General features: G+C 37.8%; 4 protein-coding genes across 4 annotated transcripts; 3 read left to right on the forward strand and 1 right to left on the reverse strand.

Moving 5' to 3' along the window:
- The first annotated feature begins 39,172 nt into the window (after positions 1–39,172).
- On the forward strand, positions 39,173–48,925 carry LOC141587691 (uncharacterized). Its single transcript, XM_074409166.1, has 9 exons — positions 39,173–39,279; positions 39,461–39,539; positions 39,623–40,051; positions 44,767–45,782; positions 45,967–46,261; positions 46,374–46,917; positions 46,994–47,646; positions 47,909–48,349; positions 48,452–48,925. The coding sequence occupies exons 1-9, from the start codon at positions 39,173–39,175 to the stop codon at positions 48,923–48,925; spliced, it is 4,038 nt and encodes a 1,345-aa protein (XP_074265267.1).
- A 1,332-nt stretch (positions 48,926–50,257) lies between these two features.
- Positions 50,258–51,910, forward strand: LOC141587698 (protein FAR1-RELATED SEQUENCE 5-like). Its single transcript, XM_074409173.1, has 2 exons — positions 50,258–50,378; positions 51,255–51,910. The coding sequence occupies exons 1-2, from the start codon at positions 50,258–50,260 to the stop codon at positions 51,908–51,910; spliced, it is 777 nt and encodes a 258-aa protein (XP_074265274.1).
- A 12-nt stretch (positions 51,911–51,922) lies between these two features.
- On the forward strand, positions 51,923–53,186 carry LOC141587704 (protein FAR1-RELATED SEQUENCE 5-like). The gene is made up of 2 exons (XM_074409180.1): positions 51,923–52,189; positions 52,569–53,186. Exons 1-2 carry the CDS (start codon positions 51,923–51,925, stop codon positions 53,184–53,186), a joined length of 885 nt encoding a protein of 294 aa, XP_074265281.1.
- A 7,174-nt stretch (positions 53,187–60,360) lies between these two features.
- Positions 60,361–64,730, reverse strand: LOC141611855 (putative protein phosphatase 2C 27). The gene is made up of 4 exons (XM_074430507.1): positions 63,762–64,730; positions 62,557–62,748; positions 61,622–61,827; positions 60,361–61,095 (listed from the first exon to the last, which is right to left on the reverse strand). The coding sequence occupies exons 1-4, from the start codon at positions 64,017–64,019 to the stop codon at positions 60,540–60,542; spliced, it is 1,212 nt and encodes a 403-aa protein (XP_074286608.1). The 5' UTR covers positions 64,020–64,730; the 3' UTR covers positions 60,361–60,539.
- Positions 64,731–72,089: the final 7,359 nt, after the last annotated feature.

Below are 72,089 nucleotides of genomic sequence, written 5' to 3' on the forward strand. Positions count from 1 at the left end.
CAAATAACGAACTCATAACGACTTTTTGAAAATTCGTATGAAGGGAAGTTTAGGAAGAGGCGCAACACCTGCTGCGTCTATTCCTGGAGGTGTCTTTCCTGCGTAAAAACGCGATGAAACAGGGGTTTCATTTCATTTGTTTCGAAACACAGTTCCTCAATTTTTCTCTCAAATCTCAACCATTTCCATCAAAATTTGATCCAAAAGCTTGCATTGGCCATGACTAATCGAGGTATGTATATCATTCTTGCATTAATCTTCTATAATGGACGAATTGGATCGACAAAACTTAGGGTTTTCAACCCTAAAAATGTCGAAAATTTGGGGCTTTTCCCCCAAATGATCTTGCCTTGTAAAATTGACCTTGTAAATGGCTAATTGGTAGTATAAGGATCATAACCATGTATTTGTTTCGAATTTTCGTTGAGTTTTGGGCATTTGAGTGAAATTGAGACGATTTCACAGCTAAACCGTAAATTGCTTCGAAAATGGCCTTAGGATTGCCCATTTGCGATGAAACTTGATATTTGGAATCCTTGGATGATGGGTAAACTTCCTAAGATCTTTGAATTTTGGTTTGTGACGTCTTTTTCAGGACACTTTTCTAGGGCATAATCACCGTTATAACGAAATGCTGTCGAAATTCCGACTCGAACCCATGACTAGGCTTCAACTTAGGCTTGACTTAACCCAAATTACCACATGAGTGATCGGGTTTGTGGGAATATGGCCAAAGATGGCGAGAAAAGAGCGACTTTGGGGCTTCTAAAGCTCGAAAATCCCTTAACCAAGGCTTGTCGTCACTTGACGCGGCGTATAATTACTTTAACATTGTAGGTGATGAGGCTTCTACTTCTGGGAGAGCTCCCATGGACATAGACACAGCCGTTGACGCTTCTCGTGCTCTCGAGGAGGCTTTCGCTACGGTTAGGGCAGCTGGTGAGGTTGTTGAGGACGAGGTCCTCGAGGAGGAGGAGGAGGAGGAGGCTCCGAGGCGGGCCAACATTGGGCGAGGCGGTCGTCAGCTGAGGGTGGACTCGGCCGAGGCTAGGAGGTTGATCGGCTGGAACTTGGCGCCGAAGGCTGTTACAGTGCCTGGTTTGTTGCCTAGTTTTTATGTCCGAGACTACTTTGTGGGGAAGACCCCGGCGCTGGTGGTGATCGACGGGATAGAGACGGCTCCTCCTCCCTGTACAGCTGAGCAGAGGGCCCGCTTGTGGCTTTGGTGGTTTCTGTCTTCGATCTACCTCGGAGACAAGGGAGAGAGGCTGTCGACGAAGCTTATTCCCTTCCTTTCTGACCTGAGCTCCCTAGGACGTTGAGACTGGGTCACTGCTAGTTTTGCGGTCCTCTTACGCTTCATGAGGGCCATGGTTCGTCCGGAGTTGATGGAGAAGGGGACTTCTCCTGGTGATGTCGGCCCTGGACTACTGTTGGAGGTATGAACCCTCATTCAGACTAAAATCGCTTCTTTTCTTTATCGAATTACGAAAGATCGTTGTTGACTATCTTGCTTCACAGGCATGGGTGTACTCCTACTTTCCGAGCCTCTCGCCCAAGAGGACGGAGGCGCTGGAGAAGGCATATCCCGTTGTGAGGGATTGGGTGATGTGTCGCACGAGGAGCAAGCGTTCCTCTCACGGTGTCTACCGGCGGGACGTGAACGTTCTTCAGCTGGACAGCGTGAGCATCTCACTTATATTCGTTTTGCTTCTTTATTACTTTTTACCGATCATAAGAATGATTTCTTGCCTGTCTTTTCCCAGTGGGTGCCTAAGCCTTGGGCGGAGTACGCTGGCGCTCCTTCTTTCGTGGCTGAGGTCCTTCGACCTAGAAGCTCGAGCCGGTTGCTACTGAGGATGTTGATGGGTCCTGTGTGGTACTTGGGCGAGCTCTTGGCTCGTCAGTGCTCTCGGGATGTCTTGACGGTTCCCATCGATCCTCCTAGGACGATGTTTAGGGAGCCTTCTGAGGCTGAGAGGGAGGCTGACTTGGCTGGCGTTGGTGGTGACGCCCTTCTGCTTCCTGGTGAGGACTACTCGGCGTTCCTCTACGGGAGGTTGGCGTACTGGCCGGTTGTGGTGAGAATTTACTCTCTTTATGACCATTTCGAAAGCATGATGAATGATCATCGATTAATGGCAATCCTTTGTCTTTGCAGGAGGTTGAGGCGGCGGGCATCGAGCCCCCAGAGTACCCCGAGGCTCTCGAGTACACTGACGCGACTGGGAGGACGACGATCTCCGAGCTGTGTGATTTTGACGTGGCTGTGACGGATGCTGGCTTGGACGAGTGACAGCATCTGATTCGGAGGGTGAGCCTCTAATTTGTATGATTTTTGTGTAAGAACACATTTGATTGAACTTATCCAATTATTGAGAACCTCATTTTGAAAATGCAGGTTGCGCCGTCTCGGTTTGTGGCGCTATGGAGGGTAGCCAACCGGCTGCGAGCTACTACCGTCGAGGCACTTGTCGGCGGTCGAGGTCGTCATGTATGAACCTTTCGTCTACTTCATTTTCTAGTTTTCTAATTTTTCTTATGATTGCTTGAAGTGATTGACATGAGCCAATTTATTGTTTGCAGAGGGAGCGCGAGCTGGGGCGAGAGTTGGCCCGGTCTCGGGAGGAGACAGCTCGTTTGCTGAGGGAGCTCGAGGTTCACGACGCCGAGGTTGCTGCTCTCGAGGCGAGAGTTGCGGAGTTAGGCAGCGACCGGCAGTAGTTTTGTTTTGTTGTTGTCTGTATCTTGCACATTTGTACATTTTAGGACCTTCATTTTGGACATTTTGGATTTTGCTTGGGGCTCGAGCCCCCAGTTTGTTGTACATATCCCTCTTTTGGTTGTATATACAACGGCCTGAGTGCCTTTACTGCTGGGTTGTGTTGTTTGTTCCTGCAGGTTAGCTTTGAACAGGTTTGGTAGATGACGGTTTACGCCGTCATGCTGCCGAAATTTACATGAAATCACATAGAACATGTATGCATACATATGGCCTAAATTAGCGCAAAACAATGACTCGAAAATGCAAAATGCAAAAATGCAAAAAATTTGCCGGAAATGACCGGACAGTAGGGAGGGTTACCCCCCAAAAAATGAAAAAATAGAAATCTATAAGTTGGAAATGGAGAGTGAAATGATTCCTTGAAAAGAAAATGTAAAAAAGAAGTGTACAAGTGTGCTAAAATGATGAAAATGTCGATATCGTCTCGAAATGCGCATCCGCGAAATTAGGAAACACGAAATATGGTAACTTTGACGTATTTACCAAAATAATAACCCGTATGAATAGGAAATTATTCGTTAAGGAATTTAGGAAAGATCCAAAGCGGAAAATCACAGAAACGTTGCTGAGGAAGAGGCGCAGCAGGTGCCGCGCCTGTTCCCCGGTGTATCCGTCCTGGCGGATTTTAGGAAACAGATTTTAGTATAAATAGAGACGTCGATAGAGGTTTTATTCACACAATTCTTCCGTCTCTTCCTTCGTCTTATTACATAAAATTCTCAAAACAATCCTTCATCATGAATACTTTAGACATTCGTCTAAAAGAGTGGACCAATGAGTTTTCCAACGTGGAGAAACACGACATGGGTGCCTATAATTTTGGATCGTTGTTGAGTTTAAAGCTTATCAAGGTAGTCAAACCATTCCTAGATGCTTGTCTTGATTATTGGGACCCGAATTATCACGTTTTTGCTTTCCCCGGAGGTGACATTTGCCCGTTTCCTGAAGAAATTGCTGCGATTGGTGGGTGGGACCCAGAACACTTGCCTTCTATTCCTTCTACTTCACAAGGGTATAAGAACAAATTTAGAGACTTGTTTGGGCTGACCCGAATTGAGGTGGACCGTTTAATGACCTCGAAAGGAGTGCGAATGTTGGACTTTATTGACTGATTCATTAACAAGGCCGACCCCACCATCTCTTATGTTGCTAGGCGAAGGGCATTTGGATTTTGCTTGTTACATGTGTATGTCCTTCAAGGGCATGTTGATGAGGATTTGAGAGGTGATCCCCATCTCCTGGGCCTAGTTGAGCAAATGGAACTGCGCAGGAGCCCAGCTTGTTTATGTTTAGGAGAGATCCTACTGGGTTTGGATAACAGGAAAGCCAATCGTGACCTACCTTATTTGGGAAGTCCCGTTATTTTGCAGGTAAAAGAACACACTTTTTTTTTCTCTTCGTTCTTTTCTCTAATACCTGCTTTTGGTAGGTCTGGCTTATGGAGCGCCTTTGATTGATCGAGCCCCCAGTTAATGTTCCTGCCTATCATGCTCGCTCAATTGCTATGAGGATTATGCTCTACATGGTGGACTTCACTCGAGTCTGCAATTACTGGGAAAACAAATTGAAGAGTGACGACGACCCCTTGATTAGATGGGTTGTACCATGGTGGTATCTCAAATCTGTCACTGGAGTATCTTCCTTGGATCCTACCCGATCTGTGCGCATTCCTGGCTTGGAATTCATGGTATGCATCTTCCCGGAGAGGCTGATGAGACAGGTTGGACTGAAGCAGACAATCCCGAAGCTTGACACTGTCCCATGATCGCCGTGGCGCTTACTACTGAGAGTCGAAGGGAGTGGGCCATTAAATGGGCTCAAAGAAATGTATGGTTCTTGAACTCTTCTGTTAGTGCTTTATGGGTGTCGGACTCCTATCTGCGGTGGAGGAAAGCTACTACTCCGGAGGAGCGTGAGAGATTGAGGAAGCGCGAGCCCGTTGACTACAAGGTGCGCGAGGTGGAAAAGGAGAAAGAGAAGCATCTGACTGAGGGAGAGGAGGAAGCCGGGTTTCGAGTTGTTCATCCTTCGAAGAAACCGAAGATCTCTCCTGTCGTAGACAAAGTGATTGACAAGAATGGGAAGGTTAAACCACGAGAAAGACCATTGGTGATTAGGTCCGAAGTGGCACAAGAGCGTCCGGCTCGAGGTCGTGACAAGAAATATGACAACAATGACAAGGGCAAAGGGAAAATGGAGGAATAGCCCAAATCTTTATTATTATTTATTATTATTATTGTAATAAGAAGATGGGGTTTTTAGAATCCTAGCCTATTTTATTTTATTTTTTGCATTGTTATTTATTTTTTATCATTATTATTATTATGTAACGTATTATTATTATTATTATTATTATTGAATGAAATAAAGGAGGTTAATTGGCTATGAAACCGTTGTGATTTTTCTATTTATTATTCTTGTCGAATTCCAAATGCAACTGCAAATGTCCTTCTATTTACATTTTGAAGTTAATGGGTTGTATCCTGCGAAGGATTGCCTACGTATTCATTAAAAAATGAAATCAAACCCTTGCGCGTAGTTCGAGTAAATATAAAAGAATAATTGTTCTAAGCAAGAGCTTGTTATGAACTTAGAAGATAAGCACGAGCTTTTTACTTACTCTTAAGGTGCAATTTAGTTTATTTGATGATATGAGGATGACAGATTGTCAAAATGCAAGAGCATGGTGACATTAGCTTATTTCAGCTTGGCTAGGAGCCATTTATTTAGTGCCACAAGAGCGACACGTGAGGTTACGTGAGGCGCGTTTTTGTTCCTATTCTAGGCATAATACCGCTTTAGTTGGTCAAGGTTTGTCGGGTTGGCAAATTCATTACCATCTAGGTCTGTGATTCTAACCGCACCCCCTGGAAGTATGGACTTGACTAGAAATGGCCCGGCCCAATTAGGTTTGAATTTTCCCCGTGGATCGACAGGTAAAAGAGCTCTAACCGACTTGAGTACTAAGTCTCCTTCCTTGATGTTCCTTGGCTTGACCCTTTTGTTGAAGGCTCGTTTGATACGTGCTTGATATGTTTGGACATTATGTAATGCGCGTAGCCTACGTTCATCCAGGAGGATGAGTTCTTCATATCTATCCATCTTCCAATCGGCTTCCGGGATTTGACTTTCGAGTACGATAGGCAAGGATGGTATTTCTAACTCGACTGGCTGTACGGCTTCCATGCCATAGGTCAAATAGAAAGAGGTGGCCCCAGTGGGCGTCCTGACAGATGTACGATATCCCCACAAAGCAAAGGGTATTTTGCTTGGCCAATCTCGATAGTTGTCAATCATTTTCTTGAGAATTGTGACAACGTTCTTGTTTGCCGCCTCTACCGCGCCATTTGTCTGTGGTCTATAGGGCGAAGAGTGGTGATGCCTAATTTTGTACTTGGCTAGCAATTGCTCAGTCTCGGCTTGGAAATGTGATCCATTATCACTATTGATCTCATGTGGGCAACCATATCGACAGATGATGTTGTTTTGTATGAACTTTGCTACATTTTTAGCCGTGAGACTAGTGTAGGAAGCCGCTTCTACCCATTTGGTGTAATAGTCAGTTGCCACGAGGATCAAACAGTGACCTCCTATTCCGGCTGGAGTTATCTTCCCGATTATATCAATTCCCCAGGCAGAAAATGGCCAAGGAGATGTCATCGTATAGAGTAATGAAGGAGGGACATGCTGTACATTACCGAAGATTTGGCAGTTGTGGCAATGTCTTACGTATTTGATGCAATCGGATTCCATTGTGGTCCAATAGTACCCCAGACGTGTGATTTTCTTTGCCATCATGGGCCCACTCATGTGAGGACCGCATTCTACATCATAGACTTCTTCCATCACTTTCCGCGCCTGTGAATGATCAAGGCAACGTAGGATTACACCAAGAGGTGTTCTTTTGTATAGCTCTCCTTGTATGAGAACATATTGGGAAGCTAATAGGCGTATAGCACATTGTCCCCTTTTGTCCATATCCGGTGGATAGGTACCGTTGAGCTTGAAATTTAGGATTGCTTGGAACCAAGGTTCCTCTGTGATTTCTTCTTCATCGGTGATTTGGTGGACATAAGCTGACTCTGATCGTCGTTCGATGCATAAAGGCATTTCCACCATGTCATCTGGCATATTAATCAAAGATGCAAGTTTTGCAAGAGCATCTGCAAATTGATTTTCTTCCCTAGGTAGGTGTAGATAGGTCACATGATCAAAGAATTGGGCAACCTGGTCTATTCTGGTTTGATAAGGCGCTAGGCTTTCACTTCGGATTTTCCAAGATCCCGTAACTTGATTGATGATCAGGGACGAATCCCCATGCACTCAACGGTTTTTAATGCCTAAGCTCACTGCCGCTTGTAGTCCAATGAGACAAGCTTCGTATTCTGCGGCGTTATTTGTCACCTCGAAGTCGAGTTTGACAGAGATTGGTGTATGCTCGGCTTCAGGAAAAATAAGCAACACTCCTATTCCAAACCCTCTTAAGTTTGATGCTCCGTCAAAGTAAAGGTCCCAGGAGTCTACATCGGTTTGGAGTATATCCTCGTCTGGAAATGACCAAGTATCTATTGTTTGTGCATCATTGATGGGATTTTCTACAAAGAATTCGGCAACGGCGCGCCCTTTTATAACTTTCAGAGGTACGTATTTGAGATCGAACTCTGAGAGCATCAAATTCCATCTTGCTAGTCGTCCGTTGAGGACGGGTTTCTCAAAGAGGTATTTGACAGGATCCATTTTGGAGTATATTTTGACGGAGTAGCTAAGCATATAATGACGTAGCTTCTTCGTTGCCCACACAAGAGCGAGGCATGTCTTTTCGAGTTGTGAGTATTTGCACTCGTACTCCAAGAACTTCTTACTAAGGTAGTAGATAGCCCTTTCTTCCTTTCCTACGGTTTGAGCTAGCATGGCGCCCATGGCTGTTTCGGTTACTGTGAGATATAAACCAAGAGGTTGATCTCGTTGAGATGGCATGAGCACTGGTGGTTTAGCTAATATCTCCTTGATTCGGTCGAATGCCTTTTGACAGTCATCATCCCACATGGTGTGGTCTGTTTTCTTGAGCTTTTTGAAGATAGGTTCATAGATCATGGTGAGTTTCGATATGAATCGACTTATATATTGCACTTTTCCCAGGAATCCTCTGACTTCTTTTTCCGTTTGAGGTTGTGGCATTTCTATCAAAGCTTTGATCTTGGAAGGGTCTATTTCTATACCTCGTTGGCTAACGATGTATCCCAGGAGTTTGCCAGATGTTACTCCGAATGTGCATTTCTGAGGATTGAGCCTCATGTTGTACTTTCGTAGCCTTGAGAAGAATTTGCGAAGGTTCGCAATATGCCCCCCTCTATCCTTGGACTTGACAATCATGTCGTCTACGTATACCTCAACTTCTTTATGCATCATGTCATGTAGGAGTGTAGTTGCGGTGCGTTGATATGTAGCTCCGGCGTTGATTAATCCAAACGGCATGACCGTATAGCAATAGGTTCCCCATTGAGTGACAAAGGCGGTCTTATGCATGTCTTCTATGGCCATATTGATTTGGTTGTAACCCGCGTACCCATCCATGAAGGATAGTAACGCGTGATCTGCGGTATTGTCCACCAATATGTCGATATGTGGTAGAGGAAAGTCATCTTTAGGACTTGCTTTGTTTAAGTCTCTAAAATCAACACAAACACGGATTCTCCCATCCTTTTTGGGTACGGGTACTATGTTGGCTACCCAGTCAGAGTACTCAGAAACTTTGATGAACCCGGCTTTGAATTGTTTATCGACTTCTTCCTTAATCTTGAGAGCCCATTCTGTCCTCATTCGAACAAGCTTCTGTTTTAAGGGCTTGAAACCTGGCTTAATTGGGATTCTATGTTCGGCGATATCCCTGTCGATCCCTGGCATGTCTTTGTAGGACCAAGCAAAAACGTCTTTAAACCCGTTTAGGAGGTCTATGAAACTGGCCCTTTCGGCGGAGCTCAAGGTAGTCCCTATCCTAAGTTCTTGGGGTTCTAGTTCGGTTCCTACATTGATGGGTTCGGTGTTCTCTATTACTGGCCCCCCTTCCCCCTCTTGTAGTATTTCCTTGGCTATGTAGGGAGGTATCTCAATTGAGTTCGGATCTGGGCCATCCTCAGTATCATCGTAAACAGAATTGCATTCAAGATAACACAAAGAGTAAGCAGAACCTGATTTATTCATATTAAAGTTTGAGAAAAGTTGAAACAAAGAAGCCATCTGATCTGTGGTCAGCGGCGGTAAAGGGACAGTTGTTGGGACATTTCCCGAACTACTATTACTATTTGAGGCTAAGCTAGGAGAAACAAGGCATTCCCGGGAAGTATCCCTGGGATTTGAGTATGTGGTTGACCACCAAGTTGGTGTAGGGATTGTAGTATAGGGGTGCCAACTCACTTTCTATGACACTTATGCTTTGAAAGCCCCCAAGTTCATATACTGGATCTGCAAGGACTTGATTATTTGACTTCTTTTCGATTATTGCCTTAATGGGCGACGAAGTGATCGTCACCACTTTGCCATTTAGTGGGATTTTGATCTTTTGGTGAAGGGTGGAGGTTACCGCTTTGGAAGCGTGAATCCAAGGTCTTCCCAGAAGTATGTTGAAGGAAGCTTCAATGTCCACTATTTGGAAGTTAACCTTTCGCTCAATTGGCCCTGTGGCTATGGTTAGGTTAATGAGTCCTACTATCTTTCGTCGTGTACCATCATATGCGCGAACACCTTGATTGGTAGGGGTCCAATCCGACTCTTTCATGCCTAGTTTGTATGCCGTTTTCAAGGGTATGACGTTGACCGCGGAGCCATCATCTACTAAGGTCATTGGCACATTCTTCTTTAAGCAAATGACAGTGATGTAAAGAGCCAAGTTGTGACTAGCGCCAAAGGGTGGCAAATCTTCATCTGAGAAAGTAATAGGATTACTTAGCTTCGGTGATTCTTGGAAGACCAAGTTGACTACATCGTCGGGTGTGGAGTTATGTGCTACATTTAATTTGGCCAAAGCTTGCAGTAAAGCTTGGCGATGTGGGAATGAGCTTGCTACTAATTGCCAGACCGAAAGATCAGCCTTACTTTGTCTTCTGTAATTGCTTGAGCAAATGATCAGTAGAGTCATTTTCGTTATCATTTGGTGTGATAACGTTGGTTGGACCATTTTGAGTAGTACTTTGATATGGACGTCCCGAACGAGTGTTCAATGAGATACTCGTCCTCATCGTCATCGGCCCATACTCCATTGACTGTAGCTAGTTCCCTCATTCTCATGATCTCGTCTTCTAATTGTGTGATTTGGTCGACTAGTTTATCAACCACGACGACTATTTCTTGCATAGTAGCATTTTGGGAAAATATTAGTGGCGCATGTTCTTTAGGTGTTGCATTGGGGTCATGTAAAGTTGTCACCACATTTTCCAATTCCGAAACTTGCCTATCCACACTCCTTGCCCATGCGATGAAGTCGGCCATGGTAGGGGAAATGGTAGAGTAGAACCCTTCATTCTCGATCGCGTGGATCTCATCTTCGACTGGAGAAATGAGGTGTGAACAATCTAAGGTAGATTCTTCACTTATGATCACTAGAATTCCAAGAGGATTCTGAGTGTTGTTGGGCTTACCTCCCGGCGGTATTGGTAGTCGACCATCCTTAATCATGTCTTGAAGCATATTTTTCAATTTGTAGCATTTTTCTGTGTCATGCCCCTTACCCCTATGATATTCACAGTATGAGTTCTCGTCCCAGAACTTGGATTTCTTTTCTGGTTCGGGTGTAGGGCCTATGGGTTGGAGTTTGCCTTGTTTCATTAACCTTTTTAGAGCATTGGAGTAGGTGTCCCCAAGATTTGTAAATTTCCTTGGTGGGGTACTCTTCTTGGATGGCTCGAGGAGGTTAACTTCATCGGTCTTGCTAGTGGAGCCGTAAGAACGACTTCTTGAGCCTTGATATCCTCGACCTACCGTTTTGGACAAGAGCCCTTTACGGATGTCATCTTCGATCCTCGTTCCTAGTACGGTTAAGTCTTTGAAAGTTTTGATGTTTTGGTACCTCAAATGATTTGCATAGATGGGCTTTAGATTGTCCATGAACTTCTCCACAAGGGTAGCTTCGTCTGGGCGTTCAACTAGTTGGGTACTAGTCTTCCTCCACCTACTTAGGAAGTCGGTGAAACCTTCTTTGTCATTTTGGGTAAGAACCTCTAAAGTGCGCATGTTAACTTGGATCTCAGCATTATCCGCATATTGCTTAGCAAATTCGATCGCGGCATCTTCCCAAGTAGCAATCTTCTTGTGTTCTAGAGAGTAGAACCATTGCTTTGGGATGGTGTCAAGAGATGAAGGAAAGATCCTTAAGAACATCTCGGGTTTGATACCTTTGATAGACATGTAGTCCTTGAAAGCACGGATGTGATTCAAAGGGTTTTCGTGCCCCTTGAATCTAGGGATATCCGTCATGTTGAAGTTGGTTGGTAACTTGGAACTCACGGCCTCATACTTGCGATTATTATCCCTATAAATGTCATCCCCTTTAAGATACATCAATTGCTCCTCTTGTTGGAATATGTGTCCTCCGACAATAATGCGATCACAACTGTTGATCATGATGATCACATGTTTAAATCTCATTTTAAGAATACATGTGGGATGTAATATTTTACTGTCAACTGGTCCACACATATCGGTAATGATTGGCTGACTAGAGTTTGACATTACTGTCGTGCGACGGTGGTGATCAGTTGATCCCCTTAGGTCATACCTATAGGGAAATACTCTTAATTGATTATTTAATTAATCGTATACCGATACGAGTTAATTAAATTGCTTAAAATTGACGGATGATTTTGTGAGTATAATTTACGTATCTTATTGTAATACGATTAAATGAGACACGGTCTAAGTAATCGAATTGTTTTATTACTTAGATGAAATTATTGTTTACAGAAACAATTGAAACGGAATGAATAAATTATTATAAATACAGAATGTTGTAGTTTATAATTCGGGAACACTTTTGGTACAAGTAATTACAAATTACTAGTCGATTTTGTAAATGACATATTTTATGAGTATGTTGATTTTTAATATGTTAAAAACATTACATTGTGACATGTCATGTAACATGTTACATGTGACAAATTTGACAAATGACAAAATAAAATGGATTCTCCATTTTATGCATAAAACCGAAAATAAGAGTGGGAGTATATAGTTTATATTGTGTTGTTTATTTTTAAATGGAGACACAATCAAAACCCTAGGTTGTAGGCTTGCATGCCTAGTCTCTTGTGAAGAGCAAAAATGAAAAATATTGGGCAACCTACCCAAGTCAATTTTTCGGCCAAAAGAAAAGAAAAGAGAAGAGTTTCTTTTTCCCACTCATTCATTTCATTAAAGATAATAATTTTCTAGAGTAAGAAAATATATACTCTCTACATCTTATGAGATTTCTAGAGATATAAACCACACAAAATACTCCTTCTTGACCGAAATATTCAAGAGAAAAATACAATTTATTTTGTGTAAATTTTATAGTAAAACTAATATTATTACTAGATCTAAATAATATTGGTTATTATGAGTTTTCCTTGGGTATATGCTTTTGGGAGGGATTCTATACTTGAATCCTTATTCTTCCATTTGGAGAGCTCAAGAACAAGTGAGTAGGAGAACTCACTTGTGCCCATAAACCGAAATATCAATGTGAGATGATGATTTCTTCTTTAATTATTTTATTGTTTGCATGCATAAGATCACCCTTTAATTTTATGACTAAATTAAAATTATAACATATATGAATATGTTAAGTAATGAGATCTAGATTTCTAACAAGTGGTATCAGAGCACAAGGTTGTTTGCATGCAAATCGGTTATAGTTTTTCCGAGTTATACGATTAACATATAAAACTTGTAAATTTGTGTTATTATGATATATCACGAAATAATATTATGCATGTTAAAGTTTCTGGTCCTAAAATGTTTTGAGGATATTTTGGTTATTTTATGGATTTTTATTGTTCATCTTATACAATAATGACATTAAAAATGTGATTTTATGATTAAAATGTCATTTTCGGACTAAAATTAGCTAAACTTCGAATTTTCCCGTGATTTTTGGATATGTTATCACATGTTTTATTTTGAGATGACCTGTAAATTTTCAGAATTTTTGGAGTTCTTATGCTCTAAATTTGGATTTTTTCAAGTTTAAAATCGAATTTAAATGAAAAATAGGTTAATATGAGATAAATTTCGAATCTGGTCATAGAAATTTAGTATGTTTTCACATGCAATTTTACAAGATGTGTGTAAAATAATAGGCTATAATGAAGTCTTCATGCATGATCTATGGATTTTTGATGAAAAATAGCATAAATAATGTCTTAATTAGTGAATAATAGGTAAAACATACTTCATGACTAAGGAAAAACGTCACATGTTGCATTTTATTATCTTTTTCAGATCTAAAATTGAAAAGTTGATGAATATAATTTTTCTCATGTTTTTTATGATTATAATTGATAAATCCGATAAACCGCAACATTGTTTTTCCCGATAACTTTCGAAATTTTTAACCTAAGTTTTTGAACATTATGAGTGTCATGGTATTTTTCCGAATGTTCATGAGTTTAAATTTCAAATTTCATATTTATTTGAAATTTTTGTGATTTATTTGAAGTTTATAGCATTTTTATTGTAATTTTGAGTCCTCTAATGAACAATTTTAAGAAATATGAGTTAATTATAGTCAAATAGTTAGTGGAGACTAATTTTGAGTCCTAAGAGGTTAGGGTAATTAACTTGTGCATAAATATGAATTTATGTAATTATTGTGATTATAAAACGTTGAATCACGCAAATCCGTAAAAACCGTTTAATATATGATATTGGCTCCTTAAAGGCGATTTAGCATAAAATTGGGCATGTTCTTACATATTATAATGCTGTATTTTATTTATGATTGTCATAATTTTATTTTATGTAATTTTTGAATTATGTAATTTTTACTTAGTATGGCCTTAGTTTTTTAATTGGTATTACCCGAAATGTATGGGAATATCGATTCGGTTGTAATTCATTGTGATCTCGTATCACCGTTTTGTAATTTAATAGATTTATTTTATTTTAATAACAAATGTATAATAGGAAATTATGTAATTTGTTATGTAATTTATTTATTTCGGAGTTCCTTGAAGACGATGTCACTCAAGAAGGCGATACATAAAGACGGTGTTACCTCGAGATGCGTGCCAAAACCGAAGTTCAAGGGACCAATGGAGTTGGTTTCCGAATATGTAATAGTTTATTAGATTTACTATTATAGGAAGGCCATACTAGAATTTAATTTATACTTTGCATTTTATTTATATGTTGCATGCATCGCTAAATCGCCATAACTAAAACATGCATTATCATTTTAATCGAGTATATCGACCGTGTCAATTACAATTATCGTAGTTCACCCCTTTAGTTCACTTAAAACGTGATAGATAATAAATTGACATGACCTCTCGCTGAAAATAATCAATTGAGACTTAGCCTTACCAAGTAGTAGAAACCATGAAAACCTATTTCACGAGGGAGTGCACTCGGCCCTACCGGGATACAAACCTTGTTACGTTGGGGAAGTGGGTGATAAATGTTTATCCACCGAGTTCATGTTGATAAGGGTTTCATCGGCCATACCGTGCCCAAGTTGATGTGGATTTGGATCATGGACACATTTATTCGAAATTTGGATTGAGCTCAACGGAAGTATTCGTGACCGTAGTCGCATGTGTTCCGGGCTAAAGATAAATGTTAATGTAATTTTATCGACCAAGAGTTCTAAAAGTAGAATCGATTAAAGTGTTAATCCACCAAGTTATATTGATAAGGGATGAATCGGCCCTACCGTGCCCAAGTTAATATGAATTTGGATCTTGGAATCATTTGTCATAGTTGGGTAGAGGTCACTATGTAAATGCTTTACTTGTTATTTACAAGTATTAATATAACGATGAATGTTTTGTTTTCATTATTCCGTTATCATATTGTTCTATTTCTTCACCACAATTCATATACGATATCATTTCGTTTTTGATTCAAAACTCCATTAAAACATCGTAACTAAAGACAAAAGTTGAATTTTCTTCTAAAAGACCTCGAATTATCCATTGTAAGGATGTCTTGTAAAGAGTATAGATTAAAGTTATTCATTATCAAACAGGTTTTTGATTCTTGACTAACACATGTACTTACAATGGATTATGTTTCATATACTTAATTGAATTAAGTACCTTGAACCGATAAATTGTTTTGGTAATTAGATTTGTCAAGAATTCGTAATTGACCAAAATAACGCAACCACTTCAATGAAAATTTTAAGACTAAAACGATTGAATTGAAGAGCAGTCTTCATAAGATTCAACTTTGCTTCTCTAAGTAAAGACTCATTGAAATAAGTGGGAGCATTCTCTTAAACCGTTAAGAAAGGAATGGGGTTCAAAGAAGTAAAATTAGAATGGAATTGATACAAGGTAATGTTAAAAGTAAAGTTATTGAGAATAACGATACTAAACCTATCAATCCCGACCGATAAAGTTTCCATTGTCTTAAATGTTGGACACAAGAAAGGAAACTACCCCAAATTATTGAAGAATCAACAAGTTAGTTGTGGGACATCTAATGGGATCTTCTTCTTTAAATGTTTATTTGGTTGACATAAATTTTGCTAGTACTACTTCGTCAATATTAGAAACCAGTGGTGGTTTTCATCATTGTACTTGATACAAAGGATGATTAGAATATGACGACTAGCAACAATAATATCGAGAGATAGAGTCATTGTGTAATCAATCTAGTTTTGGGTTTATAGTTGTACTTAATTATGACTATTAAGTACATAAACTCTAAATAAGAATATATACTTGTTAAGATACAAAAAAGGTTTCACTTTTGTGGCCCTATACACCACGATTTGATGTATGGCTAGCCCATTATCAAGGTGATTATATTCTAGACCAAACTAGGATGACATATCATGTAGATGATGCAAGACTCAAATTGGTGACCCAAGATTAAACCTTAAATTCTGGAATGATGAACGCAAAGAGTTATCAAGTACTCTTGAAACCAATAGATTGTTAATCTTATGGTATATGTGTATCTTGTATTCAAAGCAAGATGTCTCGTGCCTTTTGGTTGAAAAGGAGATCGAGGTTGTAAATCATTGATCCAAAATAGGTTGATCATTTTGTTTTACCAACGATTTAAGTTGATGCTAATGTGTTTACTTAATAAGGTAAATAGAGAAATCTTTGAAGAAGTTCAAAGAGTTCAAGGAATCACGATTTAGTCGTGATGAGATTATCAAAGTGAAAACTTTGATATAAGCCAAAGGAAATGTGATATAGTATCAGAAGTTAATCTCTCTTAACACACATTATGGGATTATGTGTGGTTGGATAAGAAATCAAACGCTATTCGATATGGTTTGAACTTCAATCAAGTTACTTTGAGTTACTTGATCCTTTTGGGGATTTTATCATTTTGTCTAAACTGTTTTTTTTTCCACTAAACCTAAACGATACATATGAGATATGAAATGGCAGAGTACCATGCTTGTAAGTTTTCACAAGAAACAAATGCTCATTTTTCCCTTTCAATTATCACGAGTACGACGGGTTTGCGGCTCGTGAAGCTGTCTTTCTAAAATACAAGTTTATTTCTAGAAGACAGAGTGGGATAAATTATTCAAGAGCCACAAAGAATGCCACAAAGAATGTTATGTCGCAAGAAACTGGTCTTTCTTGGCTACATGAGACGTTTTGTGTAAGGCGTTGTTTCTTTAAAACCTAGGAGGTTAAATTCGTCACTTGTTGAAAATGATGAATTCATGCTACTTTTATGAAAGTAAAGAGCTTATAACTTACAAAAGAAATCGTTTGATTCAAGTTGATTACTTCTAGAAAGTAATGAACATATGACTTACATGAGGGTGTTTAAAGTCACAACTCAATACAAGGAATCCGAAATAAAAAGGCTTGATTAGTGACAAAGGGTTTTGTACTAATAAAGAGAGATTTCAAAGCAAGATTGGTGGCAAAGAGTTTTGCACTGGTTGAAATGCTTAAGTCTATTTGGATCTTCTTAGGGATTGTGTTTCATTATTGTGAAATACATAGCGAGTGAATCTAAAACCCACTTCTTCAATTAGAAGGAATGTATTCAATACATGTCTTGAGTTTTGTAGATTATTGCAATCCTAAGATAATGTGAAACTTAAGAGAGAGTCTTAAGTAGGATATCATTGAGTTGGAATCAATGTTTTGATCATGTTATAAAACGTTTCGCGATAAGTCGAGAAGTTGTGTTTATACATGGAGTTTAGTGGGAGTTACGGTAATTTTAATTAGTCTTATATATGGATGACATATTGATCATTGCGAATGATTCAAGACTTTTGGAGTATTATAATACATCTTTAATATCTAGATTTATGTAGATTAATCCTCATGATATTACCGTCAATAAGAAGTCTTATGTTGATAAGATTCATGACTAGTTCAATTAAATTGAACATATTTGATTGATTCCATTTGCTTTCGCTGCCGGATCAATTAAATGAGTAATGATGTATAACACTTCATATACTTTGAGTATGATGAATTGTTTTCAAAATCGAATTTAAGTAATCTTTACCAAGTAAGCCATAAAGATTACCCTTAAGTGCTTGCAGAAACATTAAGGATGTAATGCAAAGTGTTTTTGATGCAATTTTGTGTAAGGGTGTTACACAAGTGACAATTGACAATTGAGATTGCGCATGGTTTCCAACAAAACCATAATCAAAATACATTAGGATGGTTAAGATACCATTGTGGCTATGTTATTTAAGAAATAGATTTTCTAGAATCGTTCTAGGCAATAAAGAACAACGGGAAATATTTACAACGGAAATTGAGTACACTTTCAATCATGAGATGTGCAAGAAGGATGAGTCCCGCACACTGTGAAAACAGTGGGAGCTATTCTAAGGCTAGAAGGCCTATGTCTTGATTGGATCTCAACACGTACTCAGAAAGTTTGAAATGCAAATGTATACATTACAAAGGAAAACGAGTATGTAGTGAGGTTGAGTAAGGTACAAGAAGTTGATAAAACCTACTAACCAAAGCCTTCTCATAGGCTTAACATGATGAGTCGTGTCATTTCAATTAAATTGAGATAAACAACTACATTCAAGATCAAACTGGATTATAGAATATGAAGTAGTAATCAAGCATTGATTATTCATATGTGATAATCACATTTGTCGTTCGAGTTTTACTTTAAAACTCTTTTATTATACTTTGTTACATCCAAACGGGTTGTAGAGACAACTTTGAACCCCGTTAAAGTGAACCCGGATTAACATAGTATTAGCCCATAGTCGCTTGTATGAGGTGACGTCTCGAAGTGACTAGAGTGTGATGCGATTGATGGCAAGTTTAAGTGTCATAGAGTCATGTGAGATGACTAGTCGATCACATAGACAGACTGTTAGGAACACTTTGTCGGGCAGTGACCGCTTATAGAGTTCTGGCAAATTTATATAGCCTGGTCGTGGCGAGAGCTACTATAGTATTCTAATGAGTCGATTCTTTTGACTAAAGACTGTTCGCCTAAGATGGCACAGTTTCAGATTAACTTTGATTTGTGTTACTACGACCTTCGTAAATGGGGTCAAATGGGCATATTTTGGGTTATGATGAATGTGGCTAATCGAAGGGAATAAGTGCGATATGAACTGTCCACCCCTTTGTCAGGGTTATAACAATATCTCAGGGCCACTCGAGGAGTAATGAACTGGAAATGCGTGGCCACGCTCGGAAGGTATCCATGGTGGATAATTCCGGTCAATCAGTTATTCTCCAGATCGAGGAAACCACTCTCAATATGATCACTTGCAAGTACGACCTGAAAGACACCTTGCATTGAGTGGGAGATAGTAATAGGACAAGAGAATTGGTGACGCACACTTGTCGAGGACAAGTGGGAGATTGTTGGAATATGTGTCCTCCGACAATAATGCGATCACAACTGTTGATCATGATGATCACATGTTTAAATCTCATTTTAAGAATACATGTGGGATGTAATATTTTCTTGTCAATGGTCCACACATATCGGTAATGATTGGTGACTAGAGTTTGACATTCGTCGTGCGACGGTGGTGATCAGTTGATCCCCTTAGGTCATACCTATAGGGAAATACTCTTAATTGATTATTTAATTAATCGTATACCGATACGAGTTAATTAAATTGCTTAAAATTGACGGATGATTTTGTGAGTATAATTTACGTATCTTATTGTAATATGATTAAATGAGACACTGTCTAAGTAATCGAATTGTTTTATTACTTAGATGAAATTATTGTTTACATAAACAATTGAAATGGAATGAATAAATTATTATAAATACAGAATGTTGTAGTTTATAATTCGGGAACACTTTTGGTACAAGTAATTACAAATTACTAGTCGATTTTGTAAATGACATATTTTATGAGTATGTTGATTTTTAATATGTTAAAGATACATTACATTGTGACATGTCATGTAACATGTTACATGTGACAAATTTGACAAATGACAAAATAAAATGGATCCTCCATTTTATGCATAAAACCGAAAATAAGGGTGGGAGTATATAGTTTATATTGTGTTGTTTATTTTTAAATGGAGACACAATCATAACCCTAGGTTGTAGACTTGCATGCCTAGTCTCTTGTGAAGAGCAAAAATGAAAAATATTGGGCAACCTACCCAAGTCAATTTTTCGGCCAAAAGAAAAGAAAAGAGAAGAGTTTCTTTTTCCCACTCATTCATTTCATTAAAGATAATAATTTTCTAGAGTAAGAAAATATATACTCTCTACATCTTATGAGATTTCTAGAGATATAAACCACACAAAATACTCCCTCTTGACCGAAATATTCAAGAGAAAAATACAATTTATTTTGTGTCAGTTTTATAGTAAAACTAATATTATTACTAGATCTAAATAATATTGGTTATTATGAGTTTTCCTTGGGTATATGCTTTTGGGAGAGATTATATACTTGAATCCTTGTTCTTACATTTGGAGAGCTCAAGAACAAGTGAGTAGGAGAACTCACTTGTGCCCATAAACCGAAATATCAATGTGAGATGATGATTTCTTCTTTAATTATTTTATTGTTTATATGCATAAGATCACCCTTTAATTTTATGACTAAATTAAAATTATAACATATATGAATATGTTAAGTAATGAGATCTAGATTTCTAACACCTCTAAGTATTGGAGTCGTTTCTCAGCTGCAGTCATACGCATGGGAGGGTTTTCGTCCCTGAAGTCATCAACGATTTCACTTTCCCGAGGAGGCAACCTCGTTTCTACGGTATAGATCCAGCCCTCGATGGTGTCAAGGCGATCATACACTTGGTCTTGAGTAACTTGGAGCTGAGCTAGCGCGGTTAGGATTCGATCATTACCATCCTGGAGTTGATTGAAGTTCACGTCGCTTGTTTCAGGCATCTTGGAAACTAGATAAGAGACCGACGACGAATCAAAACACGATCGACCATTCTAACACACTTACTAAGAAAGAAATATTTTGACTTGGGAAGTGGGTGTGTGCCACTTGTGTCGAGTGAGTTTTTGAAGAAATGACAAGATTTGGAAAATGTTGGTCCTAGTCAACTTTAGTGTAGTTGTAGGAGTGGACTCGAAGTGAGGTTTTGAAATGGGCTTGGGCTCGAAATTTGACTCGACAAATGGACAGAGTTTTGACTCGATTTTGCGCTAATCATTGGCCTTTTTTCGAAATTTATACTTTAAAAGGATTTTGATTTTACAAAAATCGTCATGGTTTTATAAATGGTGATCACGTAAGGTACAAACATTTATACAAGCATTATAACGGGATGCTGAGTGCATTTAAAAGGGTTTTGGTTTAAAGGGTGGGTTGCCATACCGAACAATCAAACCCGAAGTCTGTGGAGAGGCTCGTACCAAACAAGAGTAAGGCCGATTCCTAGTCCATTTCCTCAAGTAGTGAAAGTCCTTGATACAAACAAGAGTAAGTACCATGGTATGGATGACGTCAATCGCTATCCATCCTTAGGCCCAAATAATAATTAGGACCGTCTAGACGGGACGATTGGTCAAATGGGTTGGGTTGGGCCTAGGAAGGCCGAATAAAACGATCTAGGAAGATCTAGATCGAGTTATGAAAATCGACAATTGTCTTGTAGAAACTATTCCCTAACCTTGTTCAAGTTTCACCCTTTTGGCTACACGTAAGTGTATTATCCCCAGTGGAGTCGCCAAACTGTGGACATGGGCCACGGGGGCGCTTGGGAAACAAGCGTTTGCATTTGTGGAGTCGCCACCAATTTATTGTGGAAAATTGGAAACCGTTCGAATACCTCGTGCCATGTCAAGACACAAAGTAGTGACATGAACACCAAGAACTCGTTACCCTTAGCATTCTATGTCTAGAATGACTCTCGTGGATGTCAATGAACACGGATGTTCACAGAGATCTGGAGTAAGGGGTGAGGGTACGTATTAGGAAGCTCTTTTGATCGAACACCTAATCCCGCCCGCCTTGATAGCGGCCTCTACTAATGATTAGGGAAGTTATCTATACTCGATATATCGTCGATTATATGCATGCAATGCAACATCCATTAGATTAATCCTAGCATGTGAAGAATTAATACTAAGTCGGTGAACACGTAATTTAATCATACAATTGGGTCGAAGTTGGAATTAAGATTCAATTACATGTGGAGACATACAAAGAAATATAATAAAGAAAATTACAATAATAAATAAAATTACAATAATTACATTGGGTTAATTGATTTATGTCGAAAATACTTCTAAAACGGATAATTTGAAAAAAGAAATAAACGAATAAACGAACAGGAATTAGGGTGATAATACGAATAATAGTTAATTAATACGTAAGCTAAAACTAGGTCAAGGCAGAAAGGGAGTTCAGGGACAGAAATCAACCTGGAACAGGCACAGCAGAGCTGCGCCCTCGGAAGAGCGGCGATTCTTTGTCGTCGTCTGTTCAAATTTGAGTTCCGTTTGAAGCGGGCGCAAATCGTTAATGTTCGCGGGTGAATTTAATGATTGATTATGATATTTGACTCGGATGAAAGTGATTTAATACATTAATTACATGTGAATGAGTCATAAAAGCGATAAAACATGGATGAGACGAATGCAAACGAATTAATTACATGAATGAAAGATTGATTAGTGACACGGGTGAACTAAATAGGGTAAATATGACGAATTAATGAAGAACTAATGACGGATATGACAATAGACAGATGGAAATATATCAAAGGTCGAATTCCAGAAATTCAATATGAATGAATCGAATCTCTACAACCCGGATTGATTTTAATGACGAAAAACCGCAAATATTGGTTATAAGGGATTTAAAGTCGGGAATTAACGATGAATTATATACTAACAGTGATGAACGATATGTTAAATTATTATACTTAAAATTATCGTGTTAAAGAAAAAATGAACAATTGAAAACGAAACAAATCGATCGAATTATCAAAAGACGAAGGAAGAATAAAGGAAGCAGGAACTGCGGCAGCCTCATGAAGAGGCGCAGCAGGTGCTGCGTCCCTTCGAAGAGGCGCAGCAGATGATGCGTCCTTTCTCGACGTCTGTCTCCTGATAATCTGTAAAAAGGGTTTTAAACATGGTTTTACAAATCGGTTTTTAAAAGTACTTTCGACATAAACCTTACATTAATGATACAAAAAGTAAATAACAATAAATAAAGAAGGATTTACACCCTCAGACTTACATGTTTGACCAAAAGAGATGAACTAAGTTTACGATTAGTGATGCTCGACTCGAATGTAACAAAAGTGCCCTCGTAAGAGGAAAACGATTAAGATTTATTAAGTTGATTGATTGTGGAGTTGGTCAAATTGGTCGGTCATGCAAACGAGGCTGGTACTCAGAAGGATCCAAGCTTACGTGGTCGAAAGTTCAAGCACGTAGACGCCAAAAAGTAAGAACGTGGTCTAGAATGCAAAGGGAGAAGAGAAGGGCGGACACTCGCGTGAGAAATATGAGGAGCGAAGGCTCCTATTTATACTAATCACGTGGAGGAATTAGGGTTTTCGGAGAAACTTTGGAAGTGAATCTCGAAAAGATACGAAAAATACGCAGAAAAGGACCTGGGAAGAGGCGCAGCATGCACTGCGTCTCTTGGAAGAGGGGCAGCATGCACTGCGTCTCTTGGAAGAGGCGCAGCACCTGCTGCGTCTGTTCCCAGGTGGTTTCCTCCTGCGGAAGAAAGATTTCCGTGTTTAGTTTATGGAATAACGGATTAATCTTATTTTCCTTAATATTTTGTGTGAATATTACGGGAAATTCTTTACCAAAGATTAAAAGATTGTGAAATAGGGAATAGAAATATCCGGAACATTCCAGAATATTCTAACTCGAGTTTTAGCGGTTATCAGAAAATGAAGAAGGTTTTAGGCCCGGACTCCAAATGTACTCTAGTTACTGTCAAAACGATCGTATCGGCGCGTAGATGACAATTAAGAGGTAGACATAAGTATTTGAGCAATCACTTGACGATAAACTTACGAACTGTCACAAATCGTTCCGCGTACCAAACATGCGGCCCAATCATCACCGGGTGGTTTGCGGGAGGTGCAGAAATGAGGTATCTACACGTATGTGTTTGTTTTTTCTCATTTAGGTGCTATCAAGATTATTTATTGTGTTAAGCTCTTCCAAGGTAAATATACTTACATCTCTATGATTTGATTATCATTCCCTCTTTTTTTCATTAATTAAGGTGAGACTAAGTTAATAGCGATAATATTGCATAAAACAAATTCCACTATTACTGTGTTACTTTTTTTTAATAGGTATGATTTATTGAAGAAAGAAGGTTATAAGGAGAAGTGAAATACTAAGATTGCTTAAACAACTATATTTTACATGCTAACTAAAGATTGGTGACATCAACGTGGAATCGTGGATGATTAATAATTTTTTGAGCATTTATTATATATATTTTGAAATATCACAAAAAGGTGGAAAATTTGAGGGGATGGCATAGCATTTTTTGTATAATATTGTTTAATAGGTGAAGTATTCGGCAATAATGATCCAATTGTTGTTCAAGTTGTTACTGCTTTAAAATTTTTAGTTCCGCAATTTATTATTGTATTAGCTTCAATTTTATGGGGGTATGAAATGTTAGTTTTGTCATAACATTTCTAATTGTGTGTTTTATGTTATTTTCATAATTGTTGATGAAATTTTGATATCTAATTTGTGAGGGTGCTCTATCTTTGGGAATCTTTGTTTGATAATATAGTTTTGTTTAATTTGATTATATGAATACTTATATTATTAATTCATTTTAGCTTGCATAGAGTTACTTTAGTTTTAATAGGGGTATCTTGGTATATCTAATGTATGAAATTTTAATTTCTGATAAACTGTTGTATAAAAGACTAATTGAATTTATACAACCCTTAAAACATGAAAACCGTAAATTGAATTGATCGTAGTATGTTATTGTATTAAATCACTAAAGTATTACACTAGAAACAGAACAACCCGTGAATTTCACGGGTCACAAAATTAGTTATCTCTAATATTCCCCCGCAAGATGAACGGGGGAAGCAGGAGTTCAATCTTGAAAAGTAGCATATATATATATGAAGGCGAGGAGATCAGGGTAGCGACACCGTACTACTACAAATCCAGGCAACTACAACGGCCCTTTAACAACTCTTATTCACGAAAATCACCATAAGATGTTGTAGAATGGATGGCGCGAATTTTACTAAACTTATGACAGGGCAGTCGTATACCTATCAAAAATAACCAACTGGCTCTAACTAATATAGCTAGGGAAGTCGGGTCGATCTCCACAGGGAGATGGAAAAATGTCAGCTTTACTAAGTCCGTCACGATAACAAATTGGGGGTTTGAATTTGTTGTTCTAAACTAAAGAGATTAAGGAAGAGAAAAGGGCAAGAGAATAAAGATCAGGCAAATAAGGAGAAAGCAGCTAAGACAGTCGGTTCACCATGATCATTCAATCAAGCAATCTAGGTCTCAGGTCAATGCAAGTATGGTCTATGGGGCAGTGAATATCTCCTTCCGGTCTCAATTCACCCTAAAGCACAAATAGCTTAGCTTCCGCCCTCACTACGATGCCCTAATGTTCGCTACGAGTCTCACCCATTCCAACCTTCCGGTCCAGGTCAAGGTTTACTATGATTAAGTGACTAATTGCGTCGACTCAATTAGACAGAAATAATTAAGTGCATCGATTAACAACAAAGACTACACAAGCATTAACCTAATAAATCAATTACTACTCCTTCATTATCATGGATTCCCTAGTCTTAGCAAAAGGGAATTAGCTACATATCGTCATCGAATCAACAATAATAATGCATAGATAATATAAATTAAACATGATAACAATAAAAATAGAAAGATCGAATAAAGCAATAATGAAAATCAACAAGAAAAGGGAAGAATTAAAATAGCAATTATGATTAAGAAATAAAAGGAGTAAATGTACCGAATACAAATCCGAATCCGAGTAGTCTAGAGTAGAAAAGAGTGTAAAGGAAAGAGAAGAAGTGAGGAAGATAAAATCCAGTTACGCAGTCTGTATGATGATAATATAACGAAAATCCACCTCCTAAACCTAATATAAAGCCTAATTCCTAAAGCCCATACGAAATAAGAAGCAAAACACGGGTAAATGAAGAAACCTCTCGATCGGGTAGAAATAAACTACTCGATCGAGGAACTTGGCAGCAATTTCCACTCGATCGAATGGAAAAACCGTTCGATCGAGTAACTCCTTATAATGGCCTTCTCGATCGAGTATGAGAACTACTCAATCGAGTGATCTTCATGGTATAAAGCATTCGATCGACTAGAAAAGTGGTCGATCGAGCTATATTAGCACATAAGGCACTTCGACACCTTCTGAAATCAGCTCACGCGTCCATAAAGTGATAGATTCCAAGGTCTGACTCCTTATTCTCCATAAATGTATGCAAATGGGGAGAGTTTAGGCTTGATTCATCTTCTTTCCGGTCTGTACCTGCAATTTACACAAAACAAACCAAAGTAGACTATTCGGGGGTATTTGTAGCTAGATGCCACGTAAAATAGTACAGAAATGCGTGTAGAAATTAGGTAAAAATCTTATATAAAGTACACGCATCAAATCTCCCCAAACCAAACCTTTGCTTGTCCCCAAGCAAACTATGAATGCAACTAAGAATAAACAGTGGAACGGGACCAACGCATCAGCTACAAATCATCCGCCAAAACCAGTTTAATGCAACAACTTTAACAAATTGGCAAGTGATAAGTGCAAACGAATTAAATCAATGTTTCAAACTTACTGAACCGTCGACCTTGCAAAACTCAAAGATATCGGGCTCTCACGGGTCGCTCATCACTCAATATTTAAGCACAGGGTGAGTATATAAGTGAAAGATAGAAAGAAGTTAAGACACTCACCTAACTCGACCTATAAGAACATGCATACAATTAACATGAATAAAGTCTTTTACAACCGTACTATGCATTCCAACCAAACTAATGACCAAGACATATGCCGTGGACTTACATTTGGGTAAGTGAGGTAATGGGTAAGAAGGGGCTAAGATGAATTTGGAAATGTGGAGTTAATAGCCAAACTAGCAACACGGATCCAAATTATGAAACTGCATCCCAACTTCGTACTCAATATAACAATACAAAACGGTGCAAATTTCGATGCACTCACAGTACTCCATAGATTTGTCAACTCCCCATAGGATATAAATAAGACATGGGAGTAAAAATCACCTACACAATTTTTTATTTTTCCGCATATGATTTTTTTTTCATATTTCTTTCTCAATTCTTTTTCTATTTTTTTCCTTTTTCACAACATTTTTTTCTTTTCATTCCCTCCAATTCTTCCACCGACTTCTGAAATTAGAAATACACCCAAACTGCAGTAAAGCATTCCAAACAGCTACTCATCACTAGCTTGGCTAGGGTAGGCAAAATTATAGACTGTAGCTAATAGAACAAAAAAAAAAGCAATTTGGCTATGTGAGGCTCATGGGTATAATGAAATAAAGGGAACTGCCTCTCCTAACATATGTCACCATCCACAAACCGAATGCATACATGTATTAAGAAGACTAGACTCATGCTTATGCAAATTGATGTTACATGCCTGACAGAGAGTACTACTCACATCCTAAATGAAACCAGTCATGAATGTCACCAGATTATAAGGCTATAACCTCAGAATGTAATGTAGCTTGCCAATATATGAGTCAAGTTTATTCATTCAGATAAGAGAGAGACAAAAACTCGTAGATTATGCACATTATCATGCCAACAATATGTCAAGAATATGCAGGGCAGAGGTAAGGATTCAATGTAGCGTCAAAGTTTAAACGTTCCGACTCAAATTAAACGTGAAATTTTTTGAATTTTATGATGATTTTTTTTAGATTAAAATGCATGCAGAAATAAATAAACGTGCAAACGAAAATGCAAGAAAACATGCAGACATAGATATGGATGCATACCTACCCAAACCAAACCGTACAATGCCCTCATTGTACCAAAAATAGGGAAAGAAATTCAAACTAAGGAGAAAAGGATAACTGGAGTCGGAATACTTACAAGACGTCATGAAGAGGGACCTCCCCAAACCGACCATGAACATGGGAGGTCATAGGTAATCACACAGCAGCTCAACAGACGAAAAACTAGCAGCTGGAAGACGGAATGGCTCGATCGAGTGACTTAGAACAGCTCGATCGAGTGGTTTGGTGTTAAAAACGCTCGATCGAGCGAATTTATTACTCGATCGAGTAATCGTGAATTTGCAGTCTGTCGATCGAGTATAGCAGTTACTCGATCGAGTGATTATCAAAGCAAAAGTGCTCAATCGAGTGGAAAAACTACTCGATCGAGTTGCTGCACATGCAAAACACGAATAAGGAGAAAAGGAAATACAAAAGACGCATAGTTCAGCGTTTAAAGTTCAACAAAAAGCTAAAGGCGAAGAAATAAGTTCAACAAAAATACAATAAAACAGTCCGGGTTGCCTCCCGGAAAGCGCAGGTGTAAGAGGTCTAGCACGACCTTTCTGGCATCAATTAACTGGCGCGTCAAGCTCGTTGAAGTACAAGACTTCAACACGATTGTCTGCTTCATTTACTTCGTGATAATGCTTCACATATTGCCCATTCACCTTGAACCGTTTTCCCTCGGGACCTTCTAGCTCAACGGATCCAAATTTAGTAACAACTGTCACCGTATAAGGACCACTCCACCTGGACTTCAGCTTGCTAGGAAATAATCGTAGTCGGGCATTAAACAGCAACACCTTCTGCCCGACATGAAATTCCCGAGGTAAAATTTTTTTGTCATGCCATCTCTTCGTCTTTTCCTTGTAAATGCGCGAGCTATCATAGGCGTTAAGCCTAAACTCCTCCAATTCATCTAGCTGCAAAAGACGATTCTGACCACACAACTTAGGATCAAAGTTAAGTTCACGAATTGCCCACCAAGCCTTACATTCCAACTCAACAGGTAAGTGACATGATTTCACATAAACTAACCGATAAGGTGATGCACCAATCGGTGTCTTAAAGGCAGTTCTGTAAGCCCATAATGTGTCTTCCAATTTAAGACTCCAGTCCTTCCGTGATTTAGAAACTACTTTAGACAAGATCTCTTTAATCTCGAGATTAGAGACCTCAACCTGACCACTAGTTTGGGGATGATACCCCAAACCACGCCGGTGTTGAACACCAACCTTAGACAGAATGGAAGCTAGTTTCTTTTCTTTAAAGTGCATTCCCCCATCACTAATGACGACCCTAGGGACACCAAATCGGGGAAATACGATCTTTTTAAACATTTTTATCACGGTCCTGGCATCACAATGGGGTGAAGCAATTGCCTCAACCCACTTAGACACATAATCAACAGCTACTAAAATATACCTGTTACCTTTACTAGATGGGAACGGTCCTTGGAAATCAATGCCCCAGACATCGAAAACCTAAACCTATAAGATACCATTTTGTGGCATCTCATGTATATTTGAAATATTCCCTGATCGTTGTCAGGCATCACAAGCTGAAACAAAAGCCTTAGCGTCAGCATACAAAGAAGGCCAGTAAAAACCAGACTGAAGTACCTTAGCCACGGTGCGCGATGGACCGTGGTGACCACCATAAGAGGATGAATGATAGCCTTCCAGGACTACTTTGGTCTCCCACTGCGGAATACACCGTCTGTAGAGACCGTCTGCACATTCCTTAAACAAATAAGGATCATCCCAAAAAATCGCCCTAGCGTTAGCGTTATCTAAAACGCTTCCTCTGCTGATGAGAAAGGTCAGGCGGCAGCTTGACACTGACAACGTAATTAGCTATATCTGCATACCAAGGTTCTTGGTTAATAATAGAAGACATTATGGCAAATAAAGAATCATCAGAAAAAGACTCATCAATAGGTAAAGAATCTTCTCCTCTCTTGTGTGTGATCGCATGACAGATGATCAGCTACAACGTTCTCAGCTCCTTTCTTATCTTTTATCTGCAGATCAAACTCCTGAAGAAGGAGTATCCATCTCAATAACCGTGGTTTAGCCTCCTTCTTAGCAAGGAGGTGCCTCAAAGCTGCATGGTCAATAAAAACAGTAACTTCTGACCCAATCAAATAAGAACGAAATTTCTCTAAGGCATAAACTACAGCTAGCAGCTCTTTTTCAGTGGTGGTGTACTTCACTTGAGCCTCATCCAAAGTTCGGCTCGCATAGTAGATTGCATTTAAAGCTTTGTCTTTCCTTTGGCCTAGCACCGCTCCTAGTGCATAGTCACTGGCATCACACATTATCTCGAACGGCAAATCCCAGTCGGGAGGCTGTATGATCGGCGTAGATACCAAAGCCTGCTTTAACCTGTTAAAAGCATAAAGACACTCATCAGTAAATACAAAAGAGGCATCCTTAAGTAGCAGTTGTGTAAGTGGTTTAGCAATTTTTGAAAAATCCTTAATAAACCGGCGATAAAAGCCGGCGTGACCAAGAAAACTCCTCACTCCTTTAACATTAACAGGTGGAGGTAATTGCTGAATCACTTCCACTTTTGCTTTATCAACCTCTATTCCCCTATCATAAACTAAGTGTCCTAAGACAAGTCCCTCGTTGACCATGAAATGGTACTTCTCCCAGTTAAGCACAAGATTAACCTCAATGCAGCGCTGCAACACTTTCTCAAGGTTAGACAGACAGTTAGAAAAATCACTTCCATAAACACTAAAATCGTCCATGAAAACTTCCATAATAGACTCAATATACTCTAAAAATATCCCCATCATGCACCTTTGAAAGGTAGCAGGGGCATTACATAAACCAAAAGGCATCCTGCGATAAGCAAACACGCCCAGAGGACAAGTAAAAGTAGTCTTAGCTTGATCATATGTGTGAATAGGGATCTGAAAGAACCCTGAATACCCGTCTAAATAGCAGAAAAACTTATGAGAAGCTAACCTTTCTACCATCTGATCAATAAAAAAAGGGGAAAGTGATCTTTCTTGGTGGCGGCATTCAACTGTCTGTAGTCTATACACATCCGCCAACCAGTCACTACTCTAGTGGGTATTAACTCATTTTTGTCATTCCTAACCACGGTAGTCCCTCCGTTCTTAGGAACTACCTGCACTGGACTCACTCCCTTAGAATGACCAACAGAATAGATAATACCCGCGTCGAGCAGCTTCATTACCTCAGCCATCACAACATCTTGCATCTTCTGGTTCAAAAGCGCGACCGACCTGTCGCAAGGTTTGTGATCTTCCTCCAGCTCTATCCTGTGCATACAAATATCGGGACTAATCCCCGTGATATCATCCAACGAATAACCCAAAACTTTCCTGTTTTTCTTAAGCACAGCTAACAAAGAAGTCAGCTGATCATCATCAAGTTTAGCACTAACAATGACTGGATATTGCTCAGTATCATCTAAGAAAACATATTTTAGATGAGAGGGAAGAGGCTTACGCTCAGGTACCTTTACCTCTATTGAGCAAAGGGTACTGATCATCTGTTCCACTTGCTCTCCCTCAGCGTCGGTGAGTTCACGCTCATCTAAATCAGCTTCAAGCAAATCCAACACAGCGTCATTGTTGTCTGGGTTATCTGCACACTCATCTAAAAGCATAAGAGCCTCTAATGGGTCCTTTATAAAATTACCTGACCAGAAGTCATAAATAGACTCGTCAATAATATCAACAGAATGACATGTATCCTCTATCATTGGCCAAGCTAAGGTGTGAGGCAGACTAAAAGTAATCGCGTTATCCCCTACTGCAAGAGTCAAACGCCCTTGTTTGACGTCAATAATGGCCTCAGATGTACATAAGAACGGTCTTCCTAGTATAATTGGGGTTCGGGTGTCCTCAGCTATATCTAAAACAATAAAATCCACTGGTATAAAGAATTTGCCTATTTTCACAGGCACATCCTCTAAGACACCCAAGGGTCGCCTAACAGATCTATCGGTCATCTGTAAGGTAATGTTAGTCATTTTAAGGTGACCCATATTTAATTTCTTGCAGATAGATAGGGGCATGAAACTGACGTTGGCTCCTAAATCACAAAGAGTCTTATCAATTACTTCATTGCCTATAACACAAGTAATAGAGAAACTACCCGGGTCCTACATTTTAGGTGGAGCCTTATTTAAAAGTAAATTACTAGACTCTTCCAAAAATGAAACGGTCTCAAATTCACTTAGCTCTCTCTTACGCGTAATAATATCTTTCATAAATTTAGCGTAAGTAGGTACCTGGGTAATGAGTTCGGTAAAAGGGACAGTTACCCGAAGGTTCTTCACAACGTCCACAAACTTACCGTACTGTCGCTCAACCTTTGCGTCCTTCAGGCGTCCTAGAAAGGGCACTCTGGTAGCAATGAGTGGACCCGCGACTTTCTCTTTACCTTTATCAGCATGTGACGTCTTCACAGCAGGGGAAGATGACACGGTAGCGGAATTAGATGTCAAAATAGGATCTCCGCTGGTTCTGGCACTCAATCGAGTGGTTTTGTCTTGAGATTTACTCGATCGAAGCTTTTGGACCACTCGATCGAGCTCTTGAATTTCAGGGTCAGTCGATCGAATACAATCTTCACTCGATCGAGTGACTTCATCTGCCAAAATGTTCGATCGAGAAGAATTGGATGCTCGATCGAAGTCTGTAATTTGAGCACCTCTCGATCGAGTAGGAATTTCACTCGATCGAGTTGCTGGAGGAGAAAATTCACTTGATTGAGTAGTATTTTCATTCGATCGAGTGCCTGGATGGTATTCAGCAGGGATATCGTCCGTGAACTCTTCCAAATCGTCATCCGGGGTATCATCAGCTGTTACTACCCCGTCTTCTGGCATTTTTGGCCCCTCATAAGTAAGGCCACTTCGGAGATTTATGGCATTGACTGGGTCGCACGACGATGGATGGTTAGCTTGGTTTTTCGCGAGTGTTAACTGCGCGACTTGTTCTCTTAACTCCACGATAGCGGTATTATCCTTGTTGCATTTCTCCCCAAACTGTTGTGTTAAGTTCAAAACCAAGGATTTCAGTTCGGTAATCTCCCATTGGCATAAGGGGGGTCTAGCTGCGGCACTGGCGTAGAAGGAGTAGAAACATTTGTCATTTCTTCATATAATTGAGAAAAAGGAACTACTTGCTTGTATTTCTGATAAGCAAGGACGCGCTCTATTCTCGCCATACAGCCAATGGGGTCATCCCCTCCATGCCGCATCTACCGCATATCTCCACATGCTCAGTAATAGCGCAAACTTGTGCATGCTCACCCATAGTCCTTGTAATCTCCGCACTACCTAGACTTTTGCAAGGACTCTCCACCTCAGCTGCTACCAACTCGTTAACTTGCCCACTTCCTCGAGGATTTCCATATTCGGCAACATGGATGGCCATCTCCTCAATAAGACGCCACCCTTGATCATCCTCTACGTTTTTCGTGAATCTCCCCTTAGCTACATTATCAAGGATAGCTCCCTGGTCCGGATATAACCCGTTGTAGAACTGGGTACATAAGAACCAGCGCTTGAAACCGTGATGAGGCACAGAACGGACGAGTTTCTTGAACCTAGTCCATGCGTCATTCAAGTCTTCAGTGGGCAATTGCTCAAATGCGATGTCGAGCTCTCAACGACATTCTGCTTATTTGTGGTGGAAAATATCGCCTGTAAAAGGCCAAGGCAAGGGAATTCCAGTCAGTTACACCGGCTGCTTCCCTGTCTAAATCCCTCAATCATTCCCGGGCATCATCAGCTAAAGAGAAGGGAAAGAGAACTCCCTTCACTCTGTCTTATATCAACCCAGCAGCAAGAGGAATAGTGGAGCAGTATTCCATAAATAGCTCTATGTGCCTGCACGAATCTACTTCAGGTACCCCCCCTGAAGAGATTTCTCTCGACCAGTTGTATGTAGGATGGGTGGATTCCAAAAGTTCTCGATTCAGTAGTGGGTAGTAAGAAACCTTTTGGAAGGGAATCCACCGTTGGCTCTGAATGGCTGGTTATATTCGGCATCCTGGCAGATAGAATTTACAGACTGGAGCAGGTATGACAATGTTCTCTTTCTAGAACAGATATCCTGCAAACTGATCAAAAACTTTGCAAACATGAGATCAATCTCAAGGAATAAATTCCTTGAGACGAGAGACAAACTTAAATAAAGCAACAAAATTACGCCACCTCCCCGGCAACGGCGCCAAAATTTGACAGGGCAGTCATATACCTATCAAAAATAACCAACTGGCTCTAACTAATATAGCTAGAGAAGTTGGGGCGATCTCCACAGGGAGATGGGAAAATGTCAGCTTTACTAAGTCCGTCATGGTAACCTAATTGGGGGTTTGAATTTGTTGTTCTAAACTAATGAGATTAAGGAAGAGAAAAAGGCAAGAGAATAAAGATCAGGCAAATAAGGAGAAAGCAGCTAAGCCAGTCGGTTCACCATGATCCTCAGTCAAGCAATCTAGGTCTCACGTCAATGCAAGTATGGTCTATGGGGCAGTGAATATCTCCTTCCGATCTCAATTTGCCCTAAAGCACAAATAGCTTAGCTTCCGCCCTCACTACGGTGCCCTAATATTCGCTACGAGTCTCACCCTTTCCAACCTTCCGGTCTAGGTCAAGGTTTACTATGATTAAATGACTAATTGCGTCGACTCAATTAGACAGAAACAATTAAGTGCAGCGATTAACAACAAAGACTACACAAGCATTAACCTAATAAATCAATTACTACTCCTTCAGTATCATGGATTCCCTAGTCTTAGCAAGAGGGAATTAGCTACGTATCGTCATTGAATCAACAATAATAATGCATAGATAATATAAATTAAACATGATAACAATAAAAATAGAAAGATCGAATAAAGCAATAATGAAAATAAACAAGAAAAGGGAAGAATTAAAATATCAATTATGATTAAGAAATAAAAGGAGTAAATGTACCGAATACAAATCCGAATCCGAGTAGTCTAGAGTAGAAAAGAGTGTAAAGGAAAGAGAAGAAGTGAGGAAGATGAAATCCAGTTACGCAGTCTGTATGATGATAATATAACGAAAATCCACCTCCTAAACCTAATAGAAATCCTAATTCCTAAAGCCCATACGAAATAAGAAGCAAAACAGGGGTAAATGAAAAAACCTCTCGATCGAGTGGAAATAAACTACTCGATCGAGGAACTTGGCAGCAGTTTCCACTCGATCGAATGGAAAAACTGTTCGATCGAGTAACTCCTTATAATGGCCTTCTCGATCGAGTATGAGAACTACTCGATCGAGTGATCTTCATGGTATAAAGCATTCGATCGACTAGAAAAGTGGTCGATCGAGCTATATTAGCACATAAGGCACTTCGACACCTTCCGAAATCAGCTCACGCGTCCTCAAAGTGATAGATTCCAAGCTCCGACTCCTTATTCTCTATAAATGTATGCAAATGGGGCGAGTTTAGGCTTGATTCATCTTCTTTCCGGTCCGTACCTGTAATTTACACAAAACAAACCAAAGTAGACTATTCGGGATATTTGTAGCTAGATGCCACGTAAAATAGTACGGAAATGCATGTAAAAATGAGGTAAAAACCTTATGTAAAATACACACATCAACTTAATTACAACGGTTATGTGTTGTGAACCGTTGTTATTGGTTTTAACAATGGGTCCAACTTGCACAACCGTTGTTAATATAAAAACGAATAACAACAGTTTACTCTGTAATACATTATAACCGTTATTAATAATTTGGCGCAAAGTTAGTGAAAATTAATTACAACGGTTATACATAAACCCGTTGTGTATACTTTTTCTTAATAACCGTTGTTAATATAATCTCTAATGACAACGGGTTTATGTGTAAAAACTGTTGTCAATACTTTCTATAATATAAACCACACAAACACAGATCCGCTACAGCCACAAACACAAACCTAACACAAACACAAACATACACAAACACACACATTCTCATCGTCTCTTTTCTCTCTTTCTCATCGTCGCTATCTCCGTCACTGTTGTTGTCATCGTCTCCTACTTTCTCTAATTATCAGGTAAATATCTATCGCTTTATGGTTTTAGGTTTTGTCATTTTCGTCATTTTTTTCTTTCTCTAATTATTTTATTTGCATGTGTTTTGATCGATCATTATTGTTCTTTCTCTAAGTATTATTCGCTTAATTAGTTTTGTCACTGTTGTTTTTCTGCGTTTATTAGCTAGTAAAACAAATTAAATAAAATAAAACAAAGAAGAAGATGATGGAGAGGAATGCATAAACTTAATTAATAATTAATATATAAATACATAAAAAACTTATTACATTGCTAAAAATGCAATTCTTGGATATGCATAGAGAGTCTTATTCTCTTCTATGATATCCATTCTCTCCTCCTTTGCTATTTGGAGGTTTTGTTCCGTAGATGCTATCATCATATAGCTGCATTATCTGCGGCTCTGTCAAGCCATTTTTTTTGGCGTCTTTGAGTGCAATCCGAGCTTCCTCAAGGTAGCTCCTGAACCTCCTCTCGATGTCCAGCAACCGGCGGATGAAACTCTTGTTGTACTCGGTCATAATGCATGTATTACGGATGGTATCATTCATTGTTGAAGGAAGTGTTGAAGTAAGTTTGGAGTTTGTTAAAGATTTAGGGTTTGGAGTTTAGGACGTGGAAATAGTGATATAATGGAATGGTTATTGAGATAATGCATGAATTTATACTTAGTAATCTATCGTTTGAGTTGTTTTTTAATTAATATATATTTAGGAAGTTGTGCCATCATATCTGCTTCAAATCTTATAACCCTTCTCATTCCATATATTGTCCTTTCATATGCAGGGATTTGGCAGTAATAATGCATGCATCGGAATTATAAGGGGCAGTAATAATGCATGCATCTAGTAATATATAATTTATTTTTATTTATTTTTTTAAATCGACAACAACGGTTATTTAAAAAAAACCGTTGTCTTTAGTTATAACAACGGTTTTTTCTACTGTAACCGTTGTTATAATTTTTCCACCAAAAATTAGTCACACTTTCCACAACGGTTTTTTCTACTTTAAACCGTTGTTAATAGTTTTCACAACGGGTTTCTTAGAAAAACCAACCGTTGTTAAAACCTTTAACAACGGACGCTTTAACAACGTCCGCTTTTTTAATATAACAACGGTTTTTAACCGTTGGTATAGCCTGTATCTGTAGTAGTGCCGTCTGTGAAGAACTTGTAAGCAATCTGCGACACTATCTTTGGAGAACGGGCAACAAATCGTATAAGGGTGGCTAAGTAAGGTAGCCAAGAAATGGAGTGATCATGGTAGATTGAAAAGTAGCATATGAAGGCGAGGAATTCGAGATGGCACCCTATGCGGAGAACTTGTAAGCAATCTGCGACACTATCTTCGGAGAACGGGCAACAAATCTGATAAGGGTGGCTAAGTAAGGTAGCCAAGAATAAAGCGGTGGACATGTAATGTGACCAAGTTGAAGAGGGGTTGCCACTAAGGCATAAATTTTAAGAGGGGTGGTTATAGTAATGACCAAGTTGAAGAGGGGTGGCCACTAAGGCACTAATTTGAAGAGGGGTTGCCACTAAGGCACAAATTTTAAGAGGGAATGCCACAAGGGCACAAATTTCAGAGGGGCTATCACAAGGGCACAAAATTTAAGAGGGGTGGCCACAATGGCACACAGGTTTTGAGGGGTGGCAACAAGGGCACAAAAGTTTAAGAGGGGCGGCCACTAGGACACAAAATTTAGGAAGGGTGGCTCACAAGGGTGCCAAAGTTTAAGGGGGTGGCTCACAAGGACACACAATTTTTGAGGGGTGGCCTAAGTAGGATGGCTAGAAGGTATGATAGTTTATAAAATAGTAGCCCAAAACAGTGGTTGTTCGGGTGACGAATCTCGTCTAACGAGACATAACAAGATCACATACACACACCGTGGATACATTGCCACGGAGTTTAGAGGGTGAATGTCTTGTGGTTTACTTGTGGAAAGAAGATGAACAACTTGGAAAATAAAAGCTTTTGTTGAATGAAGAAATTAAAAGAGGGTTTCATAGAAGAGAGTTGACAGCATAAATTATTTTTGGTTTTTTTTTTTTTTTGAATTTTGCCTAAAAAAAGAAAAAAAAATGAACTAAATCTCGTCGGTGGGTGCCGTAACTTACTAGCCCACCGGCAGGGCAACAGTGTATAGTCCTCAAGAACCGAGAGGCTCTGATACCATGTAGAAAATATAAAAGGGAAAAGCAATTTATTGTATTATTGAAGTTATGAATTGGTTGAATAATAAGAATACAAGAGAGCTTTATTTATAGTATAATAAGACGATTACCTAAATTGCAATATACAATATTACTAAATATTTAGTTTTCTTATTCAGCTAATATATATATATATATATATATATATATATATATGTATATTTCTAATAAGATAACAATATTATAATCATAAGATATAATATTGTTATCTCTAATAATGACTAGGACCGCCAGATTGTTCATTGTCAGGTGTAATCTCTAGAACATTAGTCACCTTTTCCGCAGAAAACCCATCAACTACTTCCTCGCTTACATTACTTGGATTTAATAATGCTGCGAGATTGCCCATATCAATGCTATAAATGGATTCATCAGTATCGTTATTATTAAAATCAGCATCCTCCATGGAATTCGGTAGGCTGTAGTCATCTTCAGACTGCGAACAAGGTGGAAATCGGAGAGAGAATATTCCCGGAGAAGTTACCCGAAGCAAAGATTCAAGGCCGGTTACTTGATGCCCATTGCAATTTACTGTGAAACTCGGCCATTGACGACTCATGGGTTCGTCCGAGCCAGGCCCCTTAAAGTATGTACGGTTGGTCAATGATGGGCTTTGTGACTGGAGACCTTCCATCGAAACTGGCTCCGGCGAGCTATGCTCATTGCGCTTACTCTTTGTCGTTATTCTTATTTTTCTTTTTGCCATTTCTTTTCTTTTTCATGTTCTTTGATTTGATTATGAATTATGATTTTGTTGGCGATGGTTGATTGGCGGTTGTTTTTATATACGAACTAATAAGGGTAGACAATTTTAGAGATGCATATTGCATAATACCTTATTTATTGGCTCCTCGTCTTATATTAATACAAAAATTACCCCTGCTAAAACATAACCCGACACAAAAACCCGACCCGACCCGACACGGTATTTTAGGATTACAGACCCGCGACCTGAAATTACCCCAACCCCAAATTACCCGTTATTTTAGGGTCAAACCCAACCCAATCCGTTCGACCCGTTATTTTAATATTTTAAATTTAAAAATTAAATTTAAAACTATTTTATATTACTTTTTCTTATCATAAAATAATAAAATATTTATATATAATAAAATAATAAAACTACTGTTCTCGTCCAGCCCTAGGGTCAGACGAGCCACCTCCTTGTCTAGCCCAGACTGCAGGAGGATGTTGTCGTAATCGTCATCGTTAACATACCTCTTCGTTTTCGTTACTAGCTTGATTATTGTCGTAATCGTCATCGTTATCCGTCATCAGAATAAACGGAAAAAAAACGTCTGTGTTTTTTTTAATAGTTTTTGAGTGAAATCGTTTTTTTAAACATTTCCAACTTAGTGAGAGGTTAGAGAAAAAAGTAATTTTTTTATGACAAGGGAAAAGTTGGTAGTTCATTAGTAATTTATAGACGATAATGAAATGGATTCGGTGACATATAGCTTGTGCGGTGCAGAGGGTTATAACAACTACGGTTTTCCGTCGAAAGTTAGTTCCTCGTTTGCTTCGGATTTGAACTTTGCAACAATGTGATGTTATTATTTGTATTAGTTCTAGTTACACATTTAGTTTTGTAATTTGAAATTAAGAAAATGTACTTGTTGTTTGAACCTTTTGTTTTCAAGAATTTAAATTAAATTTGGAATTATCATTTTAGTTTTTCAGTATCAGTTTCTTTATTTCTTTTGGTGGATTTTATTTCTTTTGCAGTTTATGGATCCTGGACCACATGATCCCCAAATTTTGCACCTTCAAGAACCTCATAGAAGCACCGCTATGGGATGACGAGGTAATAATTATTATTACATATTACTTTTATAAAATTAGGACAATTAGTCATTAATTCTAATATTTAATGGAATTTCATTGAAGGAATATGGTTTACTCACTTGTAAAAGTCATTTGAAGGTTCTATCCGTATTCGTGGTTCCCGACTCCGTGATAGACTACATAAGCAATACCCAATTTAATGGAATTTCAAGACTTTGTTATGTGCGCCTAGACAATGATTTGATTACCGCTTTGGTTGAGCTGTGGAGGGAAGAAACACATACCTTTCACATGCCTTTTGGGGAAGCTATTGTCACTATACAAGACGTGCAAGACTTGTTGGGACTAAAAATAACTAGGATACCCGTTATGGGTACTAGTGAGCATCCGTGGGGCTTAGTATATGAGGAATTGCTTGGGCGTAGACCGTCAAATGAAGCATTGAGGGGTGGTAAATTGAAAGTTAATTGGCTACATGACAACTACCAAAAACTACCCCAAGATGCGAAAGAAGAGACCTTGCATCAACATGTGAGAGCATATTTTCTCTATTTGTTTGGTGCGGTGTTGTTTCCTGACAAAACAAGAAATTTAGTAAGTTTGTTTTACCTTCCACTTTTAAATGATTTGACCAAGTTAGATGAAATTAGTTGGGGTAATGGGTACTAGCATCTCTTTACCGTAACATGTGTAAGGTAACAAAAAAAAAGTTTGGCAAATTGTCAGCCCACTACTCTTGTTGCAACTTTGGAGCTCGGAAAAGATTCATATTGCTCGTCCGATTATTAGACGGTCTATGGTACATATGGAGGACGGAGCTGGTTATCCTAGGGTTGCAAATGCGAGTGGAAATTGATCATTTGGGATGTAAATGACTTAGGGTGGCACGATTATACAAAGACCATAGGCTAGGACTAAATGTGTTGAGGGACCTACTTGATAGGATGGTTGAGTTGCAATTTGTTTGGGTACCATACACACAAAATGTCTTCCAACATGTATCACCTAGATGCTTGGAGAATCAAGAGCAATGGTATATAATTGCTCCCTTAATTTGCTTTGAGATGTTGTAATGGCACCTACCAAATAGGTGTATGCGACAATTTGGGTGGGATCTAAGCATTCCTGAATTATGTAATACTTTTGTGGATTTGCATAATATTAGTAGACAAGGGAATTGTACAACAAATTATGACCAACTATATAGGGCGTACATAAGGTAATGAGAAAACTTTATGCAAAAAAATAATTCAAGAGGGAGGCCAATACTTTGGGTTAACGAGCCGGGACAATGAGTACTACGAATGGTACACCCCCAATCACTAGTCAATGCATTGCTCCACATAGCCATGTCTATGATGACTACGCAGATCATCATTATTACTACCCTACCGCCACCGATTATCAAATGCTAGTAAGTCATTTTTAATTATTTAGCTTTATATCAATTTTACTTATTTCGCTTGACCATTTAATTTTCAAATGTTGATGATTTACATTGTTGGAGTAGGTGTCCTCCACAATAATGTGTCTACATAATAAATCACATAAAAGGAATATTAGGGATATAATATTTATTTTATACTCGTCAGTTGATTAACGTATATCGGTAACGCTCAGCTGACTAGAGTTAGACGTTAGTGTGGTTTGACGGCAGTGTTCAACTGATCATTTTCGGTCACACCTTATAGGATGAAGCCATATGGAAAAGTTAATTATTTGTATAAAATACAATTTAATTAGCTACTGAAATAATAGGACTAATAGTTAGTCAAGTGAATTTGTGTTTTGAGACCAGTTTATAACTCAGGCCAGGTAAATTTATTATTCAATTACACAATAATTGATTAATAAAATTTTATGTCTTATTTTAATATAATTAAATAAGACCGGATTTAGTAATTAAAAGGTTAATTCACTAAATATTTGAAGTAGGTGTATATATTGTGAGACGGAGGTAATTAGGTAATTACGTTTACAAGGAGTTGTAAAACTAGCTAAGAGGGTTTTATAAGACACGTTTTATATTGATAAAATGGTAAAATATCACTTAAGAGGTAAGTGTACATTAGTCATTAGTTTGTATTATTCAAGTGTTAAATAATCAAATCCTCTATTTATTAAATGAATAGGTGAAACTAGAAATTTTTGCGCCAAAATCACCTTCATCTACAAATTGGGCCTTAATAGTAAATAGGTTTGGTTATTCTCAAATATTGGGCTTAAACTTTTGTTTATTCTATACAAATGTGGGCCTACTTTATAATTCTTATTTCTCAAATATATTACACTTAAATACTTTAGACTACCATATATATGTAAGTTTGTAAGATTACTATATATTTTACTCATATTATTATTATTATCACATTTTAACCGTAAATATATTTAAATTATCATATTAAAAAAAATTCTCCATCACAAATATCTTCGATCTCTTATTTGAAAAATACATCGCCGAAATACTAATTAGTGTGATTTTATAAAATACGAAAATCTCTCTAAAATACAACACCAAATACACAATATTTATTGAAATTAGTAAATGTAATGATATTTTGATTTTTCGTATGTAAAATTGTCCTTAAGTTTTCCATTTTCTATCTTAATAATTAATAGAATACATCGATATTATAGACTTTAACAGTAAATTTAAAGTGTAATTATTAATAATGCTCATTTCTCTATATACTACAATCTAAGATACCGTGCATTTGCACGGGTTCTAAACTAGTTAATATTTAATTATATATGACAATTAAATATTAGACTTATAAGAATTTGTAAGACAAATATCGAAAATCAAAATGGACCCGAAAGACTCCATTGAGCTGCCACATATAAGATGATTATTATCTTCATGTGGTTAGGCATTTCCCACTATCTTTTGTTCTTCATTTCTTTACATTTGGTGGTCTGTATATACCTTACTTACTCAACTCATTTAAGATAATTTTTAGTGTGTAAAAATTTTACCAAAAATTCCCTTGGAGCCATGTAAAGAGGAAAGAAGAAAAAAATAAAATTGTTCTAGTTTTCTTCTTAATCTTCAACATCAAAACCTAAAACCAAATTCACATATATTATTAATCATCAAATATTATATAGTGATAATATTTTTTGTGTTATTCTAGTAAATTCTAAAATTATCTAGTTATTAATTTTAGGATTATTTGGGTAAAGTCTTGGGTGCCACTAAAAGGAGGTCATCTACTTTGACGACTTTGTGTTGAAGGAGGATCATCCATTATTTAACTAAGCTCAAGAACAAAAAAGGAAGGAGTCATTTGTTGTGCCCTTATATTTCCATTTTATTATCAATGTAAGAAATACATCTTAAATCTTACTAATTTTAGCATCTAGTATGCATGCATGTAATTAAGACCGCCTTAAATTAAAATAATTTATTATTCACATTTAATTAAAGGAGTCTAATTAGGGTCTTAAACTAAGATACATATTGTAGACCGAGAGCAACATGTACACCTACAGCATGGCGATAACAGTGCTTAACGGTATGCCGGACGATGTCCCTTTGAATCATTGTGCAGTGATTGAAAAAAAGCGTACTTGCTCACTTAATGTCTTTACGTCACACCAATCAAGCAAATCTTGTACACTATGAAGAGCCAAGACCGCCTTCCCCTTCACGATATGACTTTCACCATTTAGAGCACTATTTTCAATTTCCACCAAGCCAAGAGGGCGAGGGAGGTGCATCATCGTCAAGGGCAAGAAAAAGGAGAAGAGTCGTCGTCAAGATTAGAAATTATGTGATATACAAACTTATGGTTATGTTTGTTTTGGTTTTATTTTAAGACAATTATCTTGTATGAAACTCAAACTTATTTATTTCAATGAAACGGTTTGTGATATATTCTCATGTCTTTAATGCTAAATGTTGTTCCTGCTGGATTGATGATTACATGTAGGTTCAGCTAATTATAGTGGAGCATAATGCTTTTATTAGATATCGTTTATAATTTTTTTTAAAAACCTCTTTTGAGCATAATGCTTTTGGTAGATGAAGACATAAATAGCCATACATAGGGAGAATGAGGCAGAATAACTGTATCTTTTGAGCCTCATCTTCTCGCTGTCCCAGACAGGGAGAAGGTATTAAAACCTGCTTCTCGCTGTCCCAGACATCTAGAAGATAGAGCCTCCAAATTACAACCATTATGTTCCATTTTATCCTTAATCCTTTATACCTTCTCGCTATCCTAGAGAGCGAAAAGTACCAATTTAAAAAAAAACGTAAAAAATACTGACGTTGACTCATTTTTGGTAAATAATTTGAAACCCGCCCTATTTTGTTAAATAGTTTGGGTTTCAACCCCATTTAAGCAAAAAAAAAAATCGATATAAGTGTCCTGAACCATACGAGGTTGCTCTCTCCGGCATATACTCGAATTAGGAAAATAGATATTAGATGTTTGGTAATAAGAGTCTCCTGATTTAGGTGAAAGTAGGAGTCTATTTTAAGCTATAAATATAAGTCTCATGAATTCTTATTATTAACGTTAACGCACTTTCAAAAGCAAATCTCCCAAATAAAAAAACACCATAAAAACCAACAAGAAGGAGAAGAATGGCGCCAGTAGACGTAACAAGATGGAAGATCAATTTATTAACGTCATTGCGCTTTCATGAACGAGTTTTACTTTTTCATGGACTTTTTGTCATAATTTTTCCACACGTTACCCTTAACCTAAAAACAAAGAAACAAATTCTCTCTTTTACTCTCCCTCTCAAAATTAATCAACTCTCAACAAATTATTTAATCAAGGATTTTAATTCTCGTTTTTAACAAAAATTCTAACATCATTAGTTTTGCATCAATTGTTTTGTATCAAAATAAGTTGAATAGATTTAATTAGGGTTAAGAAAATTGGAGATTATGAAAATTAGGGTTTAAAAAAATCATTGTTAATGAAATGTATGAAGCGTGTAAACAATGCAACGTATGTTAACCTTTGTTTGCTCTACTAAGCAAATACTGCTATAAACCATTGGTATGATTAATATACATAAGTTAGAGAGAGGAAGTGTCTAATTTTCTAGGGTTTTTTTTTTTTATCTGTAGCAATGGCACGATCTAAGAAAACTAATAAAAGTCCCCAAATCAATTTAGGGCAAAATAAAAAAAAAATCAATCGAAAGGAAAAGGGAAGTCTGCTGCGAGGCATATTCGATTCTCGTCGCTTGAATTTGAATCAGACCTGGACTCTATTATTGAAGATTAGGAATTGGACCAGGAGACTACTGAGGAAGTACTACCAACCACACCTTCGCCGCCGGTGCTCAAGCTTACTTCTGTGTATTGCTATATCCTTGGGGCGAAACCTCCTAGTAACGTGATTAGTGGTTTTGTTAAGAGGGTATGGCAGTCGAATAGGATGGATAGGGTTTCATTCCTACCTAATGGTATCTTCTTGGTACGTTTTAAGACGAAGGAGCAACAACAAGTGGTTTTAAATAATGGGCATCTCACTTTTGATAACAACCTTGTGATTATTAATGAATGGACACCAGAAGCAGAGTTGCTTAGGCATGATGTTTCTAGGGTGCCTATCTGGATGAAATTGTATGACTTGGATATCAGATTTTGGGGTGTTGATTCTCTGAAGAAGTTGAGCGGACTTGTTGGCACTTACATTAAGTGTGATGATGCCACTAAGTCTAAAGCCTTTCTAGGGTATGCCCGTATCATGGTAGAAATTCATATTGGTCAGCAGTTTTCTACAGAAATCAACTTCATTGATGAACATGGTAAGCTTCAACGTGCCAGGGTTGTCTATGATTGGCTCCCTACTACTTGTAAAACTTGCAAGGTTTTGGGGCACACTGCTCATATCTGTAGGAAAGAGGTGAAGGGTGCAGGACCAAAGAAGGTATGGCAACCTAAGGTGGCAGCACAAAACTTTGATAAACCTAGACCTCAAGTGCCTAAGAAACAGGTGCAGCAACCTGTCCAAAGACCCAATGTTCAGAGGGGTGCTATACAGCAAACCCCTGTGGTGCAGAGGGTGAGCAGTACTCCTGTAACTGTTTCTAAGGAACCAGTGTTAGAACAGTCCATGCCAAGGAAAATACTTACTAGGTTAATGAGAAATGACTCAGGAGAAAGGAGACTATTTACCCCTGGTGGACTGTCCTTCATGGAATCTCTGAATTTATCCTTGCAGAAATCTAAGGCAGGTTTCATTGAAAGGGTTCTGGTTGAAAAAGGTGAATCAAGCAAAAATCTAGCTGATAATGGGTAACTTTTGGTTTTGGAATATAAGGGGAATGAATAGTAGTAGGAAACAAGATGCAATAAAGTGGTTTTTTAACCAGAATAAGGTAGGGTTATTTGGGTTATTAGAGACTAAGATCAATAATAATAATTGGAATAAAGTTAGGAGTAGCCTCTGTGATAATTGGTCAGTTTGCACTAATTCCAGTTATCATAAAGAGGGTAGGATCTGGCTTATTTGGGATCATGCTCAGTTTCAAGTAAATGTCAAGGAAGTGACTGCTCAATGTATTCACTCAGAAGTTGTTGATAGAGGTAGACACTGCTCTTTTTGGTTAACTATGATTTATGGTTTTAATAAATTGGCTGAGAGAGAACCTCTGTGGGATAGTTTGAGAACTTTTAATAGCAGGATTACTGGCCCATGGATGGCTTGTGGAGATTTTAATGCCCTCAAGGCTTTGGATGAAAGAACTGGTGGTGCTGATGTAACTGGAGCTGAGGTGAGACCACTGTGTCAATTACTCAGGATTGTGATCTACATGAGCTGAAAGGTACTGGTTCTTTCTACATGAGCTGAAAGGTACTGGTTCTTTTTTTACATGGACAAATAAGCATGAGGTGACTGGGAAAGTCTACAGTAGACTTGATAGGGTATTTGTCAATGAGTATTGGGTGCTTAGGTTTCCTGAGAGCTATGCTCACTTCCTGCCTGAGGGCTCTTTTGATCATTGCCCCTGCCTTATTAGATTTGAAGACATTGTTATGACTAGAAGACCTTCTTTTAAATATTACAATATATGGTCTAAAGCTAATGATTTTGAAGAAGTGGTTCAGAATGGTTGGAATACTGAAGTTCATGGCACTCTTATGTTTCAAGTTGTCCAAAAACTGAAATGTTTAAAGCAGGGGTTGAAGAGGCTGAATAAGGATCAATTTAGTGACATTGAAAAGCTCACTAATGTCACTGAACTGGCTCTTTTTAACTTTCAGAAGATGTTGAGAATGGATCCCCTGAATGTGGATCTCTGTCAGGCAGAAAAAGAATGTGCAGCTGAGTTGGAGTGGATTCAAAAGGCTTGGGATGATTATCTTAGACAAAAAGCTAAGACTGTCTGGCTTCAAAGTGGTGATGAGAACACTGCTTTTTTCCATGCTAGTATTAAAAGGAGGAGATCAAAAAATAAGGTGTATCAGGTAGGATATGCTGAATAACCTTTGTACTACATATGAAGAGATTAAAGCTGCATTTGAGAGCTACTATATCTCCTTGCTGGGTATTGCTCAACCAGTTAGCCCAGTGAAGCATAATGTGATCAAATATGGGAAGTGCTTAACTGATGTCCACTCAGCCATTCTTTTGGCTCCTGTAACTGCAGAAGAGATTAAGGAGTCCATGTTTTCTATTCCTGGGAATAAGGCTCCTGGTCCTGATGGATATAGCAGCCAATTCTTCAAGGATTGCTGGCATATTGTTGGACCTGAGGTATGTAGGGCTATTCAAAATGTCTTTGAGTCTGGTCAACTGTTGAAGCAGTGTAACAATACCATTCTTACTTCGGTCCCTAAAGTTGATGTCCCTGAGTCTGTGTTGCAATTTAGACCCATTGCTTGTTGTAACACAGTCTATAAATGCCTGTCTAAAGCGATATGTGCTAGACTAGGTAAGATCTTGCCTGATATAGTGAGTCCCTCACAAAGTGCTTTCATAAAAGGAATGGACATTGTAGGCAACATTATGATCTGTCAAGACCTTATAAGATTATACAGGAGGAAATCTTGTTCACCTAGGATTTTGATGAAATTGGATTTACAAAAGGCGTATGACTCTGTTAAATGGTCATTTGTGGAGGATGTTTTTAGGGATTTGGGGTTCCCTGAGCATATGGTGTGTCTCATTATGCAATGTGTTACTACACCTTCCTATTCTATTGCCCTAAGTGGTGAAGTCTTTGGTTTTTTTAAAGGCAAGAGGGGTTTGAGGCAGGGGGGGCCCTTTATCCCCTTTACTCTTCACTCTTTGTCTTGATTATCTTAGCAAACTGCTAGTGGTGACTCAGAAGCATCTCCTCTTCAGGCTTCACCCCCTGTGTAAGAGAGTGGCCCTGTCTCACCTCTGTTTTGCTGACGACTTGATCCTGTTTTGCAAGGGAGATAGCATCTCAATTGATCCCATTCTTAAAGCTTTTGATTGTTTCTCTAAAACTTCTGGATTGAAAATGAATAATGGCAAATCGAGTTTTTACTGTAATGGGATGAATAATGCTTTGATTGATGAGGTGCAGAGAAGAACTGGGATGAAACAAGGGACTGTTCCTTTTAAATATTTAGGGGTGAGTGTTTCTTCCAAGAAGTTATCTGTATTGGAATGCAATTGCTTAGTGGATAAAATTGTGGATAAAGTTAGGAGTATGGGGTCTAGACACCTTTCTTATGCAGGGAGGCTTGTTTTGGTCAAAGCTGTGTTTAGTACCCTCCATAATTATTGGGCAAGGATTTTCATTCTGCCTCAAATAATTATCAAAAAAATTGAAGCTGTGTGCAAGGAGTTTTTATGGCATGGCAAGGAGCTTAAAACTAGTCCTGCACTGGTGGCTTGGGAACAGATTTGCAGACCAAAAAAGTATGGAGGCCTGGGTTTAAAACACTTACATTTGTGGAACATGGCATCTATTGCTAAATACGTGTGGTAGATTGAGAGTAAAGCCAACCACTTATGGGTCAAATGGGTACATGCCATTTACATCAAAGCTGATGAGTGGAAATCTTATAAACCTACTCTCAATTCTAGCTGGTCATGGAGGAAGTTGTGTCAAGTTAAGGAGAGATTTATGCCTTTGTTACAGTCTGGTGCTGGTTTACAGGGAGAGTATACTGTCAGCCAGGGATATTGCTGGTTGCAACCTGATTATGAGCAGGTGGTTTGGGCTCCATGGATTATGGATAACTGGCTTGTGCCCAAACATGGGTTCATAAGTTGGTTGGCTGGGCATCATCGCTTGCTGACTCAAGATAGGCTTATTAGGATGAACGTAATTCAAACTAATACCTGTTATTTGTGTGGCCAAGGACCTGAAGAGCACTCTCATCTGTTTTTCAGGTGTGTTTATAGCAACAAATGTAGGGAGTTGGTTTCTGCTTGGTGCAATGAGCAGCTGCCTGATTAAGATTGGTGTGATTGGTGGACAAATCGAAGATTCAGACACCTCACAAAAAAGAAGATTATGGGAATGATATTGGCTGCACTAATATACCATATTTGGGCAGCTCGAAACACTAGTAGAGTGGACAGGTTTTTGAGTAGGCCTGAATGTTTACTGAAGCGGATCAAATCAGATGTAAGAAGTAGAATTAAAAGTTGTAGTTTCAAGTGTTCTAGTAGAGGAGTAGCAATGTGGATTGATCATATTTTGGTATCATAAAGGAATAGCTAAATTGTGTTGTTCCTTAAGTTTGTATGGTTGGCGTATGATTTTAATGAAAAGCTTACATTATCCCACACACACAAAAAAAAAAAAAAATAAAGATTAATATACACCATTGGCACTAAATCTGTTTGATTAATGTACTATGCGGTTGGCGAAACAAGTCGTGTTTGTTTCTATATTATATTTTTTTTATTCTTTTCTATTTTTATTTTGTTAAACGTATAGGTGGTGAGGAAGAGGAGTGGGTGGGGTGGTCCAGTGGTTTAGCTGTGCAGGGAGGTAGCAGTGGGAACGCTGGTGGTTTGTCGGTGCGAATTAGATTGATTAATTTAAGGGGATTTATGATTATGAATCAAAAAGGAAAATAAGGGTGTAGAATGACAAGGGTGTAATGGTCATTTATATCCATTATTGAGTAAATCATGTCCATGAATGAGCATAACCTTTTATTAATGACGATCAATTTTATTAATGACTAGATTTTATGATGAATATTGTATTGCAACTAGTCTTTCTTAAAACGGGCGAAATATCATCTTACATAGGTTAAATAACCATAAGAAATTAGTGCATCGTTCATCAACATTAATGTCAATATGATTCCACCCAAACCGATAAACTGAATTTGCAATTTGTAATCTTCCATTTTCGATACACTGAACTACTATGTCTAATACAACAAACTTGCGACGGGTCAATTAATGGGGTAGTTTAGGAATTGTAATTCATATAATTAATTGATTGCGACGGGTCAATTACATACCATATTAATTGCGGGTCGGGGAAACACGTTGGGGACAATTGACTGTGCGCATTTATTGAGTGTTTGTACAACATGTACTTGGCCCATTATTTATTATCATTTATTTGTAATAAACGTGAAGTGCATTTAATGTCATATCTTTCTCATAAGTGCTAGGCTTTTTCAGTTCTCTATTGTTGCATTTGTAAGAAGGCCAAAAACACCAAATCCCATTAATTTCCTCTCTATTGTTCACAATCATATATTCATCTTACAATCAATTGTCAAAATTTACGTTCTTAATATCTAAAAAATCGTGCGATCAAAAAATGGCTGACAGATGCATACTTGACGGTACCCTAATCGATGGAGCCTTAATTGACGTTACGATGGAGGACAAAGATGATGATGATGTCATAATTCATCAAGGGTTGACGGATAAGAGTAAAGGTATGTATAATTAGGATGTGTATGTTGTGTAGAACTTATAGCTTATTATCATTCCCATTATTAGGAGACAAATCCAATAATAAAATTTAAAATTTGTAAACATACAATTGTCTCGGCTATCCATGGCTATCGATATAATTTTTCGTGTGTTAATGTCTATATTTTTTGTGTGAATGTCAACTAGTTGAGTCAGAAATAATCACAAGGCAGATATTGTCGTATATCATATTCCAATATGTTTACACTTTTACTGCTATTGTCAGACTGTCAACACTGCAGTACAACATATTATTAAAAAACATATGTTGTATATTTATGAATGTCTCTACTGTCAGTGGTTATGTGACCTAATAAATATTGTACCACATATTATCTCAAGGCACTTTATAAATCTACTTAATGTTTACATTTTTTATTTTAATGTTACCATGTCAACTACATTACTTCAGTTCATATAAATGTACATGTCGTTTGTATTTCTCACAAAGGTGTTTACTTTTAGGGCAAATGTCACATGTCAACTAGAGTAAGGCGTATAATGTAAAATGCACTTGTTGTGTTGTATTTTATTGATGTCTATACTTTTTCTTCTAATGTGATCCTGTTAACTAGATTATCTCAGTTCATATAAATGCACATGTTGGTGGTTTTTTCAGAAAGGTCTATACTTTTAGGACAATTGTCACCATGTCAACTAGAGTAAGGCAGATAATGTAAAATGCACTTGTTGTTTTGTATTGTATTGATGTCTATACTTTTAGGGCAAATGTCACCCTGTCAACTAGACTATCTCAGTTCATATAAATGCACTTGTTGTTTTGTGTTTTATCAATGTCCATACTTTTTTCTCTAATGTGGCCATGTGAACTTCAGTAGGTACTGATTATTCGAAGTCACTATCGGGGATGACGACAGAAAAATGGGAAGAGATCTACGAGATATATCGAAAACACTCACAGGTTGTTGGTTTCAGCATTAGAAAAGCAACTTCTCGCAGAGCAAACGGGTCTGGCACACCCGAAATCGAGAGATACTTTGTATGCTCATGTGAAGGAAAACATGGAAATGATTTACCCCATATTGCTACGAACCAATCTAGGAATGCTGCAATCATGCGGTGTGAATGCAGAGCTGGCCTACGGTCACAATTAAACGAGGATGGGCAGTGGGAGGTACTGCAACATATCACACTACACAACCATGCATTGACCCCCACGCAGTGGCAGCAGCATCACCGATCTGAAAGGCGAATAAGCGATGCCGAGGCAGAGAATATAAGGGCTATGATAGAAGCCTTAGTCCGCCCATCTGTTCAATACAAGGTGGCGACTGCTGCAGCGGGGGGTGAAGCATTTGTTGGACACACAAAGAGGGATCACATTAACTTTGTACATAGGCCGAAGAGTAAAGCGATTGAGGGTGGTGATGCAGCCACACTTGTTAACCTTTTAACTAAAAGACAATCGGAGGACCCGGGTTTCTTCTTCCGTGTGCAATTCAATGAAGAATGGAGGCTATGTCACCTATTATGATGTGACTCAATGATGAGGGAGGACTATCGATTGTATCATGATGTACTTATCTTTGACAAAACGTACCGCACCAATAGGTACAATCTTATATGCGGTGCGTTTGTCGGTATAAACAACCACTGGTCCAATGTCATGTTTGGGTGTGCTTTTCTATCGGACGAGAAAGAAGAATCATTTAAATGGTTGTTCAACGTGTTTAATGAAGCTATGGGTGATGATCTCCATCCTGTCTCCATTTTCACTGACCAAGATAAAGCAATGACAAACGCTCTTGAAGCTGTATTTTCTGTTACAATTGTTAAATTTCGCACATGATCCGATAATTGTTCAATATGTGACCACTCAAACTATGTTATGTTAATAATCATTCTAATGTCAACAATTATCTAAAATATGGTCACATATTTTACCTATGCACCTGTCGTCTTAAATTTATATGTCACCAATATATCACTATATGTCATCATGTCAACTGAGGTTATTAGATATTTCACATGTCAACATTATTCCAATATGTGATGACATATAATACAAATTAATTCTTGAGACATATTTCTAATATGTCACCATATTAAGGACTTATGTATACACTAAAATCAATTCTGGTGTTGTAAACATCTAACCTCGAGATAGTAACATTGTCTTCTGTCCTGAACAGGTGTACCCACAAAGTAGACATAGGCTATGCCAATGGCATATCCAACAAAATGCCATCGGTCACTTTGGATCTTTAAAGCATGATAGGCCATTCCAGAATATGTTCAACAAATGCCTGAATGGTTGCTTTAGTGAAACTGAATTTGAAGCGACTTGGCGAACAATGACGACAGAGTATGGCCTCGACAACCACCCATGGTTCAATAGACTGTACAGCTTACGAAACAAATGGTGCACTGCGTTCAATAATATGTATTTTTCAGCGGGTATTCTATCTTCGCAAAGGAGCGAGAGCACAAACCATACAATGAGTTTCCAAGCTTCAAAAACAACTTCAGTTACTGAATTCTTTGGTATATATGAAACGACTGTCCGGAGATGGAGAAAAGAGGAGGAGCTAAAAGAATTCAACTCTATTAGAGCGACCCCAACCTCCGTGTTCCCCCTCGTGGACCTCTTGCAATATGCGTCACAGATTTACACTCTGCATCTGTTTCGTGTGTTTGAGAAAGAGTTTGGGCTTGCCATGGGTACCCAGACAGCTATTATACAATCTGAAGACTCTACCCTATTGTACAGGTCCACACTGGCGGCAATGAGGGATCATCCCATCATGTGACTTATGATTGCGTGAACCATCTAACTGACTGCACTTGTAGGAAGTATCAAGTGATGGGTATTATATGCAGTCACATAATTCGTGTCCTCCACATGCACTCTGTTCAGGAAATCCCAACTGCATACATTCGAAGGCGGTGGACTAAATTCGCAAAGACTGAGGTGTGGAATCGTTTACTCCCAGCAGACATGCGCTGAAGCGCTGCAAACGAGGCCATAAATTGGCGACGTTCAATGTTTACAAATGTCAACAATCTGATAACAAAGAGCCAGAACGTTAATGAGGCAAGGGCAATTTTTGAGAACTTCTAGAATACGGCCAACACTGAAGTAACCTCTCTACTTCAAAAACTTGCTATGGACGCGGACCAGAACACTCAACCAACTGATGGCCGTGCAGTTTTAGATCTTGTTCGATGTACGACGAAAGGTAGGAGCCAAATGAAGAAAAGGGCCCTCAGTAAGAAGAAAAGATCGAAGAAAACCAATGACAACGGGCCGATGAATGGCGATTCCTACACGCCAATTCTGAGGCTCCTATGAACGTTTTAGATATTCTAACAGTTTGACCTTTTGCAAGCGACACCTTCCTACTATGTATCATTTTGGCGCAATAACTATGTGGTCTCTTAGTTTTCATTTTTAAATTATGTTAAGAATTATGGACACGTGACCATTATTGCATAATTTGGGACCTCTTTTTATGTGGTAATATAAGTGTTAAATATGTGAACATGTATTGCAGTTTATATATCCAAAGTTGAATTTTATTTTCCATAACATCACAGAATAGTAGGTCTAATGTGTAAAATATTTCATAGGTCAGTTAGAAGGCAATTTCAATTCCCAATCTAAGTTCTTCCTCTCCAAAATGTCACCATATATAAATTGATAACATAATAGAAAAATTTATTCACAGAATAGGAGGTCTAATGTGTAAAATATTTCATAGGACATTCATCTTTCATTGCATAAGATAGGTCATTTGATGGCCTCCTGACCACCACTAAATAATTAGTGGTCATCTTTTACGTGCTAACATAATGGCGAAACATATGAACATGTATTCAAGGCAGACCTATAGAAACTGCCAACATAATAAGGGATTATGTGAACATTCGACAACATTCTCATGTATATGTCATTAAACTTTCAGCTGTTATGTTGCCATTGCTGATCAATATGTTAACATATGTCTTATAACAACACACATTCTTACCAACATAAACTTCACATATCATTTTCTAATAACTAACATCAATCTGTCTTGCTTGTTTGTGACGGAGATACCACACATCCAAAATAAAAGTTAGTCACCAAATTTACAAACTAACAAACCGGACATGTCCAAAATACAAGGCCATAGACAATACCCAAAATGAGGCCATACAGAATTTGTGTTTCAAAATAAACCAAACCCAAGGACATAAACATCACTACTTAGGTTGTGCAATAGTCTTCCTTCCTCTGCTGTGAGTGTTAGCCTGGGTCACCCTCTGGCTTGGAACGCCAATCTCATCTACGCCAAGTGAAAAGGACGGTGGATGCACCATTTCCACATCAATCAGGGCATCCAACTTTTCTCCAAGAACATTCCACGCTGCAACAAACTCTGAATTGGCCAACGCCTGTCTAAACGATCCCTACGATTGCGTGCCTGAAGCTCCACTAGTCATCTCACTTGACTGAAGCTCCACACCACCCTCGTCCTGAGCTCCTAACTCCCGCATCAGGCTCTTGTGGATAACATTAACCACATAAAGATTCCTCCTTGTTGTCATCCAATTACGGACGCAGACCTATACAAAATTTAAGAACGTCAGCAGTGGTTATAAATGGTCACATATTGATCTCTTCCCATAAACATTACAGACAAATCTATAAACAATATGGTAACAAATATGCGCTAGGTGTAGAGAGCACCATACATCATAGAACGTAGCCTGCAACTCCTCATCTGTCGGAACTCCGTCTGGTAGTGGTAGCTGGACAAACCGCAGTGGAGGGTTCCTCGAAGCTGGTTCGTTTACAGTTGGCCTACGGTAAAGCCTCTTTGCCTGGTGCCTTGATACCGGATACGTCTGAAGCTCCCAAATGCCAATCCCGAATCCCTGATGATGGGGGTATGCTGCCACCTCCTGGGCCATTCTCTCCTTCAAACGCTCGTAAGTCCAATGTTGGACCAGTGGTAGACTAGTCTTCTCCGGTTCGCCCCACCACGTCAAGCGGTGGAAGTACATCATCTGCAAGAACATCAGACAACCGCCGACGTTCTTGGTGTCGTGTGTCCTCCACGAATCGACAACTGCGTTCAGACGTAGTAGCACCAACGAACACCAATCCAACTGAGCAATGCCGTCCACATCCTCCACGGCTTTCACCAGGCAAAAGTCGATACGGTTATGCACAGTAGGTGCCAAGAAATTTAGACCTGGCAAAACGGTTCAACGGGTCGGGTTCGGGTCGGGCAAATTCGAATCGATTCAGTTCGGGTTTCTCGTTGATTTCGGGTTAATTCGGGTCGGGACGGGTCATTTCAGGTTTCGGGCCTGTTACGTGTTGATGGTCGGGTCTGTTTCGGGTCAAGCAGGTCGGGTTGTTTCGGGTCGGGTTGTTTTAGGGTCAATTAATAATAGAGAAATAGTCATTTTAAGTCTTTTCGGTTCAATTAAAGTTATATTTTGTCGGGTCATTTTCGGGTTTGGTGGTTGTGGATCGGGTCATTTTCGGGTCGAGTAAGTTACGGGTCAAGAAGCCCAGGTCATGTTCGGGTTGGGTCGGGTCAATTCGGGTTTTCGGGTCACATTCGGGTGATGTAGTTCGGATCACTTCGGGTCTCGGGTCAGTCTTTTCGGGTCGGGTTGCTTTTGCCAGGTCTACCAAGAATGTCCCCATAGCAAACACCACAAACAACTTTCTGAAATCAGCTCCTCCATCAGCCAGAGCCAACATCTCTTGCTTAACAGCCTCAAATGACAACTCATCGTTTTTCGACAACTTGAAACGGTCACGCCAAATCTTGGCCAAATCCTGATCGGTCTTCACCTCTATCTGTTTATCAGTACAAGGTAACATGAATGCATCGTAGACATCGTGCTTCGTTAGGACAAACTGGACGTGCCTGTTAAAGAGGAACATTCGGGAGCTACGATCATATTTACGTAGAAACCAATCAACCATTTGATGATAAAACGCATGCGTTTTCAGCTCTAGTAGGCCACAAAGCCGATGTCCTCCACATCCTTCTTTTGAGACTCCGTTAACATACCAATCAAGTTGAACAACTGTCTCGGTGATCCATGGCCATCCACCTCCTTCTTTTTCCTATGACAAATATTTTTACCACCACATGTTAATAAGACCACCAAAATGACAAAAAATTTAGCACACTTAACTATCACTACAAACAACTCGAAATTGGTTACCCAACAAGTCAAGACACACCAACAAATATACCAAAATTTCCCAAACTTGTCACCACTTTGAACAACTTTGTTAATAATGTAAGCTACACACTCTCTTAAATCAAAACGAGAACATTAAAAGACCAAGCCACATACCAAAATGACAACAAATTTAGCCCACTTTGTCACCATTTTATATCACTACAAACATCTCAGAATTTGTTACTCAATCAGTGAAGACACATAAAAAAATACACCAAATTTCGCCAAACTTGTCACCATTTTGAACAATGTTGTTAATAGTGTAAGCTACATATTCTCTGAACAAAAAATGAGGACATTAAAAGAGTAACACACAAACCAAAATGTCAACAAATATACCCCACTATGTCACCCTTTTCATTTCATTACAATTGGCCCACATTTAAATCAAAATGAAAAAATTAAAAGACCAAGCCACATACCAAAATTATAACAAATTTAGCCCACTTCGTCACCATTTTATATCACTACAAACATCTCAGAATTTGTTACTCAATTAGTGAAGACACATAAAAAAATACACCAAATTTCCCCAAACTTGTCACCATTTTGAACAATGTTGTTAATAGTGTAAGCTACATACTCTCTGAACAAAAAATGAGGACATTAAAAGAGTAACACACATACCAAAATGTCAACAAATATACCCCACTATGTCACCCTTTTCATTTCATTACAATTGACCCACATTTAAATCAAAATGAAAATATTAAAAGACCAAGCCACATACCAAAATGACAACAAATTTAGGCCACTTTATCCCCATTTTATATCACTACAAACATCTCAGAATGTGTTACTGCACTTAGTGCAGACACATAAAAAAATACACCAAATTTCCCCAAACTTGTCGCCATTTTGAACAATGTTGTTAATAGTGTAAGCTACATAACAAAAAATGAGGACATTAAAAGAGTAACACACATACCAAAATGTCAACAAATATACCCACTATGTCACCCTTTTCATTTTATTACATTTGATCCACATTTGAACACCTAATTACTGAAGAAACATACAAAAGTATAACAAATTTCTTAAAACTTGTCACCACTTTCAAGACTTTTGTCAATAATCAACACCAGAAGATTAAGCTCATAAAAGATTGACTCACTTTGCCAGCACCATAGAAGATTCAGCTCTCTTTCGTTTCTTTGACCCATCACCAACCTCTGTCCTCCGCAGAATCATTTTCAAGGCCTTTGGCTCTAGTGGACGATCTGCAAAATTTAAACAAAATACTGTAAAAAATGTCTACAATATAACTACCTTTGTAATTATCTCATTCCCATAACATTCACAATAAAAATGGTCACCTTATTCCAACCGTTCAAATAATTCATTTCAAAACATAACATTTCCATAACCCAACCAATGGTTACATCTTTTTTTGTTATAACCATTTGCACTACCAATGATTACATCTTTTTATATCGTCTGAACCATATCAACAACTTTACTAAATATGTTACCCTTTTATTTGTACTTATTATTTTGAAATCTAACTTCTAACCAGCTCAACAACAATGTTAAACAATGTCGACAAATTCACAGAATATGTCAACAACTCACCTTTTGTTACCTCCGTTGGCTTTCCACCGCTTTCTTTTTCAGCGCGCTTTTCCAAGCGTTTACCACCACCTTCACAACTTCATCCACAACGTCTATATTTTTTGGGACAAAAACAAGGGTATTAGGATCATCACAAAAAATTAACAAGACTAATAAAACAACCAGTTCAACAGAGAACTTGCCTGTATCAACCTCCTCCTCTCCCTCCACATCTGTCTCAATATCATCTTCCTGTTCATCTGCTTCGTCCTCTTCCTCCACTGCCTTTCCCTTGCCCTTACCTTTTGCTCTCCCTAAACTGAATGCCACCTTCTTCCTCTTACCTTTACCTAGATGTAATGCCTCCTCATCTATACCTTCGTCAGCCACATCACTCTCCTCGACTTCATCCTCCACTGCCACAACCTTCTTCCTTCTTCGATCAGTTGAAGATTTCGACGGGTTCACAGCCACCGCCCCTTCATCCGTCCCTTAAACAAAATGACAACAAAGGCACTATCGACATACAATCAAAAAAAGAGAACATAATAAACAAAAATTATATATAACAAAACCACCATAATCAAACAACCTTTCCACATGGATCATTTGCATGTCTTAATTACCAAACCACAGAACTATAATCATAAACATTACCCCAAAAAATAATAACAATAGCAACGGAAATACATACCTCTACCGACATCATCACTCTTACTTGCGGATCTTGTGTTTTTCTTCAGTGTGAGACGTTTTGTTACCATCCTTATTGATAATGTTTTGTAATTTTTTGGCTAATTATGAAGGATCGGAAAGAAATTGAGGCATATGAAAGTTTTGTTTCAGAGAAATTTGAATGGGGAGAGAGAAGGGGGGAAGATGAGACGGAGGAATGTGAAAGAGTTTTAGAGAGATGAGGTTTTATATAAATTATGCGGTAATTTAGGTACATTGGGAAGGGGGGTTTATTATTTGTTTAATGTACAACAATAAATGCACATACAGTAAATAGTTAGCCATGACTATTTACGCACAGTACAAGTTGTCGACCCACTAAGCATTAAAACAGCACTATCCGAGGCCGTCGCAGTTCGCGACGAAGATATCTCCGTCACAAGCAAGACGGACCGCTGTAGGCATACCTTTAAGTTTCAACAAACAAAAATCATTAATGAGCAATTAATTTGGCTATAAAACAGTGAATTAATCATGAATATTGCCCAGAATTTCAATGAAACAATGCCAAAACTCCAAAAGGGTAAATGATTTAATCTGCCCATGAAACAACACAAAAACAATAGTACAAATCAGAGATTGAAAACCAAGAGTGAGAAGCTGAACATCATTTTTATAGCTAAAACTCAACTTTTTATTTTGCAGGAGTACATGTCATGTATCATTAACAAGTTACTCGAGTTGCATTTAAATCGACTGAATTTAACAATGTACAATTAGTCGCTCGTAAGATCGTTTTAACTTTAATATAACCTGAGGCGGGATTGACCAATACAATTTTACACATTCGACAAAACCGTTGCACAAACTCAAAGATTAACTACTGGAGTAATTCTTTGACTCACATCATGGTCAATCTCATAAATTTATTATCAAAAATACCGTTTCATATAAAAATTTTAGGTCGATATCATTCATGTCCAACTCTTTTGAGATGATTTGATAGCCGGTGGCTTCAACTTACCTCCCTTATTCAAAAGAATGAGATAGGTTGGTCCTACCCTAGAAGATCAACCTAGTTTCCTTACCTAAAAAAATATACGCCCTTTTGATTTATGTTTGATTATGCTTCTTTTTCTTTTTTAATGGACAAAGTGAATTTGTCTGTACTCTCTGAGAAGAAGATGAAGCTAATTCATAAAGCATGAGTTGTCATAACATCACGTCAGAATAATAAATTTTGTCGTTAAAATACTCTTTAACAAATAATGTTCTTACATAATAAGCGGCAGAGCGTGTGCCGTGTTTGGAGCAGTCATTCCCGTGTAAAATTGGTAAGAGTATTTGTTTGATTTACAACGGATACAAAAATTTATATTTTGGTACTAATGTTTGTATATTTTAGAGATAATTAATAAAAATTGATAAATATCCGATTGACATTCGTTAGTCTTTATCGCTGCAAGGGTGCATAGAACCGCACAAGTTTTGCACTTAGCTCTCTATTTCTGCAAAATAAATTTCTAAAAAATGATACTAATCTTCAGCAAATACTGAATAATTGAATTAATATCCTGTCATACATCATAACTTCATAAGCTATCATCTGCTGCTAATTCTACTACACAAAAATATGGACATCGACTCATCACACCCTAAACAACTAAAACACCCGCGTAAATTCAAGAGATGTCATCCAAAACGCCTTTCAGAAGATTCAGCCCCTCAACCGATATACTCCTCCGCCTAGTACACGGGATTTCAATCCTTGGGGGAGGATCGGCTGAAAAACAAACCACAATGACCGTCAAATTGTCGCATGTATGGCGTTTAAGTGCCTCCCTCACGAGTTCTCTCGAACATCTTTCCGGGTCATTGTGAGCCATAAGTTCTCTCCTAGCAATTGACACCGCACATTGGCTGCTCATGACGTCCCAAAGGCCATCACAAGCCAGTAGAAGGAATTCGTCCTCTTCGGTCAAGACTGCCTCCTCCAACTCAGGTTCAGCACTCAATGGAAAAGCGGACCCCTTAGGACCCTTCATGTGCCAGTCCCCAAGAGCTCGTGCCACTGATAATTGACCATTGAGATAACCATCATAGACCACCCCGCCAAGTTTCTCGATCCTAAGTTTTTCTGATGAGCAGTTTGGTTTGTGATCTTTGGATAGTTCTACTGCTTTGCCTCGTCTCCCTAGCACAGCACGGCAATCACCGGCATTTGCAATAAGCATTGTCCTTCATTGCCAACAAAACAAAACAGCGATGCATAATGAGACACAATTCCAAATGAATATGTACAAATCTTCTACTTTGATATAAAGATAGTATTTCAGAAGCCTCATCAAACCCCACCCCTCGACTTGGCAGCCGAGCCACTTTGACCATAGGCAGCTTGGATACAGGTAAGTTCATGCCCGGTCAGGTTCGGTCGACTCAGGAAAGTATCGTTTTAGTTATTTTCGGTGTTTCCCCGTAATTTTGGCATTGCCTACTTCCGACTGTACATTTTAGGTCAATTTTACTACGTCTACTCCCTAGAAAGAGAGCAGAAAAAGAAGAAAAAATCATGTGGGCAATCACAAATCAACCAAGCTTGCTAAGTTTACAAGGGTCATAAAAGGGTGGTTATTTCAGCCAGAAAGACCCGCATGACCAAATAACCTTTCCAGAATGACCTAACCTGCATAACCCGACTCGATAAAAGTGTTGTCACATGACACTTCCTAAGGCATGGAGAAACCAAGGGGTACAAAATAGGTACCTTTCAAATATAAGGGCAGTCAGGGCAGTGGTGCCAGAGGAAATGTCGAGAGCACTGGAATCAGCAAATGCATAATCAGCTCTAATAAAAGCACCACTAATTGCACTCTCTACACAAGCAGGGAAATGAGGATCCTCGATTATATACTTAAGGATGTTGTTACAAACAAAAGAGGCTGCATCGGTCCCACCATGGCCGTCAAACACCTGTTCATGTCAGAGTCATCTCAGTTTCATATATGTAATGAACAGCTATTCTATAACTCATATATGTAATGAACAGCTATTCTATAACAAAATTTCCTAAGTACTCTGTTTGTGATTCAACCAGTACTTGCGTTTCTAATTGTCTTCTCAGATATGAAAACAGAAATGATGAGCATGGATCTCTTGTAGATTATTGACTCCATTGCCCCACTTACACTCAACAAAATTCCACCAATTAAAATGGGTGTGGATAGCATCGGATAATTCTGTGAAGTTTGGCGCCCATCATAAATATTAGGAAGAGTTGACATTGGATACAAAAATTCATCTACTGTATAATTTTCAAGAACTTCATGGCAAGATATAGATAGTATTATCGAAATTTCTCCATCAATTTCAAGAGTTTTATTGCATCCATGTCCATAAGAGCTCAAGTTGAACAAGAAGCAAGTATACAATGTGTGGAGTAGTACATAAGATATACAAACCTTTCGGTCTTGAAAATAAGTTTTTTCTTTCAAGTCTAATATAACCCAGGTAATTATGGTGAAATATTGACATTTTACTCACGAATGAAACAACACATGAAACGAATAGTATCATACAGCTGCGAAATTAGGTTTACCATTCCATATGTTCTGTTGACCAGATTAATTGACTACACAGCTGCGTAAATTGCCAAGATAACCCGGCAATTAAGAACTTTAAACGCTTCACGATAGAACTTACCCCATAAAATGCTGCAGAAGGGAAATCAGTACACGCATCTAGATGCCTGCCAAGATTATCAATACAGACATGTTCATCCTCCATGTATTGCTTTGGCCCTCTTTCAGCACAGCTACCTGACCGAAATACAGGTTGAAACCTAGAATTCTCGTCAGAAGGTGCTTTACTGCAGACAGACTCATCATCCTGATCCTACATGAGAAAATTAAAGCATCACATACTGACCTTCAATTAATACAGCTGGCAGTGCTAATTACTTCTATAGCATACAACGTTGTCTCAGTTACACAGAGAATCAGGTCAGTGACGAGGTAAGGGGTCAGATGTATGCAACCTATGTATTAACAAACACAACGAGGTTGTTCCTCAATAACCTATAATGAAAAGCTAACTGCTAAATGTGCAAGGGATACACATGATTTTATAACGTCACAACATAAATATGTTATTTTTTGGTGTAGACCATCCGGTTTAATCCGGATTTGAGCCAGGTAGGACCTCTAAGGGGGTAAAGCTCTTCCTCGTGAGTTTTAACACTGCTACATTCCCAGGCTTCGAACACGAGACCTCTGGTTAAGCTTTACATAACAAGAAACATATCTATTATTATGTTCAAGTTAAAAGATAAGCTCGTCAATTACTCACTACTCATATGATAGTTCCATAGGCTTACTCTAAAGCATCACACACCCTAGTATACAAACCATATAGTTGATTTAATTATTTGCCTTACATAAAGCTCTATTTCCCTTTTTCTTCCCCCATGAGATCAGGTCAATGATCATCTAATTCCAACCCATTTACCCATAGGGCACGATATCATCTGTCTCTCTAGAGAAAAACTAAGGGATATTATACTTCCATTAATACCAAATCACACACTACAACATCACCAATGTTCGGGGAAGAAGAGCATCGAACCAGTTCCTTCTACCTACCTAGTATCCATGGTTAGATATGTGCCAACTCATCCATTAGCTACTTTACTATGACTCCAACTACAAAAGACCATAAATCAGCGATCAAAAGAGCTACAAATCGACATAACCTCGTCCAAAACTAAATGATAAATCACATCTTACATTATACCAATACTCAAATTACAATACTTACCAAATAACATAATAATAATAATAATAAAGTTTCAAATCAAACTGTATCAATCAACTTAATCATAGTAAATAATAGTAATTCAAGCAATATACCGTGTCCGACGCAGCACATAACACGGTGGAGCTCATACAATGTCGAACCATGGAGAAATGTCTAGGAGGTTTGGCATTGTTTGTTTGCTTCAAATGATCACAATCATCATCCAAAATCTCATCTTTCATTGCTAATACAACACTACTATTATTATTACTAACACAATTGTTATTATTGTTATTATTATTATCCTTATTTTTAAAGCTACTTTCTAAAATTGCATATGGGTGTGAAAATTCTGCACCTGCTGCCATCATCTACCTCTCACAAATATAAACCTAATTATTAAATTGGTCTGATTGCAAAATTCAAAACAAACCCAATTCCAGAAATCACATAAAAAACAAACCCAAATCAAGAAATTAAACAATTATCAACTTTATTCAATCAAATTCTACAGATCAACAACAACAACAACAACAACAACAACAACAATAACTAGAACCCATGAAATAAAAACTACTTTTACAACAAAAAGATCATAAAAATTGAATCTTTTTAGGGTTAATCAACTAAAGTAAGGGAAAAATCAATTGGGTTGATGAAAAATTAAAAGGGGGATCACAAAATTGGGTGAAATGAACGAAAGCCTAGAAATTGGGTGATAAAAAAGCAAGAAAAGATGGGATTTTTATGTGATTGAAAACAGAAATCAATGAAAAATGAAGGAAAATGAGGAGAATGTTGATTTGATTAGAGAAAAAGGGGAAGAAAAGTGTGGTTGGCCTTCAAAAATGGAAGTGAAGAATTTGAGGAAGAAGAAAAACCAAAGACAGAGAAAAGAGAGATGAAAAATGTTGGGTGACACGTATCGATATTTGATTGGGTAGACGAGCGTTGACAGTGGTGATATGTGGGACATAGGAAGTTTGAAGGCAGGTGATGATGTTATATAATGGAGTATGGATTTGTTGGTGTCATCATTTGTTAAGTTGACACTTCACATTAATGCTACTCCCTACTACTACTAGACGTGTGCTAATTTACCGACCTTCAACTGCATTATTTAGAGACGTCAAATTTAAGATACCTTACATTTATGAGATCACAAATTCTTGTTTCAGACGGACATTTTTGGTCTTATTTGTCAGACGGATAAAATATTGCCATTTTTTAAGAAAATGTAACCAATTAATTCACAAAATGTTATGACTGGAGGTGTTATTTTTTACCCTGAAAATGATGTGAACAATAATAACAACATGTTATCAGAAAATAACAACATTTTATTGTAAAATGATGACATGTTACCCGTCTTATTTCAGACCAAAAATAATGGTCTTAAGAAAAACGGACCGTTATGAGATAACTTCCCAAAATCTTATGAAAAACCGACATTTTGTTAAGACTTAACATAAGCTGCAAATGGGAAAGCAAGTGAAAAAAAATTATGAGAGGTCTTTTGAAAAGACGGTTACAAGCGAGATTTGGTAGATTTTTTGGGACTTATTTGATTGATTTAACTTTATTCGGTTCAGTTTAGTTCAGATTCATTCAGTTCATCTCTTCACGAATTAATTCTTACTCCGTGTTCTGATCCAGGGCCACTCGGTCGAGTGTCACTCACTCGATCGAGTGCCGAGTCCACTCGGTCGAGTGAACCTCACTCGGTCGAGTACGACGCAGCTCTCAGCAATGACCAGTTTTCGTAAAACAGTCATATCTCACTCGTTTCTTGGTCATTTTGGGCGTGTGACCTACCGTTGGAATCGTAAGAGAACAAGCTATCACCTCAAATTGGAATCACATTAATATCATGTCTAGATATCAAGTTATGATAGTTTTAAAACAACTCTTCTATAGGCGGACATTATAACAACTCCACTAAGTCTAGTATAGGTTATACTCGGTCCACTTTATTGTCATAATTCACTACCGAGTGGTCTATCGTCTAACATAAGGTCTTGTCACGCACCCAAAGGTTCTTTGCGGGTCCCATAATATCCGGGTATTACATCGGGCACAACACGACATAAAGCCGTGGGATTGTGCCGGATCGTCATTTTCATTTCACGATTACACGACACGAATCCCACCATCATGTGTCTTGGACGCGTCATTTTCTCCTCCAGACACAGTGGATTGACACGAGGCACAACCCAACACGGTCCACTTCCACTCTAAAAAAAATAGATAGTGATTTACTTTATTACAATTTTGCTTTTGGTAGATTCACTCATGTTAGACATGTACTTGTGTAGGAAATACTATTGGATCTTGCTCATCTTATGACTAAAATGTGTAATATATTAGGTTAACTTTTTCGTATTATAACCGATATCCTACAAGAGTGCAGGATGTGTTGGCATTGTTTGATCTAATATAAAGAACCCATTCTTGACTCTCGCAAAAAATATATAGCGCAATTTAAACCTAATTTATATCAAGGTCTTGTTCTTTTTAGGATGAAGAGCTATGCTAAACTAAACTAGATTTAATGGAGTTGAACTGAACTGAACTGAACTGAATGAAGGAAATCTTATCCCTTCTCCTATTTCATTTCTACCTTCTTCCTTATCTCTCCAAATCCTCTCCCTTCTCTCTAAAACCCCCATAAACCTCTTCCACCATGGATTCAAGCGTGCTTTAAGGAATCTCTCACCTTGTTCTTCACCATCCACACTTGTAAGTCGATTTCCACTCATCCTTATTTTAGTCTTAACCCTAACTTTTGGGGGTTTTCACCGGGGTTAATTAATTAGTAATTAGTATATATAATATGGGTAATTAGTGGGTATTAATAAGGGGTTTTGTAGTTTATAATAGTGTAGGATGTGTTTGTGATGGTATTACATGATTTATATAAGATTATGACGGTCTTGTGAGACGGAATCGCAGGAGATTCGAGTAGCTCATGAAGAATGCTAAAAGGTAGGTTTATCTTACTCGGTTTCAATATTTTTGTGTGCATATTTGTGTGTCTTTCATCATCATTTTGAGTATGAGTCGATTTGGATATCGTGTTGGTATTTGAGGAAGTTTTATCCATGATATGTTGGGATTGAGTTCATGATGAGTCATATAATTGGTGTTGTGTTGCAGTTCCCATGTATGGTCATTGTTGTGTTGTGTTGGAGATCATTGGTGGTGTTACTTGGTTATCGTGCAGACGTAAGGCGGTTGAGAGACCGTCTTACGCTTGAGTCGCCTCTTGGAGCTTCCCACTCCAAGAGGGATGTGCACATTAATGGCTTGAGTTACGGAGGGGTTCGTGTGGTTGAGACACGACGTCTGGCAGAGGATCCAGTTGGCTTAGGCCCGGTACGTCCGGGGCGTGTCCCGCACTGTTTGTGGTTGTTGGTATGTCCGGGCGTGTCCCGCACCAATGTGGTTGTCGGTATGTCTGGGCGTGTCCCGATACCGTGGTGGTTGTGGGTACGTCTGGGCGTGTCCCGGTACCGAAGTGGTTGTTGTTTGATAGCGTCTCATTCACGTTATAGTCATGTTGCATACTCACACACTTTGAGTCGTGTCACACTCTATTTATTTATTGAAATCGAAGTTTGTGTGTCTCGTATAATTGTCACCTATTTCCGGGGGTGGTTCATGTCGATCCATATGATATTTCCAATCATATGGGGAGCAGGTTAAGTATAGGTTGTTTTGGTGTCGCGCGGGAGACGGGACGAGCTTCAGGCTTGGAGTCGAGTAGGCATAAGATAGTATTATTTAGAAGAGTATATTATTCATGAGTTGTATCATTTATTTCATTTATTCATTTATGGTTATGTAATCCACTAAATACTTTATTTATATTAATTGTTTCTGAATCGCAACTCCGATTTCACCTCCTCGGGAAACCAAGATGGTAACATCTCCCAATTATCTTGGTAGGGTAAGAAGGGGTGTTACACCCGAGCAATTCAAACACTTGACCTTATTTATTTGTATTTTGGGTGTGTCGTGCGCTGGTTAGGCATAGTCTTTTTTCTGAAATTTTGGCTCAGGTACGACCCATGGCTTGTTATGTCATGCTAGGTCGTACCAAAACCGTATTGTTCTAGAATGGGTCATGGGTCTTGTTGTCGCTGGGGCGTGAAAATTGTGATGGAGTAGTGTCCTCCACAATAAGTGCGTTTATATATTAAATCTCGTTAAAGGAATATCAGGGATTTATTTATTTATTTATCAGCTGGTCATCGTTAATCGGTAATGATTGGCTTACTAGAGTTTTACATTACTGTCGTGTGACGGCGGTGATCAGCTAATCCCTTTAGGTCACACCTATAGGATGATGCATGCCCAAATGGAAAAACTAATTATTTGTATGAGATACAAATTAATTAAATCCTTGTGTTAATTGACTTTTAATAAGTCAAGTGAATATATTATTTGATGACGAGTTATGAACTCGGGCCAAGGGGATTTATTATTTAATTATTCGATAATTAATTAATAAATATTAATTGAAATTTAATAATTAATAGTTAATTAATTAAATTTATACGATATGTGTATAAGTTTTGAGATAAAGGTAATTAGCTATTATAATTTACAAGAGTTTGTAAAATTAGCTAAATGGGGTAATATTGACACATTGTATGTTGATAAAATGGTCTCATGATTACTTAATAGTTAAGTAATCATTAGTAATTAAATTTGTATTATTTAAGTGTTAAATAATTAAATTAATGTTTAATTATGTAAGATAATTAAATATAAAACTTATAAGCATTTGTGAGACAAATGTCGGAAATCAAAATGCACTAAATGGGGTCCATTTGGACCTAATTATTTGAGGTCTTTAGAGACCACTTTTGTCAACATTTTGTGGAAAATCACATGTGATGTTCCTCTCAATTGTTTACATTTGAGAGCTCTATAAATACCCCTCATTACACACTTGCATGTGTAGATTTTTAGACCAAAAAAATCCTCTAAAACCTTCACTTGGCTGGATCATTGAAGTCCATTTTTCTTCATTTTATTCATCAAAACTTGATCAATTTGTTGATCTTAAAACCAAAATATAATTTCACAAATAATAATATACATTATCTAATATTATTAGTGTAATAATATTATATAATACAAGGTTATTACTACAATTACCTAGTTAGTAATTCTAGTAGTCTTTTGGGTTGATTCTTGGGTGCCACCATAGGAGGTACTCTTCTTTGAGTACTAGAAGACAAAGGAGGATCATCCATATTTTCTAGCACAAGAACTACAAAGGTAGGAGACCTTTGTGGTGCCCAAAATTTGCCATTTACCAATGTAAGGAAATTTTTCTCTTAGGATGGTTTTATACCATCCTTTTTGTTATTTTTCTATGCATGTATGTAGATTTAGATCACTACACAAAATTAGTATGTAATTTTGATTTCATAAGATGAGTCTTACTTGGTCTAAATAACTAACAAGTGGTATCAGAGCATTGTTATATACATGCATGTAGTCTTAAGACAATTTTAGTAATTTATGAGATAACTTAATAAAATTTGATATTATGTAGTTAAAATTAGTTTTATCACATAATATGGTCTTGTATGTAAATAATCTGGTCTTAAAATGATATGGGACGAAAATTTGATTTTTGTAATATTTTTCCACTTTTTATGACTTAAATTGGCATAAAATTGATTAAAAATGCATTAAAATTAATTAAGAGTTAATTATATTATGTTGCATGTTAATTTTATGCATATTTATTTAGAAATAATCACATGCATGTTCTATTTATGAGAAAAATAGAAACTTTAAATTAATTTGATTAATTTAGGTAGTTTATTAATTTTTATTTGATAAAAATTGGTAAATAATGGTTATTGTGCAAATAAATATTGATTTAATTTATGGGCCCGAAATTTTTGAATTTTTAGCTCCTGAAAATTGTTCCAAAATGTACAAAATTTTATTTTGAAGTTATTTCAATTTTTATGGTTTGATTTAGAATTAAATCGTAAAAAAATGTCGTTTTACCGAGTAAATTGTGAAATTGTTTTAAATAAATTTTAAAACCAAAAATTTTCACATGCATGTTATTTTGGTGAAAGACCAGAATTTAAAAAATCTTAAAAAAATTTTTTTCCATAAATATTTTAATTAAATGGAATTTTACCATAATAATTGTGAATTATTATGTCTTTTTTGTTATAATTTTTGTTTTCCCATATAAATTCAAGATAATTAGTGAGAATAATTATTTTGATATTAGGCCAGATTAGTATAATTAGTGAATCTTAAAATTATTTTAAGAATTGATTATGGAATTGAGGAGTCTATTGATTGAATACGAAAGAGGGGGGGGGGGGGTGAATTGAGTATTAAAAACGATGCCCACATTTTCGAAATATATGATGTAAAATTAATTATTTGATTTTATTGATTAAAATCAACTAATTAATTTACCAATAGTAAACGCAAAATCGAAATAACAAAAATAAAAAAAGAGAGAAAGAGAGACACACAGGATTTTTGAAATGGTTCAGTTTTACAAGTCGAAACCTACGTCCACGTACTATTCTCGATTAATAATTTTTAGTACCTTTCTACGGACTACAAAAATTATCAATCCACTCGTATAATCAACACTATGATTATAAATTTATAACTCAGGTTGAGTATCGCTAAATACTCTAGATTGCTCTTACGTTAATAAGAAAAGTACAACGATAAATACTAATCTCACGTTATGCGAGTGAGTATAATATCTTTGTGTACTTAGTATCCTATAACGATTTCCTTTGAGTGATTGACAAATATGATGCGCAACTTTTGTATAAGCAATTTGTAAAATAAGAATTAAAGCTCAAAGAATTTTTTGCTTAAATATTTTTCTCTTGAAAGTTGTAGATGTGTGTCACCAAATGATTGTTGAATGAAGAGAGGTATTTATAGTTTTTAGATTAGGGTTTAGAATATTCTGGAAGGTGTGGAACCCTAAATAACTTGACGAACAAGTAGGAGGCTAGGGTTTGGTGGTTCGGCCTCTAGGGTTTCGGCCGGCCCATCATTGGGCTCTCATGAGTCCAATTTGGCCTCCACTTGTTCACAACAAAACGAGATAGAATTTAGTTGAAACCCTAGGTTACATGACGACATAAATATCGTGCTACAAACCAATAGTACATCCAACTTAAATTCTAATTAAATAATTCCAATTATATAAATACTCTCTTATTCTTATAAAATATTAAAAATATATTTTCCAAAAATTAACGCATCATTTTTGTCTGGCAGTAAATTTATGGCTATGAGGTCATAACTTTACTAACCTTTAAATCAAACAAAGTAAAACCATTCTAGGATGACGACCTATACTATCTAATCTTGAGGAAGATCTTGAAGAACGATCGTCTCTTCACAAGTCTCTCATCTTGAGTCTTGTGGTTGTTATTTGATCTTGATCTTGAATATGACGATCAAATGTCTTTGAAGTTGTACCTCATTGGTCCAAACTTCAAGCTTGCTTCTTTTTAAAGTTATACCTCCTTGGGCCAAACTTTAAGCTTGCGTCATTGTAATTGTTCCTTTCTATATTAAGACTTGAGCACACAATTACACGCATATGTTTATAATATTAAGTCCACATACAAATCATTACTGTCATTATCAAAACAACTAATTAGGACTAAAGGTCCAACAAATTCCCCCTTTTTGATGATGACAAGTCTCCTATGATTTGTGTCTAAGTCTAGTTCCCCTCAACATAATACTTCCCAAATTATAGAACAGTTGAGTGCGTAAACTAATAGTCTTTTCAAAGTTATAACTATAGAACGCCTTGAGAGAATTAACTTGAGACGGTCGCAAATCATAAAAACAAATTCCCCCTCTTGGCATCATTGAAAAAATGAGAACAAACATAAAACAACTAGAATAATATATTATGAGACAAGAATTAATCATGAAAAACATTTATATTAAACGCAATCTAGTTCTTAAGTAGCATAATAATATTATAAACCTGCAATCACACAAGGAATAAAATGCGGAATTGAAAAAGCTAATATCCATAAGAATGGACTTTTATTGTGAGCAAAGGAATTAAAAAGATAAGGCTAGGTTGGAAATTTGGATGGGTATGGCGAGGTGGTCACGGGTTGTATGGGCTCGGTGGACGTGACATTGGACGTGTCCGATACTCCAAATCCTCGAGTCGTGCGTGACAATGGTCTAGGAGCGCGACTTGAGCTGACTAATCGAGCGTCGAAATTAACAATCCTCAAAGTCATAGCTTTAATCGCTTCATAAATCGTATGCATCTCGGACCTCATATCCTTTCCAGTTGTAATAGCTCATCACCAAACTTAACCAAACTATCCATACCTTCCCTCATATGAGTAGATTTCGAGTGTGTTCTCACGGTGCCTTTAGAGCGGTGT

The sequence above is a fragment of the Silene latifolia genome, chromosome 1, assembly GCF_048544455.1.
Source record: "Silene latifolia isolate original U9 population chromosome 1, ASM4854445v1, whole genome shotgun sequence".
Classification (NCBI taxonomy): Eukaryota; Viridiplantae; Streptophyta; class Magnoliopsida; order Caryophyllales; family Caryophyllaceae; genus Silene; species Silene latifolia.

Excerpts from the sequence above, each read along its gene's own strand:
- LOC141587691 (XM_074409166.1), top strand. The coding sequence starts at position 39,173 with ATGGATTCGGTGACATATAGCTTGTGCGGTGCAGAGGGTTATAACAAC. Across the intron at positions 39,540-39,622 it reads CACCGCTATGGGATGACGAG|GAATATGGTTTACTCACTTG; the intron begins GTAATAATTATT and ends ATTTCATTGAAG. Across the intron at positions 46,918-46,993 it reads CACTGCTTTTTTCCATGCTA|AGATTAAAGCTGCATTTGAG; the intron begins GTATTAAAAGGA and ends CTACATATGAAG.
- LOC141587698 (XM_074409173.1), top strand. The coding sequence starts at position 50,258 with ATGGCTGACAGATGCATACTTGACGGTACCCTAATCGATGGAGCCTTA. Across the intron at positions 50,379-51,254 it reads GTTGACGGATAAGAGTAAAG|GTACTGATTATTCGAAGTCA; the intron begins GTATGTATAATT and ends GAACTTCAGTAG.
- LOC141611855 (XM_074430507.1), bottom strand. The coding sequence starts at position 64,019 with ATGATGGCAGCAGGTGCAGAATTTTCACACCCATATGCAATTTTAGAA. Across the intron at positions 62,749-63,761 it reads TATGTGCTGCGTCGGACACG|GATCAGGATGATGAGTCTGT; the intron begins GTATATTGCTTG and ends TTTCTCATGTAG. Across the intron at positions 61,096-61,621 it reads ACTGCCCTTATATTTGAAAG|GACAATGCTTATTGCAAATG; the intron begins GTACCTATTTTG and ends TTGGCAATGAAG.
- LOC141587704 (XM_074409180.1), top strand. The coding sequence starts at position 51,923 with ATGAGGGAGGACTATCGATTGTATCATGATGTACTTATCTTTGACAAA. Across the intron at positions 52,190-52,568 it reads TGACAAACGCTCTTGAAGCT|GTGTACCCACAAAGTAGACA; the intron begins GTATTTTCTGTT and ends TGTCCTGAACAG.